At 43.2% G+C, this 71652-nt stretch overlaps 4 protein-coding genes across 4 annotated transcripts in view; 2 read left to right on the top strand and 2 right to left on the bottom strand.

Moving 5' to 3' along the window:
• Positions 1-19299: 19299 nt before the first annotated feature.
• Positions 19300-31054, bottom strand: LOC308465452 (vomeronasal type-2 receptor 26-like; the record flags this gene model as incomplete). The annotated part of the gene is made up of 8 exons (XM_080985409.1): positions 19300-19431; positions 21779-21888; positions 22491-23390; positions 24451-24577; positions 25378-25605; positions 26633-26824; positions 29142-29380; positions 30928-31054. 8 exons carry the CDS (start codon positions 31052-31054, stop codon positions 19300-19302), a joined length of 2055 nt encoding a protein of 684 aa, XP_080841535.1.
• A 6395-nt stretch (positions 31055-37449) lies between these two features.
• On the top strand, positions 37450-45658 carry LOC308469837 (vomeronasal type-2 receptor 26-like). Its single transcript, XM_080992840.1, has 4 exons — positions 37450-37737; positions 42099-42326; positions 44013-44139; positions 44603-45658. Exons 1-4 carry the CDS (start codon positions 37564-37566, stop codon positions 45499-45501), a joined length of 1428 nt encoding a protein of 475 aa, XP_080848966.1. The 5' UTR covers positions 37450-37563; the 3' UTR covers positions 45502-45658.
• A 1882-nt stretch (positions 45659-47540) lies between these two features.
• On the top strand, positions 47541-56293 carry LOC308465436 (vomeronasal type-2 receptor 26-like; the record flags this gene model as incomplete). The annotated part of the gene is made up of 6 exons (XM_080985408.1): positions 47541-47570; positions 48167-48406; positions 48686-49495; positions 52926-53153; positions 54544-54670; positions 55272-56293. 6 exons carry the CDS (start codon positions 47541-47543, stop codon positions 56168-56170), a joined length of 2334 nt encoding a protein of 777 aa, XP_080841534.1. The 3' UTR covers positions 56171-56293.
• A 4097-nt stretch (positions 56294-60390) lies between these two features.
• Positions 60391-71652, bottom strand: part of LOC308465422 (vomeronasal type-2 receptor 26-like) — a gene marked incomplete at its 5' end in the record, with an annotated part of 11848 nt that continues 586 nt past the window's right edge. Inside the window, 5 exons of the mRNA XM_080985407.1 lie at positions 60391-61518; positions 64341-64467; positions 65595-65822; positions 66986-67747; positions 69517-69808. Coding sequence (XP_080841533.1) covers positions 60608-61518; positions 64341-64467; positions 65595-65822; positions 66986-67747; positions 69517-69808 — 2320 coding nt within the window. The 3' untranslated portion in view covers positions 60391-60607. The remainder of the gene's footprint in view (positions 61519-64340; positions 64468-65594; positions 65823-66985; positions 67748-69516; positions 69809-71652) is intronic.

Below are 71652 nucleotides of genomic sequence, written 5' to 3'. Positions count from 1 at the left end.
GTGTCCTCCTAATAGGTCGCTTCATGAAAACTAAAGACTTCCTAAAAACTCACTGCAACCCCACTCCCCACCAACATGACCTGAGTTGCTGAGCATAAGAGAAACCTGCCGGACAAGCAGTGGCAAGAACAGGGCAAGCTGCTGTGTCCAACCAAACCTGGGTTACTCATGCCAGGTCATTTCCCCCATCCATGATCAAGTCATAGATAGCACCTATCTTATTGGTGGAGAAAAGGTTAACCTGCAAAAGAAGTCTTAACTGAGGGTGGGTAGGCTGGGAGAAGCTCTGGAGCCAACTGACGATTCCCAGATAAGATCCTCCCCCTATTGTGTGGGCAGGTAGTCCCTCCCCCTACATGACCTGATCACCTTGGCAACGCCTCCCCAGGTGGGATTGGGCAACTGACTGAGGTAGGTGGAGACCTCTAGGTATCCCATTTGGGGGGAGGCGAAGCCAGGCCTGTGCTAATGGTGCCATATAGGGTCCAGGGGGCTACATGTGACCACCCAAAGGGCGCCCCCCCCATTTAATGTGGGGAGTGGTCATTGGGGTTTTCACAAACCCTGTAGCCCTAACACATGTACTTTTATTCAGGTTTATTTCCTAAATCGTTCCCTACATATATATAAGTTAAATAGGACAATCAGCCTCTATAAATTTCAGATAGGCTAACTTTTGTCACCTTGCCAACAAAGACCCATATAGTTGAAGCTATGGTTTTCCCAGTAGTGATGTATGGAGATGTATGGTAGTGATGTATGGAGTAGTGAGAGCTGGACCATAAAGAAGGCTGATCACCAAAGAATGGATGCTTTTGAATTATGGTGCTGGAGGAGACTCTTGAGAGTCCCATGGACTGCAAGAAGATCAAACCTATCCATTCTGAAGGAACAGATAGGTAGCCGTGTTGGTCTGCCATAGTCAAAATAAAAAAATTCCTTCCAGTAGCACCTTAAAGACCAACTAAGTTAGTTCTTGGTATGAGCTTTCGTGTGCATGCACACTTCTTCAGATACCAGGTATCTGAAGAAGTGTGCATGCACACGAAAGCTCATACCAAGAACTAACTTAGTTGGTCTTTAAGGTGCTACTGGAAGGAATTTTTTCATTCTGAAGGAAATCAGCCCTGAGTGCTCACTGGAAGGACAGATCCTGAAGCTGAGATTCCAATACTTTGGCCACCTCATGAGAAGAGAAGACTCCTTGGAAAAGACCCTGATGCTGGGAAAGATGGAGGGCACAAGGAGAAGGGGAGGATAGAGGATGAGATGGTTGGACAGTGTTCTTGAAGCTACCAGCATGAGTTTGACCAAACTGCGGGAGGCAGTGGAAGACAGGAGTGCCTGGCGTGCTCTGGTCCACGGGGTCACGAAGAGTCAGACACAACTAAACAACTAAACAACAACAAACTTTTGTCACAAAGCATCTGGTTGTTCTTTGACAATTATCTCACAGGATCTGAAAGATTCCCCACCAGAGATTCATAATAATGATGATGATGATCATAACTGCGAGTCTCTGTTTTCCCCACAAATGTTTGGATATGACCAGCTTCCTGCTCCAGTGTCCTGCTCAGAATTTAAAGCCACAGCTGGGAGCTTTTTGCAAAGATGTTTCTCTCCAGCCCTGCACCTGTGCATGAAGAGTTCAGGATGCTGTGAAGGCAATGCGTCTTTCCCTTATAATTTTCAAAATCACAGTTATCATTTTCATCTTCTCAACAAAACTCCAGGTGTTTGTCCAAAGATCACCTTTGAGTCCATTAAAATGAACCTCAAAATTGAGAGCAATAATTGCATCTGAGCTAGAAATGCCTTCTGCACCTCTGGGATTTTGGGCTGAGATTTAGGTAGGTTGGGCTACGTGGGTGTGAGGCTTCAGGTGTGAAGTCTTGGTTGGGCTCCATCCACATTAAGAATGCTACTGATCACTGAAGAAAGAGTTTGGCTTCATCTAATGATTCTTTGAGAGGAGCAGTCACAAGGGAAGGGGCTGTTCCAGGAAAACACAGAATGGTACTGCTCCTGCGGCTCCTGCTGCTGCTGCCTTTTGCAGATTGTGGGATGGAGATGAAATGCCCCTTAACTTTGGAGAGAGATTGGCTAGACAGATTCAATTATTACAGGCCAGGAGACCACCTCATCGGTGGGGTCATCTCTGCCACAAGGGCTTTATTCAATCCACACAAATTCAATGAGCCTCCCTCAACCAGCTTTTACCAGTAAGTCATTTTATAGGCATGGGTTTACTGCTGCTCCACTAGCCACCAATTTCATGAGCCCCAAATACCAGGCTCTCTCCAGCTTCTCTTAAATCCCTGTACTTCTTTGGTGGATGCTACGACACCATCAGCCGCCAGCCTTTTCAGAAACTGCTGCTAGTAAAGTCCCTTTTCAACTGTAAAGCATAGTAGCATAGGACAATGGCATAAATTTCATCTGCAGAACAAACACCCAATTCATTGTTTTTCAGCCCAGTGAGACAGAGCCATGTGTCTAAATCCATTTTATATTGCTTTTGCGAGTAGAAAAATTCAGGGCACCCTAGCCTTTGCTGCTGTCCCTTCCTCCCCCAAATGCAATCCTTCCATGTACCACCTATGTAAACAGTAAACTTTGCTCAATTCCAGCTTTTCTGTAGTAAAATAGGACCAGATTCACTATGAACCTCAGCAACCTAACAGCTGCTGGTACATTTTCAAAGAAACTCTTGTAAGTCACTTTTAGATTACATATTTATTGCATGTGCATTCTGTTTTGTTTCCACAGAGCTTGAAGGGAAGCTATATGATACCTGCTGTTTATTGAGCATTCTTACCTGTACTTACCTGTTTGCCTTATATGACATTGCACAAGAAACAAACAATACAAGCAACACGTAGACCAGTATATTAGATAGCACTGTAATTCTTATTGTATAATATACATGATTTAGTAACAAAAACAAAATGTGTGCACTTGTAAATTCTCTAATATATTTGAAATCAATTGAGCACACATCTGTCAATCTTTGAAAGTCCACAGAAGTATAATAAGTCTATGGTTGAAACAAAGTAATAGATGCTACCCTGTGGGCTAAGGGGTAAAACTTTTTTTAGGCGTTCATGGTGCCAAAGTAGTAGGTGAATAACAACAGACAGTGATCCCAGTTAATCTGACTGTTTCACTGGAATCTTCTTCAGCACAATCCATAGATTAGAAAATGACCACTGAATAACCGGGATCACTGTCTGTTGTTATTCACCTACTACTTCGGCACCATGAACGCCTAAAAAAAGTTTTACCCCTTAGCCCACAGGGTAGCATCTATTACTTTGTTTCAACCATAGACTTATTATACTTCTGTGGACTTTCAAAGATTGGCAGACGTGTGTTCAATTGATTTCAAATATATTAGAGAATTTACAAGTGCACACATTTTGTTTTTGTTACTAAATCATGTATATTATACAATAAGAATTACAGTGCTATCTAATATACTGGTCTGCGTGTTGCTTGTATTGTTTGTTTGTTGTGTCAAGTTTGCAACACAGGGGTTTGTTGCTCTGTATTATATGACATTGCATCAAGCAATTGGGGAGTGATCCTTTCCTTCTGGAGGCATCACTAGCTTGATTTTTTTTTTAAATCAACACACCTGTACTTGGTCAACTCCTTAGACATGTAAAAAGGATGCTTAAGAGGCTGGGCTAAGATTACCAACTTAACAAAATTACTGTTTTGACATCTTCAGCACTGTCCTCTGCTACAGTTTCCCATCTTACAAAAAAGAAACACAAGCTTGGAAGCAGCCCTGTTTAGAAAAGATTTTAAGGTTTGATGTTTTATCGTGTTTTTAATATTCTGTTGGGAGCTGCCCAGAATGGCTGGGGAAACCCAGCCAGATAGGTGGGGTATTAATAATAATAAGAAGAAGAAGAAGGACCAAAAGTTATTTTACGCACCAACTAACCTCCTGTCCCTGCCATCTCATGACATTGCAAAATAAAAATATAAAATAATTAAAAATAGGAAAACTAGAGAAATACTAGCCAGAATGATCATCTGCCTTAGCTTTGTTTTCCGATGGATAATGACTATTGATTAGAAAAGGCTATCTGGTCTCCCAAACATTAAGTGAGGATTGGCTTTCACGTTTACAGCTTTGTCTCTGGATCAGTAATATTCTTGAACTTGAACCCAGAAATTTATATTATCCGTAAAAGCTTGTAAAAAAAGAAAGAAAAAAGCCAGAGTAGAAACTTATCTATTCCTTGAATGTTGGATGCTTAATATGTTGGAATATGTATGCTTTTGCAGGAAAGCATCCACAAAATATTGGCAACTCCTGTCCTTCTTGTTTGCCATTCAAGATATCAACCAGAACCCCAGGCTTTTACCCAACATCACTCTGGGGTACAGCATCCACGAGAACTTCTTTGATGGGAGGGTAACGTGCGAATCTTTGCTAGACCTGCTCTCCACTGGGCAGGCAAATGTTCCAAACTACAACTTTGGAGGACAGAATAACCTGCTTGCTGTTCTTGAAGGGGCTGACACTCAAAACTCCATCCAGATTTCGAACATGTTGGGCACCTATAAAATTCCTCAGGTAGGTATGGAGAGGGTGTGGCATCTTCTGGCTGAGTGTGTGGTGTGGATGTTAAATGAAAATGGAGACAGACACTTGCTTCTGAAACAGTATTGCAAAAGTAAATAAATTTATTTACTTATTTGTATTGCAAAAGTGATTTGATAGAGCTTTCACTGCTCCTGGAGGACAGCATACATCTTTCTTTTATCACATACTCATCAGTACTCAAATGAGATACTCAGAATTTGAAAACAACACAAGGGAGCCTCCCACATACCAGTTTACTGTGGACTTGGTGCTTCTTATGCATGAAAGATTTGTGTGCTCTTGACGTCCGGTTGTCCTCATCAAAATGATGAAGACCTGGGATGTCAAGGCTCTGAATAACATCAGGTGGTTATGAGAATCAAAGGAAACTTATGAAACAACTATTATGAATATTGTAATGAAATGATCTGTGTTCCGTTTCAAATAGAATCTGGTAAAATAATAATAATAATAATAATAATAATTCTCAAGCAAAGACAGACATTGACAGTTTTATTTTTGTCCCATTTCTTAATGATCCCTAGCATGGAATTTGCTTTTTCGCAGTTGCCATATGTTGAATCAATATGAGCTACCTGCTAGGACCTCATGGTCTCATTCCTGGTCTGTCAATGCTAGTTCAGACCCCATGAGTGTATATAGCCGATAGTGGGTTTGGGATTGCAGCCTTGAGCCACATTGGCTTTTTTCAATGAATAAGTAAGGGAATGGTGAGCAATGCTGACAAAAAGCCAGCAGGGCTGTTCCCTTTGGGCAAAACAGCAGAATGGGAATGGTGATGACTCGAAGTAGGCTGTGTGTTTGTAAAAGAGTAGAGGAGACCAGCCATAGTCCTGGTGGTTGTAGCCCTAATATTGGGGGAAATTGATATATTAACCATAGTGAAACACTGAAAGTTTTATTTATTTATTTATTATTATTATTATTATTATTAATTCACTAGATATTTTAGAAATCTCTGAATTATGTACAACATTAAAATAGTAACAAAATCATAAAAACAAAGGTACAATATAAATCCAGTGAAACAGTAGTATAAAAGTATGTAAAAAATAAATAAGAATAGGGATTTGGGGAACATGGTACTGCTGAAGAAAAGCCTAGGCAAAAGAATTTGACTTTACAAGGTAAATATTTGTTATTTGGGCTAAGAAATCAGCTTTCATTCGAAATGTAACAAGCCAACAATCTTCCTTTCCTTGCTAGGTCAGTTATGCTTTTGTCTCTCATGTTCTGAATGATAAGAGGCAGTTTCCTTTTTTCTACCGGATGGTCCCCAAAGAGGAAGCCCTGTACCCAGGGATTGTCAAGCTGCTCCAGCACTTCCGATGGACGTTCATTGGCCTCCTTGCACCAGACACCGACAACGGAGTGAGGTTCATGAAGACCTTGACGCCTGTGCTCATTGAGAGTGGGATTTGTGTTCCCATCTCACAAATAGTCAAAGGAGGACTGAATTTTGCACCAATAAATTTTCTTTCATTCTCTAAGTGGAAACAAGTTAATCTATTTGTTTACTACATAGACAATATTTATGTCTTAAATGGAATTTTTTTTATAGAACTGATGTACAAGTTGATAAAACCCATTGAGGGGAAAGTCTTGATCACAACAGCAATGTGGGACATCTCATTGGAGTTGATGTATGGAGGCTTATCTTTACAACCTATCCATGGTATTTTTTCTTTCTTAATTGAGACAAATAAACAGACAAACTATGGTGATTTCCCAGCCCTATTGTTTGCTATTGATGAGTTTGTGGAGGAAGGTTTTAATTGTTCATATTTAAAGCATGCATTGGCAGTGAAAGGCTGGGCAAGATGCAGAGAGAGAGACAATCTGGAGATGCTGTCACAAGATGATCGGGCGGGAATCCTCTCTCTCGACAACCACAGGATCTACAACACGGTCCAAGCTGTGGCACACGCCTTAAATGCTGCAGATTCATCAAGATCTAGGCAAAGAGTGATGGACAGTCTGAAAATTCAAAAGCTACAGCCATGGCAGGTATTTCCTTTCCCATCACAGATATCTCTACCAAATATGGAGATTGACTGTAAAGTCAATTGACTGTGGGGAGGTGAAATTTTGGAAACCCCTTTGTGAAGTGTCCTGAATTGGTCCCTCTTTATGCCCCCTTACACTGCTGTCTAAGGATGTGACCCCTCTGGTAACAATGCCAAACATTGGCCTAACCACCTGCTTTGTCTTCTGTGACTCATTTTATTTAAGACCCTTGCCTTTTACATATATGTTCCTTTGTGAATGGAATATCATACCCTCCAACATTTCTCTGAGGAAAATAGGGAGCCCTAAATAATAATAATAATAATAATAATAATAATAATAATAATACTCTGCCCATCTAACTGGGTTCCCCCAGCAGCTCTGAACAGTTTCCAACATAAAAACATTAAATATTAAAAAGCTCCCCTATACTTGGGTGCATTCATATGTCTTCTAAAGGTTGCGTAGTTGTGTAGTTGCTTAGCTCCTTGGCTCCAGGGTCACATTCATCCATACCCTCCAACATTTCTCTGATGAAAACAAGTACGTTCTAAGGGAAAGCAGGACATTCGGGGATCAAATAAAAAAACCAGGACAGCTTCTGTAAATCCAGGACTGTGCCTGGAAAATAGGGATACTTGGAGGGTCTGGGATATGTCATTGCACAAGCTCTCCCTGAGCTATCTTCCCTCCTGACTGATGTGCTACTTGGGCACCTACCAACCTCCACTAAGCTCCATCCTTTCTCCTAATGGGCTGTGTGTTGCTGGAGCCTGAATCAAGCAAGTGTCTGGTTAGCTTAGGTTCTCATTAGCTAAAGTGGTGCTTCGGGTTAAGAACAGTTTCAGGTTAAGAACGGACCTCCAGAACGAATTAAGTTCTTAACCTGAGGTACCACTGTAATATTTCTGGTGTCTTTACATTGTTGACCCATTAATATGCATTGAACTAACCTATCCCTCCTTTTATATATCAAAATTTATTGTATTTGGTTTCATACAAAGCAGATAATAACTATGTGCAGGGAATAGGTTTCGATCAAGGAGCACAAATTAATGTTGAAGCAAGAATGTCTGTTCCAACTATATAATAAGGACATCATATTTTACAGTGCTACCCTAAGACTTGCTCTCCAGAAGTCCCATTAAGTTCAATGGGTTATATTCTCAGATAAGCATGCACAGGATGGGAGCCTAGGCTTTTTGACTTGGGTGTAAGCCCCATTGGGCGAAAACAGTAAAAAAGACACACAGCTACTTGAGTCTGCACAGTGTTGCTTCACATATTGTAAGCATTGCCTTTTTCTTGGCTATTCTAGCTCCACCCTTTCCTGGGAAACGGTCAGTTTTACAATTCTTCCAAGGATGGAGTGTATTTGAATGAGAATGGGGAATTGGCAGCTGATTTGGACATTGTGAATTGGGTGAGGTTTCCCAATAAGTCCGTCCTTGGAGTCAAGTTTGGGAATATCGAGAGACAGGGATCCCCACTCCTACAGTTGACCATCGACCAGGATGCCATTATGTGGCCCAAATGGTTCAACCAGGTGGGTGAAATAATCTCTTTCATTTTACTGCATCTCCCAGCTCATAAGCTTTTATAATGACGCCATTTTTTTGTGGGGCTACCTTCAAAGGCTTGTCAACATCAAAATGCCATATTTCTTAATTATCTAAAGGTGGGTCCCTGTGAAACTCTATATAATTTGGGGTGCAATTTTATGCGGGTTGTTTAATTTAGTAACTAGATGAGGTTTCCCAAAGCTTCCACACACCCTCTTCTATTTATACCGTAAAGAAAATATACCCCCCCCACACAAACCCCAACCCTTTCCCCTTTTCTACCTCAAACACAGGTTGTGGGGGAAGTGGAACCACTTCACTTTATACTATTTATTCTTTTTAAGCGTGGCTAGCCCAATACCCTTATCCAGACTTTTAGAAAGTTTCATGTGGCTCCCAAGAGCCCCCTCCTCCTTTTTTAAATAGCATTTATTGAAAAAGTCTTTATTGACTTCTCCAGTAGGACTGCTGTTGCTATACTGCCCAAATGTTTTGTGATCCATGCCCAGCAAATAAAATTCCCTGGGTGAGTGATAAGGAAAGTAGAAAAATTAATTCCTATATTGGTGCCAATGCAACAGAGAAGGCCCTTCTCCATGTTTCAAGAGAAAATGCTATCCTATCCTACGTAGCTCAAAGTTCATCTTTGCAGATATTGGGGAGGTCCTCCTCTAAGAATTGCGTTCTGGGCCATTGAGATCTTTATACACTCATACCAACAGGCCAAACTAGACCGCAAACATACAGTCTTTGTTCCTCATTGGGTTCAGTTCTCCCCATTTCTCCATCAGCTTTACGTTTTTTGTTTGCTGACTTGTTTGCCTGTTTGTTTTTAGAAAACTCGTCTTCACCATAATTTTGGCACAACTTCCTCCTAACTTGCATGTTTTTATAGGCAATCCTAAAATCTCTTGGAGGATTGGTGAGACGTAATCCCATTTGGCTGCTTCCTCATTGAACAGCCCAGCAGCTGCATTTTGTACCAGCTGCATTTTCCAAACTGTCTTCAAAGGTATCCTGATTATAGGACAGCCAGACGGTTGTCAGAGCTTGGATAACAGAGACCGGACCTATCCTGTCCTGGAACAGCCATGGCAAGTGAAGTTGCCAGGCCTGGAAAGAGCCACTGTTTCCCACTGATACCATCTGGGTCTCAAGCAACTATTCAGCATAGGTGCCATTTCATGCCGAAGATTGTGGGTGCCCACAACAAAGAGCTTCAGCTTTGCCCATTGACTTTGTGGCGGCCCAGCCCCACAAATATATTATTGTGGTTGCTGAAGTGTCAGGAATGAGCCAGCTCCTAGTGGAACTTTACAGCCAGCTGCAGAACAGAGAGGATTAGTTTTGATGCAGGCTGAACAGCGGTCAGTGCCCAGTGCTACTCAACTGCCCCTTGGAATGCCGGTTGCCGAGGGAACTACTGAGAGCATCAAAGCTCTCAGGAAGCTCAAACAGGTGGGAACAGACACAGAGATAGTCTGTCAGGACAGGAAGAGGTTGGAGCTAATCCAATAAGTCCAAAGAGCCGGCGAATGGGAGGGCTGCTATATAGGAAGCAAAACAAGAGACACAAGGGGTGATGGTTCAATATATTCTGCAGACACCGGAAGGAGTCTTCACAAGGGTCATCTTGAGTGATAATGCCGGTGGCTGCGTTAGAGCTGTCCGGAGCTATTTGTTTCTTTTTGTAATAACACCTCCTTTTTAATTACCTATGCTTACTGTGTGATCAAGCTGGGAACCTGGACTCCTGACATGAAGCACCAATGGCCCCCTGGAGTTGACTCCAGTGCTATGCAGTTGTAGTTTTTAGTAACAAGCTTCAAATTAAAATTGTGCCCTTCCCAACCCTGTGCCTCATTTCCATAGAAAAATTAGGCCTAACACATTTTCCTCGACATCCCTTGTTTTTATGTTCAGACCCTGCCTCCTTCCAGGTGTGTGGAAAGTTGTCGCCCTGGATTTGTCAAGATGGTTCAGGAAGGGAAGCCACTCTGCTGCTACGACTGCAATCCCTGCCCAGAAGGAACCATCTCCTCTCAAGAAGGTGGGTGACTCCAGTGGCTTTTTATAGGGGAAATTTAGAACTGGCTATAATCCGTGCACAGAGTGTGACCCTCTACAAGACACCTGTGCATTTTCCACCTGTGTGTGCATACATGCTTTCTTATTTAGAGTCACATTCCATGACCTTTAGAAATCTACACAGAGTTGGAGAGAATAATCAGAACTGGGAAATCGACAGCAAGGATGCAGAAGACTGTTCATCAAGCTTTTCACAGGAGGCATCATGCACTCCGACATGTGGTGTTATTTTCAGGCACAAATGTTTCATGGAATTCTGCCCCTTCCAGAATGTCATATTGGATATTTTTGGGATCAGGAGCCTATTCATGATATGGACATATTCTCAAGAAAGTTGTCTTGGTGTTATATAATCATATCTCTCATATTAGAAACATTGGTGAATGCTGTGTGGAGAGTGGCAGTGGAGTCCACAGAAACTCCAGTTTTGATCTTCAACTTGGGAAAGCTGAGTCCTGCCCAACGTTTCACGAGTTTCATAACGGTTCCATATTTTAAATTGTTGTCCTGATGATGATTTATGGTATTTCTTTGAAAATTGCTTGGGATGACAAGATAGAAATATATCAATATATAAATACCTGCTAAGCAAGGAACAGGGATGACTAGAAGACTCTCCTGTGTGAGTGTCTGAGGGCCCTGCTCCTTCCTGCCACTCACCATCTGGCCCGGGGCGGGGCCTGAAGGACTCACAGGGACTGCTGCGTTCTGCTGCCCAGGAGGACTCTCCTGTGTGAGTGTCTGAGGGCCCTGCTCCTTCCTGCCACTCACCATCTGGCCTGGGGCGGGGCCTGAGGCCTCATAAGGACTGCTACGTTCTGCTGCCCAGGAGGACTCTCCTGTGTGAGTGTCTGAGGGCCCTGCTCCTTCCTGCCACTCACCATCTGGCCTGGGGCGGGGCCTGAGGCCTCACAAGGACTGCTGCGTTCTGCTGCCCAGGAGGACTCTCCTGTGTGAGTGTCTGAGGGCCCTGCTCCTTCCTGCCACTCACCATCTGGCCCAGGGCGGGGCCTGAGGCCTCACAAGGACTGCTGCGTTCTGCTGCCCAGGAGGACTCTCCTGTGTGAGTGTCTGAGGGCCCTGCTCCTTCCTGCCACTCACCATCTGGCCTGGGGCGGGGCCTGAGGCCTCACAAGGACTGCTGCGTTCTGCTGCCCAGGAGGACTCTCCTGTGTGAGTGTCTGAGGGCCCTGCTCCTTCCTGCCACTCACCATCTGGCCCGGGGAGGGGCCTGAGGCCTCACAAGGACTGCTGCGTTCTGCTGCCCAGGAGGACTCTCCTGTGTGAGTGTCTGAGGGCCCTGCTCCTTCCTGCCACTCACCATCTGGCCTGGGGCGGGGCCTGAGGCCTCACAAGGACTGCTGCGCTCTGCTGCCCAGGAGGACTCTCCTGTGTGGGTGTCTGAGGGCCCTGCTCCTTCCTGCCACTCACCACCTGGCCCAGGGCGGGGCCTGACAGGCCTCACAGGGACGGTTGTTGTCACTGCTGCTGCGACCCAGGGGGATCCGGAGGGGCGCAGAGTTTGTTTTAAAACGTTCCTTTTCCTTTCATTTTTTTGTATATGCGGGGACGGGGATGGGGGTGGGATGGATGTTTAGTTGGGAATTTGTTTGATTTTAATGGATTTGTAATTTTTATAGTTTTTCATTTGTATTGTTTTTTGTTTTCTGGGGTTTTTTATTGTTTTAAGGTCTTATTTTGTTCTTAAGGGGAAGGGTCAGGGCTGCCGGGGAGTGGGTCCCAGCCAACAAAATGGCTGGGGTATGTTCCACGGAGGGGGATGCGCTGGGACAACCGATCTCAGTGATCACGGGTAGGAGGAGGAGTTACGCTAAGACCAGACCATGTCATTACAGAGGAGGCAGGTTTAGTCGTTGTCTGAGGACTATCCCTGCCTCCGGGTCTGGTCCTGTCCGGACGGATACTAGAATCAGCAAGGAATACCCACATAGCCTGAAGGTGCTGCTGTGCAATGCCAGGTCAATGATTCATAAGACCACTGCCATCCATGACGTGATCATGGATGGAGGATTTGACCTGGCTTGTGTAACAGAGACTTGGTTGGATGAAGCAGGTGGGCCTGTTCTTGCCGCTGCTTGTCCACCAGGTTTCTCTTACGCACAGCAACCCAGGCCCTGTGGGCGGGGAGGGGGGGTTGCAGTGATTTTTAGGAAGTCATTAGTTTGCACCAGGCATCCTATTGGGAAGACCCAGTTCTCTGAGTGCATGTTCTGGAAGTTGGGCAATAGGGGCAGTACAGGATTCCTTTTGGTGTACCGACCTCCCCGCTGCACCAAGGATTCCCTGCCCGAGCTGCTTCAGGTCGTGGCGGATGTTCTCCTGGAGACACCTAGTTTGGTTGTCCTAGGGGATTTTAACATCCATGCCGACACGACCTTACAAGGGGCCGCTCGGGACTTCGTGGAAAGCATGGCCTCCATGGGGCTGTCCCTGAATAAGTTTGGCCCAACCCATAGCCACGGACATGCCTTGGACCTGGTGTTTACCTCCATGGATGTTGGTGTTCTGACACTAAGTAAAAGCGAAACAAAAGAAGTGCCATGGTCAGACCACTTCCTGGTGCAACTTGACTTCTCCGCGACCCTTCCCCTCTGCAGGGAGGTGGGACCGATTCGGATGGTCCGCCCCCGCCACTTAATGGATCCAAATGGTTTCCAGAGAGCGGTAGGGGATGCTTTATCCCATGTTGATGGCCTTTCAGCTGATTCCCTGGTGGCCCGCTGGAATGTGGAGTTAACCAGGGCTATTGACTGTTTGGCTCCGAAGCGCCCTCTCCGATTGCATGGAGCCCGGATGGCCCCGTGGTTTTCCACGAATCTGAGGGCAATGAAACAATCGTTGAGACGGCTAGAGCGCCGGTGGCGGATGACCCATTCTGAAGCTGACCGGACACAGGTTAGAGCTCAGTGTCGAGCCTACCAAGTGGCGGTAGCGACGGCGAAGAAGGCTTTCTTCGCCGCCTCTATTGCATCTGCAGAAAACAGCAGCAGGAGACTTTTTCAGGTGGTCCGCAATTTAGCGGAACCACCTGCTACATCGGGGCCCAATACGGGCCACATGATCTCCTGCAATGATTTTGCAAAGTTTTTTGCAGATAAAGTCGCTCAGATTCGGGAAGAGGTAGACGCCACCGTGGGAGCAGGGCCGGGGCGGGGGAGTGCTAGAGTCCTGTCTAGTCAAATTGTGTGGGATCAATTCCAATCTGTTACCTCCGAGGATGTGGACAGGCTGCTTGGACGAGTGAAACCAACCACCTGTCTCCTTGATCCTTGCCCATCCTGGCTTATAAAAGCTAGCCGGGAAGGGCTGGGCGATGGGCTTCGTGGGGTGGTGAATGCTTCCCTCCGTGAGGGAGCCTTCCCAGACCCGCTGAAAGAGGCGGTTATTAAACCGCTTCTTAAAAAACCATCTTTAGATGCGGCCACGATGGCCAACTATCGCCCAGTCTCAAATCTTCCATTCTTGGGCAAGGTGATTGAGCGAGTGGTTGCTGAACAACTCCAGGCACGCCTGGAAGAAGCGGACCATTTGGATCCCTTCCAATCGGGATTCAGGCCTCATCACGGGACTGAAACTGCCTTGGTCGCACTGGTTGATGATCTCCGGCGGGCTAGGGACAAAGGTGAGAGCTGTTTCCTAGTTCTGCTGGATCTCTCAGCGGCGTTTGATACCATCGACCATAACATCCTTCTGGACCGTCTTGAGGGGCTGGGAGCTGGGGGCACTGTTATACAGTGGTTCCGCTCCTTCCTCCTGGGCCGTGTTCAGAAAGTGGTGGTGGGGGATGAGTGTTCAGACCCTTGGGCTCTCACTTGTGGGGTGCCTCAGGGTTCTGTCCTCTCCCCCATGCTTTTTAATATCTATATGAAGCCGCTGGGAGAGATCATCAGGGGGTTTGGGCTGGGTGTTCATCAGTATGCAGATGACACCCAGCTCTACCTCTCCTTTAAATCAGAACCAGTGAAGGCGGTGAAGGTCCTGTGTGAGTGTCTGGAGGCGGTTGGAGGATGGATGGCGGCAAACAGATTGAGGTTGAATCCTGACAAGACAGAAGTACTGTTTCTGGGGGACAGGAGGCGGGCAGGTGTGGGGGATTCCCTGGTCCTGAATGGGGTAACCGTGCCCCTGAAGGACCAGGTGCGCAGCCTGGGAGTCATTTTGGACTCACAGCTGTCCATGGAGGCACAGGTTAAATCCGTGTCCAGGGCAGCTGTGTACCAGCTCCATCTGGTACATAGGTTGAGACCCTATCTGCCCGCGGACTGCCTCGCCAGAGTGGTGCATGCTCTGGTTATCTCCCGCTTGGACTACTGCAATGCGCTCTACGTGGGGCTACCTTTGAAGGTGACCCGGAAACTACAACTAATCCAGAATGCAGCAGCCAGACTGGTGACTGGGAACAGCCGCCGAGACCATATAACACCGGTCTTGAAAGACCTACATTGGCTCCCAGTACGTTTCCGAGCACAATTCAAAGTGTTGGTGCTGACCTTTAAAGCCCTAAACGGCCTCGGTCCAGTATACCTGAAGGAGCGTCTCCACCTCCATCGTTCTACCCGGACACTGAGGTCCAGCACCGAGGGCCTTCTGGCGGTTCCCTCACTGCGAGAAGCCAAGTTACAGGGAACCAGGCAGAGGGCCTTCTCGGTAGTGGCGCCCTCCCTGTGGAACGCCCTCCCACCAGATGTCAAAGAGAACAACTACCAGACTTTTAGAAGACATCTGAAGGCAGCCCTGTTTAGGGAAGCTTTTAATGTTTGATGTATCATAGTATTTTAATATTCTTTTGGAAGCCGCCCAGAGTGGCTGGGGAAACCCAGCCAGATGGGCGGGGTATAAATAATAAATTATTATTATTATTATTATTTAAGCTAGTCCATTTTCCTTCCCTGAAACCACATGACAGTGTTATTGTGACTTTAAAGGAGTGCCTTCTGTATTGTGGTGCCTAACGGGGGGAATGTCCTTCCTGTTCACTTCACAGCTAATGCAAGACACACCTGTTGCCTGAGGTTTTACCTGACATGTAATATTCGTAATACTGTTTCCTGATCCCATTCATCACATACGATTGTATTGGATTTGTTTATGTTTTCTAATAGTGTGAATAAGTTTGGCATTACTTTCTGAAAATGGAAACAATTTAGGAGGATCTAAGTTTGATAATACTCTTGTTTTTTGCAGATGCAGAGCATTGTATCAAGTGTCCAGAGAATCAATGTCAAAACAATGACAAAGATCAATGTGACCCTAAGGTTATCACCTTCCTGACTTATGAAGAACACATGGGGATTGTCCTATCTTCCTTTGCCCTCTTCTTATCCATAACCACAGGTTTTGTGTTAGGAATCTTCATTACATATAAGAAAACTCCCATAGTCAAAGCCAACAACCGGGACCTCTCCTACATCCTCCTTTTCTCACTCCTGCTTTCATTTTTGTCTTCCTTCCTCTTCATTGGCCGGCCAAGGAAAGTGAACTGCCTTCTCCAGCAAACTGCCTTCAGCATCATTTTCTCGGTTGCCGTCTCTTCTGTGTTGGCCAAAACCATCACTGTGGTGCTGGCCTTCCTGGCCACAAAGCCAGGGAACAATGTGAGGAGATGGCTGGGGAAGACTCTCACCAACTCCATTGTCATTGCCTGCTCCAGTGTCCAAGTTGTCATCTGCACCATCTGGCTAGGCATGTCTCCCCCTTTCCCGGAGTCTGACATGCACTCCCAGCCTCGAGAGATCATCCTGCAATGTAATGAAGGATCTGTTGCCATGTTCTATGGTGCCCTTGGCTACATGGGCTTCCTGGCTGCCATCTGCTTCACGGTGGCTTTCCTAGCCAGGAAGCTCCCAGGGTCCTTCAATGAAGCCAAGCTGATCACCTTCAGCATGCTGGTCTTCTGCAGTGTTTGGGTGTCCTTTGTGCCCACCTACCTGAGCACCAAGGGGAAATACATGGTAGCCGTGCAGGTCTTCTCCATCTTGACCTCTAGTGCTGGTCTTCTGGGCTGCATCTTCCTTCCTAAGTGCTACATTATTTTATTGCGGTCTGATCTGAATACAAAGGCATATATAACAACTACTAAATTAGAAATCTGATTATTCGAAGACTTTTTTTTTCCAAAGGTGTTATTTCGTAAATTTAATGCCAACCACAGTGGTGTTGTTGTTGTTGCTGTTGTTTTACGTTAGAGAAATATCCTCCATCTTACCACTATGTTCATACACTGTTCTAGGGCCTTTCCAGGAATTAATGGTTATGCCGAGAAATAAGAGCTGAGTATCTTCAGCATCCTGATGGCACCTTGTTCCAAAATTCTTTTTTTTTTTTTGCACAAATCTTTTATTAAATCTTTTTTTATGATACAACAAAATAAAAAACAAAGTTATATAAAAACAAAAGTAGAAAAAGAAATGGAAAGAGAAAGATGTACATGTTTAGGGAGAGAAGGGGAGAAGGAAAAAGAGAGAGAGAGAGAAGTAAAGCAAGATAATTTCTGATTCTCCACCTGCCAGTTACATAAAAATAATTATTCAAACCATTTGCTTCACAATAACATCCCACTACAAACCATAGAATCATAGAATCATAGAGTTGGAAGAGACCACAAGGGCCATGAGTCCAACCCCCTGCCAAGCAGGAAACACCATCAGAGCACTCCTGACATATGGTTGTCAAGCCTCTGCTTAAAGACCTCCAAAGAAGGAGACTCCACCACACTCCTTGGCAGCAAATTCCACTGTCAAACAGCTCTTACTGTCAGGAAGTTCTTCCTAATGTTTAGGTGGAATCTTCTTTCTTGTAGTTTGGATCCATTGCTCCGTGTCCGCTTCTCTGGAGCAGCAGAAAACAACCTTTCTCCCTCCTCTATGTGACATCCTTTTATATATTTGAACATGGCTATCATATCACCCCTTAACCTCCTCTTCTCCAGGCTAAACATGCCCAGCTCCCTTAGCCGTTCCTCATAAGGCATCGTTTCCAGGCCGTTGACCATTTTGGTTGCCCTCCTCTGGACACGTTCCAGTATTGTTCAAACCTAAATCCCAAATACCACAAGTTCATTTTCCTTTTCACACAAAAAGTCCAAAAGGGGGTTTCTTTTAACAAATGTCAGCAATAGTTTTTCCCTAATTGAATGCATCAACTTTGTCTCCAATGATTTTAGCAACCATGCCTCAATATTAAATAATGGTGATTCTTTCCCTCTTTGGACATATGAGTCTCTCCGCTGTGATCATATATTGAGACAATATTCCATAATCCTTTTCTTCTTATGTATCTATTGGTCCTCACCCAGAAAGCATCTTCAGTTTCCACTTCCTGTTGTATTTGTGTGGTAAAAAACTACCATTCTGTATCCAAGCCTTTTTGTATAAATACTGGTCTCTGATCTGGGCCTAATGGCCCCCATCTGAATAAAGTATCATGCATCACAAGAACCAAATGTGTCTGGCTATAGCTCACTGGTTCACTGTCCGTGACTCTAACAATTGGTTTAAGGGTGGGGCATGCTATTCTTTACACTGTTAACTTTCCTTGACTGTCTTTTATTGGTGAAAGATTCTTATTCTACGCCACAATCTCCTTAATAAAGTGTTGCATGTATTCCTTGTGCAGTTTCTTTAAATACAATTGGCTTTGAATTTGGTTCCTGAATACAGTGGTACCTCAGGTTAAGTACTTAATTCATTTCGGAGGTCCGTACTTAACCTGAAACTGTTCTTAACCTGAAGACCACTTTAGCTAATGGGGCCTCCTGTTGCTGCTGCACCGCCGCAGCCCGATTTCTGTTCTCATCCTGAAGCAAAGTTCTTAACCTGAAGCACTATTTCTGGGTTAGTAGAGTCTGTAACCTGAAGCGCATGTAACCTGAAGCGTATGTAACCTGAGGTACCACTGTACTTGGAAATATGCCACTAAGTAATCCAGGCATAGGCAAACGGCCCTCCAGCTGTTTTGGGACGACAACTCCCATCATCCCTTGCTAACAGGACCAGTGGTCAGGGATGGTGGGAATTAGAGTCCCAAAACAGCTGGATGGCCGAATTTGCCTATGCCTGAAGTAATCTATGAACGTGGGACTTGAAAAACAGGGAGTGGGCTGTTTTGCAAATTCCAAGGATGTCAGGAAAAAATCTGAAATTCTCCCTCCTCAGGACTCAGGGACTATAGAGGTGGTAGCAGTACTACTGGGCAGAGTTGATTTTTCTTGGTTCATTTTATGACATCTGCAGGAAAAGGAAATTCTTCACATTCTGGCAGTGGTGAGATGAAAAAATCAGCCACAACTTCTTTACATAGTGGCAGTATAGAATGACAAAATTTTAATGCTGCTTAATTGGGATATAACAGATATCAGTTCTATTATACCAGGCACGTCCAACTTCAAGTAGGCTCTAGATTCAGGTAGGTAGCCATGTTGGTCTGACACAGTCAAAATAAATAAATAAAATTTAAAAAATGTCCAGTAGCACCTTAGAAACCAACTAATTTTTTTTCTTGGTGTGCATGCTTTCGTGTGCCTGCACACTTCTTCAGATACCTACCTGAATCTTAAATATTAACTGTAAGAGCTCAAAGTAAAGAGGCTTGTGGAGGTTTTAGGCAGATGCAATTTGGGGCTTAGGAATGCCCATGTTTTATTTGGTACTGTTGAGCAATTGTTTTTATATGCCAATCTAATACAGTTTTCTATTTATAAATGGCTCTCTTATATATCTTCAGATATCTCAAGGGCTGTCACATGGAAGAGGGAACAAGCTGGTTTTCTCCTGCTCTGGAAGGTAGAACTTGAACCAATGGCTTCAAGTTACAGGAGAGGAGATTCCAGCTAAACATCAGAAAAAGCTTTATGACAGTAAGAGCAGTAGAACAGATTCCTACAAGAGGTGTAGGAGGTTTTCAAGCAAAGGTTAGATGGCCATCTGTCATGGATCCATTGCAGGGGGTTGATTTATACCATCGGGTCCCTTCCAACTCTATGATTCTATGATGAGTACACTCTTACATTTCAATTATTTCCAAGTTCATCCAGTTCACAATGTCCAGGTCAGCTGCCAACTCTCCATTCTCATCCAAGTACACTCTGTCCATGGAAGAATTGTAGAACTGGGAGTATCCCATGAAAGGGTGGAGCTAGAATGGCAAAGAGAACAGCAGCATTTAGAAGACAGGAACCCACCTTGGCTACTCCATTTCGCCCATTTCTTGCTTGGCTCTCCTTTGAACAGTGGCTGAGAGTTGTGTGTCCTTAAAAAGTTGGCTACATTAATTCAAGGGAACATACAGGTAAGAAAGACTAAGGCTGCCATCCTGTATATGCATATCAGGGAACATGTTTCACCTAAAGTGACGTTTTGATAAACCTACGTTAGTAGTGAGGGAAAACCTGTAATTTTATTACACAACTATCTTCCTTCCTTCAGCATCAAATGTGGGCTGGCTGAGCTAACTGTTAGGTATAACTGTAGCTGGCTGATTGACTACCCAAAGAGAGCTCACTAATGGTTCCTTGTCATCTTGAAAAAAAGTTACAAGTGGAGTGCTGCAGAGTTCTGTCCTGGCCCCACTGTTATTCAATGTCTTTATAAATAATTTGGGTGAAGGAATTGAGGGGATCCTCATCAAATTTGCAGATGACATCTATGTGGGAGGGGTACCAATGCCACAGAAGACAGAATCGAGATTCAAGATAGCCTTAACAGATTGGAGAACTTGGCCCAAACTTACAAAATGAATATCCATAGGGACAAATATCAGATTCTGCACTTAGGCAGGAAGAACCAGCTGCACAAATATAAAACAAGGGACACCTGGCTTGAAGCTATTAGTTTTGGTCCTACCCTTTGGACAGGGAAAAACAAGCTTGCTCCATCTTCCACATGACAGCCCTTTGGATATTTGATGATGTCTATCATATCTCCTCTCAGTCCCCTCTATTCCAGGCTAAATATATCAGAATTCCTCAACCATTCCTCATAAGGCTTGGTTTCTGGACCCTTCATCATCTTAGTTGCCCTCCTCTGAACACGTTAGAGCTTGTCAATACACTTCTTATATTGTGGTACCCAGAACTGGACACAGAATTTCAGGTGTGGTCTGACTAAAGCAGAAAAGAATGGTACTATTACTTTCCATGTTCTGGACACTATACTTCTGTTGATGGAACCTAGAAGTGCTTTCCCTCCCCTCATGCATCACACTGTGGACTTCATATAAGTGTGTGGTGGAGAAGCTGTTCAACCGTGAAACACACTCCCTCAGAAGGTTGTGGACTTTCCTTCACTGGAGGTTTTTAAGCGGAGGTTTGATGGTTATCCATCATAGATGCTTTAAGTGAGATTCCTACAATAGCGGTGGTTGGACTAGATGACCCGCAACGTCCCTTCCAACTCTGTAGTTTTATGATTCCTTGATTTGATTACTTTATGCTGCGAACGTCCCTGAATTTTTGGCTGAAGGATGGTATACAAATTTAATAAATGAAAATAATAAGCATTCCTGGCACATAGCTATTATCTGTTCTCTCTGAAAATACTTGAAACTCTGCTGCCTTTAAAGTGATTTTTAAAAGTTCCAACTAAACACCTATTTTTTTATTTTTAAATAATTCAAACAAGATTTATAAACTTTTTAATTAACAAAAATATTAAACAGTTTACAAAAAACAATATAAAATATTATTAGTAGAATGACAATGAAAGCAACATCACATTGATCAAAATATCAATAAAGTCTGTTGTGTTAAAACACATACTATCTGACTAAATATACAAAAACAATTACAGTCGCACCTTGGTTGTTGAACGGAATCAACAACCAAGGCACAGCTTCCGATTGGCTGCAGGAGCTTCTTGCACGCAATCAGAAGCCATGGAAGCCTCATCGGACATTTGGCTTCCAAAGAACGTTTGCAAACCAGAACACTCACTTCCGGGTTTGCAGTGTTCAGGAGCCAAAACGTTCGACTCGCAAAGCATTTGGCTTCCAAAGTACGACTGTACAAGAAACTCTGAAGTATATAAAGTGAAAAAGATAAATTGAATGCATATTAATGGAGCAACATTAGTAATATGTCAGAAATTTTACAAATGTATATAAATATTAAATGTTATCTTAATGAGCCCATGAGCCATCTAGACACAGGTTCTAGAACCCCCCCCCCCGAAAAACTAAGCTAGATGCCCAAATTGAACCCTGTTCTGGAAGGAAGGCTTATGGAGAGTCTGTGCAACATCAGCTTCACTGCTTAGGGGAACTCTAGGATGCAGGTCTTACTCCAGATAGGCCATTACTTCCTAAAGGCCAGTAATGCCTGTGAAATGGTTGGGTCCCATGAGATAAGTTTAAGGGGGAATAAAGAGAGACTAACTTGGGGACCTTCCTCACATGTTCTCAAATTGTAATTCTAGGACAATGATTCTTGAATTGTACAATCAATTGTCATGTTCAGCAGAGATGTCTACGTTGGAAAAGGGCATACCTGACATGGCTGTAGCCTTTGAGCTTCCAGCTTCATCACCCTCTGCTGTGAATACTCAGCATTTAAGGCACGTGCCACAGTTTGGGCAGTGTTGTAAATCTTGCCGCTGTCTAGAGAGAGGATTCTTTGCAGAACATCTTGCGGCAGCATCTCCAGTTTCTCTCTCTCTCTGCATCTGGTCCAGCCTCTCACTGATGATGCATGCCTTAAATAGAAACAATTATAATCTGTCTCCACAATCTTTTTCATAACAGGGAAAAGGTGAGGAAGAATATCATAGTTTCTCCATTCCTTTATCATAATCGGGAAGGATAAAAAAAAAGGATTTGTTGGAAAGATATGCTACTGTGCATTAAGTCCAACGTGAGAACTGTTAACATTAATGTCAGTTTGCCATTTCAGATAAGTCTTTTAGTTTAAATAGTCATTCTTCCATTGTTGGTAATGATGTGTCCTATCTTTGTGCATATAAAAGTCTCACAGACGCAATCATATATTACAATGAAGTTCCATAGTCCTTTCCTAATTATATATCCATATGTCCCAGCAGGCAGATTTCTGGTGTCATTATTTCTGTGCTTTCAAGTAGATGAATATTTCCAATTTATTTTATCTTTTGTCAGACTCTGGACAAGTATGTAAGCTTTATTATTACTATGCTTAACATAAAGAGTTAAAACAGAATACTTTAAGACTCAGGTACCATCTTTACATGTTCTTGTCAGGTAATCTTTTGTATTCAGATCAGGCCTCAATACAATAATATAACATTTTGGCATGAATATGCGGCCCAGAAGCCCAGCACTGGAGGCCAAGATAGAGAAGACCTGTACGGCTACCATGTATTTCCCCTTGGTGCTCAGGTAGGTGGGAACAAAGGACACCCAAACACTGCAGAAGACCAACATGCTGAAGGTGATCAGCTTGGCCTCATTGAAGACTCCAGGAAGCTTCCTGGCTAGGAAAGCCAACGTGAAGCAGATGGCAGACAGGAAGCCCATGTAGCCAAGGGAACCATAAAACATGGCAGCAGACCCTTCATTACATTGCAGGATGATCTGCCCAGGTTGGGAACTCATGTCAGAGTCTGGGAATGGGGGAGAGGTTCCCAACCAGATAGCGCAGATGATCACTTGGACACTGGAACAGGAAAGGACAATAGAGTTGGCCAGACTCTTCCCCAGCCATCTCCTCACCTTGTTCCCTGGCTTTGTGGCCAGAAAGGCCAGCACCACAGTGATGGTTTTGGCCAACACAGAAGAGACGGCAACTGAGAAGATGATGCTGAAGGCAGATTGCTGGAGAAGGCAGGTGGCTTTCTTTGGCCGGCCAATGAAGAGAAAGGAGGACAAAAAAGAAAGCAGGAGTGAGAGAAGGAGGATATAGGAGAGGTCCCGGTTGTTGGCTTTGACTATGGGAGTTTCCTGGTATTTTATGAAGATCCCTAACACAAATCCTATGGTTAAGGATAAGAAGAGGGCAAAGGAAGATAGGACGATTCCCATGTTTTCTTCATAAGTCAAGAAGGTGATGATCTTGTGGACACATTGATCTCGGGCCTTGTTTGGATGTTGATCGTTTGGACATTTGACACAAAACTCTGTGTGATGGCCTGGGATTCCGATTCGGAGGATGAAACAGAGGAATCCCAGCCTGCACAGGAGTCCCCGCCTCCAGGGCCGGCTGAACTGGGGCAAGGCCTAGATGCTGAAGAGCCTGCACCTGTGGCAGTGCATCAGGAGCTGGCCCCAGGTGAAGCCCTTCTGGCCCCAGAGGGGCTTGATGACTCAGTGGCCACAGGTGAGCCTCCTCCAGGGCCCAGTAACCCTTCGGCCTCTCCTGATCTGCAGAGGCTTAGGGCAGAGAGGCGGAGGGAACTGGTTGCCCCCAGGAGGAGTGCTCGCCTTAAGGCCAGAGGAGGCGGGGCTCCTGGGGACCGGGACCGCCCCTGGCCTTAGAAGAGGATAAAAGCCCAGTCAGCCCGGCCCCAGGTTGCGGGAGCAACGTCGTTGTTGGCTTCGGACCTTCCTGTGTTCCTGATCCCTGCTCGGCTTCCTGTTCCTGACTATCCGGTACTCCTGTTCCCTGCTCGGCCTTCTGTTCCAGCGTTCCTGTTCCCCGCCCGGCTCTCTGCATCGGACCTCACCCCTCTTCGTGTGGACTCTGCTACACTCACGGTACCTTACCCCCGGGACCAGCACACTCTGCATCTGCAAAAAACAAGACTAATAACAGCTTTATATCTAACAGGACCTTTTTTACTTTACGAAGGAAATCTTGGGGCGGGGCATGCAAAATGGTATCACAATCGAGAGGGGTTTTTCTGCACACCTCACAATAACTCCATCAGTGATTTACAGCGAGAAACATAGGCTTTTGTGAATTTATGCATTCATTCCTGCTCCTCGGTGGACAGGCATTTATTGATTTATGTGTTTCTATCCTGCTTTTCAAGCAGATTGCAATATTAGGAAACAAATAAAATACTAATCTGTATAGAAGTGGACTGCAACCCAAGTCCATGAGGCCATTTTAGAAATCGAGAAAACTCTTCCTATAGATGGTGGCTATCCAGTGTTAATCCAACTCAGAAGAGACCATGGAAATAGACATAAGTAACTTCAGACCTATGCCCTCTTCCTGAAAGGTGGTCCTTTACTGAAGCCACCCACCTTCTTGAGTGGAGATGGTCCCTTCTGGGCAGGGAATGCAGTCATAGCAGCAAAGTGGCTTTCCTTCCTGAACCATCCTGAGGAACCCAGGGTGACATCTTTCCACACACCTGGAAGGCGGCAGGGGCTAGACATAAAGACACAGAGAGCCAAGGGAAATGTGTTAGAGCTAATTTATCCATTGAAATAAGGCACAGAGTTGGGAGGGATTCAATGCAGACTCTACAACCATGGTTTACCTATAAGCTGTTAAGTGTGCAAAACTATAACAACTACATTGCCACTTGAGGTCTGTTCAGTGCAGTGCAGCCAAATTGGGTCACATGGCCCCATTGCTCCAATAGCTGCATTGGCTGCCTGTTTGGTATGGAAGTCAATCCATGGTGCTGGGACTTATATGAAATGTCCTTAAATGTTCAGGACTCAAGTACTTAAAGGAGATGTATAAGAGAAGCCTTGCTTGCAGTCCAACAGACTAGCAGAACAATCTGCATGCTAACACACAACAGGGCCTTGTCTTCTGTGGCATCCTAGATGTGGGAATTCTAAGGAAGGGCAAGCTAAAAGTATAATAAATAATTATACTGCTCCCCTGTTCATTCCTGTGTCCACTTCCCTTCTTCTGTTGATTCTCCTGGGTCCAATTTTATAGTGCATACCTGTCCTCTAATGTCAAAATAGAGGTGGTCAAGTTGAACACAGTGGAAACTGCTATTTGCAAGTCTGCATTCAATAGAATTTTCCATTACCTATTTTACACACATCCCAAATAAACAGATACCCGGACCCAAGCCTCACTGTTAGATCTTGAATGTTGGCGTTGGAAGGCATTTGAAGGAAGCCCCACCCACACAACCCCGTACACTTATTATATTAGACTTTGAGGAACTGGAAATACTGTGAAATGAAAGAGATGATTTGTCCCACCTTATTGTTCCATTTGAACCATGCAATGGCTTTCTGGTCAATGGTGAACTGTACATCTGAGGATCCCTGTCTGCTGATACAACCAAGCTTCAATTTAGAAATGGACTTATTGGTAGACTTCATCCAGTTCACAATGTCCAGGTCAGCTGCCAACTCTCCATTCTCATCCAAGTACACTCTGTCCATGGAAGAATTGAAGAATTGGGAGTTTCCCATGAAAGGGTGGAGCTAGAATGGCAAAGAGAACAGCAGCATTTAGAAGACAGGAACCTACCTTGGCTACTCCATTTTGCCCATTTCTTGCTTGGCTCTCCTTTGAACAGTGGCTAGCTGAGAGTTGTGTGTCCTTAAAAAGTTGGCTACATTAATTCAAGGTAACATACAGGTAAGAAAGACTAAGGCTACCGTCCTGTATATGCATATCAGGGAACATGTTTCACCTAAAGTGACGTTTTGATAAACCTACGTAGTAATTTTATTACACAGCAAGACACAACTCTCTTCCTTCCTTCAACATTAAATGTGGGCTAGCTGAGCTAACTGTTAGGTGTGATTGGAGCTGGTTGACTGACTGTACCAAAAGAGAGCTCATTAATGGCGCCTTGTCATCTTGAAAAAAAGTGACAAGTGTCTATATTGGAAAAGGGAATACCTGCCATGGCTGTAGCCTTTGAGCTTCCAGCTTCATTGCCCTCTGCTGAGAATACGCACCATTTATGGCATGTGCCACAGTTTGGACAGTATTGTAAATCTTGCCGCTGTCTAGAGAGAGGATTCTTTGCAGAACATCTTGCGGCAGCATCTCCAGTTTCTCTCTCTCTCTGCATCTGGTCCAGCCTCTCACAGATGATGCATGCCTTAAATAGAAACAATTATAATCTGTCTCCACAATCTTTTTAATTACAGGGAAAAGGTGAGGGAGAATATCATAGTTTCTCCATTCCTTTATCATAATAGGGAAGGAAAGAAAACCATGGATATGTTGGAAGGATATGCTACTGTGCATTAAGTCCAAAGTGAGTTCCCCCATAGCTGTTGTGATCAAGACTTTCCCTGCAAGAGGTTTTATTAACATGCCAAATAAAAATTGTATCATTTGTATTCCAATTAAGATATAATTCGTGTCCACGTAGTAAACAAAGACATGGACTTGTCTCCACTTGAAGAAGGAAAGATAATTGATCAGTGCACCATTCTTATTCTCCTGTGGGATATTTTGTAAGATGGCAACACAAATCCCCCTTTCAATGAGCACAGGCATCAAGGTCTTCTTGAACCTCTCTCCGTTGTCAGTTTCTGGCACAAGGAGACCAATAAACGTCCATCTGAAGTGCTGGAGCAGCTTGACAATCCCTGGATACAGAGCTTCTTCTTTGGGGACCATCCGGTAGAAAAACGGAAACTGCCTCTTATCATTCACACCATGAGACACAAAAGCATAGCTGACCTGGCAAGAAAAGAAAGATTGTTGGCTTGTTTTGGCTCAAAGCCCACATATTTTTTAGCCCAGATAACAAACACTTCCCATGTAGAGATAAATCTTCCCAGACCCAGAACATAGAAGCCCGCTTTTATCTGTATGGATTTCTTGAATTTCTGTTTTATATGCTTTTATACTACTTTCATCTTGCATTTTTAATGTAATGATATTGTTACCGTTTTGATGTTGGGCAACACATAGATATTTTTAAAATATGAAGTGAATGTTTTTTTAAAAAAATGAAGTGGGTTATAAAAGTTTTAAATGAATAAAAATTCAGTGTTTCACTCAGAGGAAACCAGTCTACTTTCCTTAGTATTTAGATACACAGACACCTGTACCACAATGTTTCTAGGTATCCATCTGAATCTGCAAACAAGTTCAGAAGACCCAGAGAAGCGGTGGGGTGTCTAGTTATGAAGGAGATCTCAGAAAATACTTTTGTCCAGAATTCTTTTACTTTGGAGCAGTCCTGCCACGCATGCCACTAGGTTATAATGTTTTGACAGCCCCTCCAGCATGAAGGGGAAGCACTCCTTTATGCAAAAGGTATCAATTGTGGTGTGAAGTACCAGCCATGTATTCTTTTCATGGAGTGTTCCCTAGTTTGAACCAAAGAATGCCTTGAAGCAGAGCTTACTCTAAATTGCTTCTTCTACATGAACTCCTCAGTTGTGTTCTCAGTATGACTACTACTATTTTAATTATCCATCTTTTTCACTGATGAGAACTTAAGGTGGTTTCCAGATAAAATAAGAACAGCTAAAAACATAGGAAAAAATCATTAAAACTATACAGTGGTACCTCAGGTTACATATGCTTCAGGTTGCACATGCTTTAGGTTACAGACTCCGCTAACCCAGAAATAGTACCTTGGGTTAAGAACTTTGCTTCAGGATGAGAACAGAAATTGTGCTCCAGTCGCGCAGCGGCAGCAGGAGGCCCCATTAGCTAAAGTGGTGCTTCAGGCTAAGAACAGTTTCAGATTAAGAATGGACCTCCAGAATCATAGAATCATAGAGTTGGAAGAGACCACAAGGGCCATCGAGTCCAACCCCCTGCCAAGCAGGAAACACCATCAGAGCACTCCTGACATATGGTTGTCAAGCCTCTGCTTAAAGACCTCCAAAGAAGGAGACTCCACCACACTCCTTGGCAGCAAATTCCACTGTCGAACAGCTCTTACTGTCAGGAAGGTCTTCCTAATGTTTAGGTGGAATCTTCTTTCTTGTAGTTTGGATCCATTGCTCCGTGTCCGCTTCTCTGGAGCAGCAGAAAACAACCTTTCTCCCTCCTCTATGTGACATCCTTTTATATATTTGAACATGGCTATCATATCACCCCTTAACCTCCTCTTCTCCAGGCTAAACATGCCCAGCTCCCTTAGCCGTTCCTCATAAGGCATCGTTTCCAGGCCTTTGACCATTTTGGTTGCCCTCCTCTGGACACGTTCCAGTTTGTCAGTGTCCTTCTTGAACTGTGGTGCCCAGAACTGGACACAGTACTCCAGGTGAGGTCTGACCAGAGCAGAATACAGTGGCACTATTACTTCCCTTGATCTAGATGCTATACTCCTATTGATGCAGCCCAGAATTGCATTGGCTTTTTTAGCTGCCGCATCACACTGTTGGCTCATGTCAAGTTTGTGGTCAACCAAGACTCCTAGATTCTTTTCACATGTACTGCTCTCAAGCCAGGTGTCACCCATCTTGTATTTGTGCCTCTCATTTTTTTTGCCCAAGTGCATGAATTAAGAATGAATTAAGTATTTAACCAGAGGTACCACTGTACCTATGGTTTTGATTTGAAGTAGAAGTTGAATTTAATAGAATTTTTAAAGAATATAACTAAGCCTTTAATGGTGCCCAAGATACCTATAATAATTCAAATTAATGAGATTGATTGTCTTGTAGCTTCATTTTTAATAGATACAAACAGCTAAAAACATAGAGGAAATGGATAGGTAGAGAGGAAATGAATGTAGCAGGAACCTCAAAGCAAGTGAAGAGGTATGTCTCCAAAGGAGTCTGCAGAACAACTATCGCCAATGGGATATCATCTTGTTCATTTTAATAAAGTCAGCATTGTGATTCTGCTACAAATTCGGAAAGAACTCCTTTGAGAAGAGATGCTCGTCCAAGAGAATCTAGATATGTGTCTGTCCACCAAGAGAAATCCCTCCCAAATCACTCTTCTGTCTCACTTTGCCCATCTCTTTTACCCCCCTTTTAGTTCTCTGCAATGAGGCTCAGCCAGAAAATGCCATATCCCTCTCCATTCCTACCTGTGGGATTTTATAGATGCCCAATGTGCCTGAAAGCAAGATGGAGTTTTGAGAGTCAGCCATTTCCAGAACAGTCAGTAAATCATTCCGTCTTCCACATTTGTAGTTTGGAATATTTGCCTTCCCGGTAGACAGCAGGTCTAGCAAAGCGTCATAGGTCACCCTTCCATCAAAAAAGTTCTCATGGATGCTGTAGCCCAGGGTGATGTTGAAGGAGAGCCTGGCATTCCGGTTGAACTCTTGAATGGCAAGCAAGAAGGAGAGCACCTCCCAGCACTTTGTGTTTCCTTTCCTGCAAAAATATACAGATTGTGTCGTCATCCTGCAGTTGTAGCAGATTTATCTGAGGGATTTTTAAGGCAAGCTTTAACCGGTGATATAAAAACCTGGATTTTATTTCCAGAACTTTACTTGTGCTTACACTGATTCAGAACCAAAGCCAGCAGCTCAAAAGCTCACCTAATTATATCTCATTGGAAGAGGGAGAGAGGATAGCCTTTGTGAAGGAACTGCACTGCTAAAAAGGAATAAACGTATTGTATTTATTTTTGGGGGGACATTTGGGGTTGATTTGTTTTCTAGGACAAATCTTGGTTGGCAGTCATCTGACTCTTCTTTGATTTTTAGTATGTTTATGGACCTACAGTCTAAAATCAAATGTATCTCGAAGGTATGATTGTGGGGAGAAGAAATAACTCCATCCCCATAAAATATCTTACTGTTTAAAGCTGGAAGAGGGAGTCCTGTTGAAGGTTTGTTCATGAAATATGGCTTTTGTGGGAGAGATGATCCCACTAATGAGGTGGTCTCCCGGCCTGTAATAGTTGAATGGGTCTATTTGACTCCTCTCCAAAGTTAATGAGCATTTTGCCTTCTGCATCTCACAGTCTGCATAAGGCAACAGCAGCAGCAGAAGAAGAAGAACAAGAAGAAGAATCACTGTCATTCTGGGACTGCCTGGAACAGCCCTCTCCCTTGTGAATGCTCCCCTCACTTCATTAAATGAAGCCAAACCCTTCTTGTAAAGCTGATGGAGTCCAAGCAAGACTTCACATCTGAAGGGATAGAAGACAAACTCATCACCACATATTCCGACTCAGCTGCCCTAAATCTCTGTCCAAGCTGTTGATAACATTTATGTCCATGTCCTTTCCGCCTTGAATGCATAATGTCACCTCACGTAGCTCTTGTTTTTGGTTTTTATTTTAATGGCATCAGATATGATCTTTGGACAAATCCCAGGAGTTTTGGTGTGTAGAAATGAGGAGGGTCAGTACGATTTTGATAATCATAAGGCAGATAAGCATTGGTTCTGCAACATCCTGCAATCTTTACATGGCTCCATGCTCAGGTGCAGGGCTGGAGAAAAACATGTTTTGCAACAGCCCTCAGATGTCACTCTAGACTCTGAGATGGCGAAGGGAAGTGGCAGCTGAACATATCTAAACTTTGTGGGAAAGCACATTCACAAGAGTCAGGGTCAATATTTGGTTTTCAGACAGTGGGGAGGAAACTCTGCTCTATAGGCCAGATTAGGCCCATCAGATTCCCCTCCCCTTTTGACCTGCATGACTGTTATGGTCAATCTGTGTCACCCCAACAACCCTTCACTGGACATTTCTTTTCAAGGGGTGCTCAAGGAAGTAATGAGGGTAAATCTTACTCAGTATGTCTTCTGAGAAGACCTACGAAGGCTTGCATAACTTCACTCTCTTATTCACACTCACACAGAAAAGCAGCTCTCTACCATGTATACCTTGGTCAAGAAACCAGTCCTAAAGCTCACCCAAGTTCTGGTTGGTGCCATGAGTGCCCAGAGGTTCTGCTGTCAATGTGAGCAGCAAAGTTTGGCAATGCTGCTTGAAGCTCCTCTTTGCCAAAGAAGAGTCTTCTGGGACTGGCCAGAGATTCATCTAGTCCAGCATCCTGTTCCCACGTTGGCCAAGCAGACACATCTGGGATGTCCACAGACAGGTTCTGAGCACAACAGTGCTGTCCCTTCCTACAGTTTCCAACAAAGGGAATTCAGAAGCATGCTGCCCGCAACAGTGGAAAAGCAGGGAGTTGGGGAGGAAGCTTCGTACCAAATTTAGGGGACCTGCACAGGGGTCTTGCCCAGCCCTATAGGACTCACTACTTTAGGCCCTAGATTTCCCTCTTTTGGTCCCTTTGATTTCCCTCTGAACTTCAATGTTGGTTTTGAACCCCCTTATTATGGAAGTGAGAGCTGGACCATAAAGAAGGCTTATCGCCGAAGAATGGAGGCTTTTGAATTATGGTGCTGGAGGAGACTCTTGAGAGTCCCATGGACTGCAAGAAGATCAAACCTACCCATTCTGAAGGAAATCAGCCCTGAGTGCTCACTGGAAGGACAGATCGTGAAGCTGAGGCTCCAAGACTTTGGCCACCTCATGAGAAGAGAAGACTCCCTGGAAAAGACCCTGATGTTGGGAAAGATGGAGGGCACAAGGAGAAGTGGATGACAGAGGACGAGATGGTTGGACAGTGTTCTGGAAGCTACCAGCATGAGTTTGACCAAACTGCGGGAGGCAGTGGAAGACAGGAGTGCCTGGCATGCTCTGGTCCATGGGGTCAGGAAGAGTCGGACATTACTAAACAACTAAACAACAACAACAAATTGATTCAAGGGCCTAATGAACCCAAATATTTTGGGTGGTGTCATGTAAAATTTCTATGGTTCTGTCCTACTGCACCTGATCCTAAGAAGCAGGTTTCATGTCCTTCCTGCCATCTATGGGCCCATGAAACATGGGGGTCCCGGGGGGGGGGAACATTGCTTTGGAATATCACTGTATGTCAGACAGTTAACAAAGGTCAGTAATACTATACTGCGCTGGGACATAGTAGAACAACTATGTACAACACAGTTCTTTTAGCGTCCCTGGAGCCCAAGGAAAGTTGAAATTCACATTCAGTATTGTAGCTGAAAGTGATTCTACCTTTGTCTGCCTCTCAATCCGGACAGATAGTTTATTGAATGGTGCAACCAAGATTTTCCAGCAAAACTGTCCCAGCAAAACTCTCCCAGCAGAGATCCAACACAGGAAGGTTAGGTTGCAGCTAAGCAAATGTTACCAACACAAGGCTAGTCATGCTCTCCTTTGCATTGATTTATTTGCCTCTGAATCACACCTCACAAGCTCCTTGAGCTTGTGACCTTGAGCTGCACGTGCAAGCAAGTACTCTGAATTAACCCTGCCTTGGCTTTTTATCTGCAAGGATAAACTGACACACTCTGGCACATTCTGACTCTGCAGTGGCCACAGGTCCCCTGTGCATAATGTACTGCTTTCTCAGAGACAAGTCACAGAAAATACCTGATCAACCAAACCATTGCTACTAATGCTCCTCTGGGGTCACCTTGACTTGTCTTATTTTCTAGCAGATGATAAACTGAGGGACAGTTTTGCCATTGCAATATTCAGTCACATAGATGCACCCAAAAGATGTTAGGATATAGTTCCATTCCACCTTAAAAGGGTACAGGCATGACTTTTGTGTATCACATGCCTGTTTACTCCCAGCACTGTCTCCTGGGAGATTCTGTTGTATGTTGCTTTTGTATTTCGGCTGTTTTTCCTGGAGACGAAGGGATGCAGTCATGTTTTCCTTTGTTCCTGAACTATGCTGAATAAAGCTGTAAATATGCTCTCTCTGTCTGCATCTTCCATTGTGGATGATTTATACACTCTGCTGACAGAATGTGCACAGGTCTCGGAATGTATCTGAGGCTCGTGTTGCTAATTGACTGCTGTTCCACGGGAGACCGGTGATCGTCCGGAGCCAGCTGGGGGCCTGCCTGATGCCCCCATCTCCCTGGCAGTATCCCAACACAAAATTCCCCATGAAGGGGCTGAGCAGCCACAAATTTCAGTGCCAGGGCCATCCATGCTGCATGGCATCCATGGCGTCAGGCACCCCCTATCGTGGTACCAAAATGGCACTCCTCTTCAGTTGAGCCATGGTTGTAAACTTACAGATACTGTGAAAAGATCCAGTCAAACTTCATTTAGTCGAATGGTTGCCATTCAAACTTTCTTCTCTGCTTGATATGCTGCCTAACATTGACCTCAGAGAGCACAGCACCTCTACAAACCACCACCACTGGCCAAACCCTGTTTTCTCTGTAGTGGCCAATTTCAAGTAAGACCTGCTCACCTCCAACTCAAGAGCTCCCTTGGGCAGGGGAGGTGGTGCTGCAGAGGTTCCCCCTAAGACTCCCCCCCCTTTGTTGGAGTGCTACTTTGGCCCTTATCAAGCTCCACTAAGCTCCAGTCTTTGTTGAAGGATCTGTGTGTATTGCTGGAGTCTGAATTAAGTGTCTGGGTGGCTAATGTTACTGTTTGAGTTGTATGGAGATTTGTAAAGTTTCTGTTCCATTGATACACAAGAAGAAGAAGAAGAAGAAGAAGAAGAAGAAGAAGAAGAAGAAGAAGAAGAAGAAGAAGAGGAGTTTTGATTTGATATCCCGCCTTTCACTCCCCTTCAGGAGTCTCAAAGCGGCTAACATTCTCCTTTCCCTTCCTCCCCCACAACAAACACTCTGTGAAGTGAGTAGGGCTGAGAGACTTCAAAGAAGTGTGACTGGCCCAAGGTCACCCAGCAGCTGCATGTGAAGGAGTGGAGACGCGAACCCGGTTCCCCAGATTACGAGACTACCGCTCTTAACCACTACACCACACTGGCTCTCCCAATCTATTCCACCTTTTATATACACCAGCATGCCTCAATGATAAAAGCAGCTCATAATTCTTGGTGAATTAATGGTGAGTGGATTTCTGTGGGGGATCAGAGGCTTGCATGTCTCTGAATGTCATTTGTTGGGGAACAAGACCCACCAAAGGTCTTGTGGTAAAACAGAGGGGACACTTATACATGTTTGGTGGACCTGTGAAAAAAATCAAAAGCTTCTGGAACACAGTATATGGTGAGCTTAAAAAAATGTTTAAGTATAACTTAATGAAAAATACATAAGCTTTTCTATTGGGGGAATGGACACAGGTATACCAAGAGAAGATCAGAAAATATTCCTCTATGTCACAGGAGCAACAAGGATCCTAATTGTTAAAAACTGGGTGGGGGGGGGAGACTGTGCCAGCAAAAAAGGAATGTCAAGACAAACTGTTAGAGTATATTGAACTGGCTAGATTAACAGAGGCAATTAGAGATCACACTAGACAAGAGTTTCAAAAAGCATGGCGAAAATGCAGAGAATACTTCACAAAACAGTGCCCTAAAATACATACCTGTACTTGTTTTGATTAATGTCTGCAGGAGACTTTGCGGATATTTAACATAATAAGAAAAATCTTAATAATTATTCATAAAGGAAACAGTGAAGAAGAAGAAGAAGAAGAAGAAGAAGAAGAAGAAGAAGAAGAAGAAGAAGAAGAAGAAGAGTAGTAGTAGTAGTAGTAGTAGTAGTAGTTTGGATTTGATATCCTGCTTTATCACTACCCAAAGGAGTCTCAAAATGGCTAACATTCTCCTTTCCCTTCCTCCCCCACAACAAACACTCTGTAAGGTGAGTGGGGCTGAGAGACTTCAGAGAAGTGTGACTAGCCCAAGGTCACCCAGCAGCTGCATGTGGAGGAGCGGAGACGTGAACCCAGTTCCCCAGATTATGAGACTACCGCTCTTAACCACTACACCACAGGCCTGATACAGGATAAAGGAAGACTTTTATTTCGTTGTTTGTACTGTTGTATGTTATGCTCACTGTATGTTATGTTCACGTTTAATGAGGGTGGATTGTGTATTGGGGGGTGGGGGGGTTATGTTATGTTGTAAATAAAATTCCAATAAAATTATTAAAATTAAAAGACCACCAAAGGTCTACTGCCCCCATGCCCTGCTTGTGAGCTTCTCAAAGGTGTGTGATCAGCCACTGAAATATACGGCATGCTGGACTAGATGGGACTTGGTCTGACCTGCCTGTAGAGCTTTCCTAATGCTGTTGAGGCCAAACTTGCTGTTGAGGCGCACACACACGTCAAACTTTGGCACTGCACCTGTGATTTCTTGTAAACATGTTTTTGTTCATCTCTGCACCTGCCACTCAAGTTGCGCAAGGACTCCAGGTTGTTACATTGACCAATTTTCTTCTCCTTATAATTGTCAAAATCATAGCTATTCATTCTTTCCAAGATCAGGATATATTTCTAGACATCACAATCAAGGGCAGCATAACGTTACTCCTAGCTCTGTGCCTGGGGAGAAAAGTGGATGCACAAAATAGCTGATATGTCAGACACAGTCTGAATGAACAGCTGAGGGATACCTGAACGCTACCCATACTGGGAAAGTCACTGCAGTTTTTCTCTTGGAAGAGCTGTTGACTTCTGATTATCTGGCTGGGGAGGAGAGAGGAGCAGCCACAAGAGAAGTGTAGGAGGTACAGGCAAAATGATTTCCCTCCTGCTTCTCCTGCTCATGCCGCATGGAGACTGCGAAAATCAAGGGAAAAGATGTCCCAAGAATCTGATCTGGGAAGAAAGTCAAACACTCAATTACTACCGGCCTGGAGACTTCCTAATTGCTGGGATCATATCTCCAAGTTTATTGACTGACGAAGACCCATACATTTTTTCCCAGACTCCCTCAAAGAGACTTGCATGGTAAGTAATTAGATGCCACTGGATGTCATGCTTCTCCAAAACCACTCCAATAGTTTCTGTTTAATTAATCATAATAAACAATTTTCCACTTTGAAGGCTGTGTGTCTCTCTGCTTTCTTTCTTTTTTTGCTATGGAATTTGCAATCCCCCAGTTTTTATTTTTAAATGGCCAATAAATTTTCACCTTGTAACAAAGTGATCCTCAGATGAAGAGTGGTATATAATCTTATTAAATAAAAAATAAAATAAAATATGTCTTGTCCCAGCCCAAACTACAAACATACATATCATTGTTTGTGGATGAGATACTTTGATATTTGATTAGAAATAACATTCATTTTCTTTACATGGTGAATAGGTTTCTGACATTTTTTATTTGATGTTTCATTGCAGTTCTACACTTAAGTTCTACTGGCACATCTTGTCCTTCTTGTTCTCTGTTCAGGAGATCAACCAGAATTCCAGGTTCTTACCCAACATCTCCTTGGGCTACAACCTCTTTGAGAACTTTTTGGATGCAAGGATGACTTCTGATGCCATGATAGACCTGCTTGCAGGTGGTGAAAGCAATATTCCAAACTATAGCTGTGGAAGATGGAATAACCTTCTGGCTGTTCTTGAACGGGCCAATTCTGTCATCTCACAAGTGTTTTCAGTCATGTCAGGTATCTACAAAATTCCACAGGTATGCAGGGAAGGGACAAGAAGGGTCTATGAAAAAGTGAGAAAATCCTTAGCTATAATAGATCTTTCTTCCACCATCCACCAATCTGGCACTCTCCAAATGTTTCAGACTAAAACTGCAATCAACTCCAGCCAACACTCCCCCCCCCAAGATAATAACAGATAATAAGTACAGTGGTACCTCGGGTTACATACGCTTCAGGTTACAGATTCTGCTAACCCAGAAAAAGTACCTTGGGTTAAGAACCTTGCTTCAGGATGAGAACAGAAATCGTGCAGCAGCAGGAGGCCCCATTAGCTAAAGTGGTGCTTCAGGTTAAGAACAGTTTCAGGTTAGGAACGGACCTCTGGAACGAATTAAGTACTTAACCCGAGGTACTACATTAATAACAGACAATAAATACAGTATCTATTCCTTTTCCTGAAAGTCAAACAAATCACTAATCTCTTCCTTTCCGCACTAGATGAGTTATGCTGTTATGACTCAGACACTGGATGAGAAAACTGAAGTCCCCTTTGTCTACCAAATGGTCCCCAAGGGGGAAAGTCAGTATTGGGGGATTGTCAAGTTGCTCCTGAATTTTGGATGGACATGGATTGGCCTCTTGGTTTCAGACAATGATAATGGAGAAAGGTTCTTGAGTGCCTTGACACCTCTGATGATCAACAATGGAATTTGCATTGCCTTATTAAAAAGAATGCCAGACCAGAACCTAAATCCATATCTCATCCCAATTGAACCATTTATCATATGGGACAAAGTCAAAATATTTGTTTACTATAGAAGCAGTCAAGCGGCATGGATTGATCTCATGATAATACAACAATTTCTTGAGAAACAAATTGGGGGGAAAGTCTGGATCTCAACAGGTCTTCAAGACATTAATGTGAAATTGAATAGTGATTCTGATCTTCTCCAGTACATCCATGGATCTTTGTCCTTCATAATGAAGCCCCAACTAAGGAAAAGATACAAACCCTATGATCCATCTTCCAAACTTCTTATACAGTTTTGGTATAAAGCATTTCATTGTTTATATAGAAAGGACACATTGGCTGGAAAAAGTCGGACAAGATGCACAGAGAATGAGAAACTGGAGATGGTGCCAGAAGAGGAGCTGGAGAGAGTCCTGTCTCAAGACAGCTACATCCCTTACTTCAGTGTCCAAGCTGTGGCTCAGGCTTTGAATGCTGCCTATTCATCCAGATCAAAGTTCATGATGATGGCGAGTGGAGGAGACAGGCTGGAACGTCAAAGGCTACAGCCATGGCAGGTATTTCCTTTTTCTTGTTGCAAATTGCAACTCATTTCCCCACCACTGGAATCAAATTTAGGGCTGACGATTCCGCCCCCCACCTTTTCCTCCTTTTGGTGGAAAATCTCCTTAGTGAGTCTTGTGGCAGAAGCAGACCTTTCTGCCTATTGTGGTTATGTCAGAACAGTCCCCCACCATCTAGTTCTTCCTCTCTGGTGCCCTGAGAGAGATGCAGCCACCATAGCAGAAGTTGGTTCCTCCTCATCTCCCATTGTGTCTCATGGGACTTGAAATTGCCCATCAACTGTAAAAAAGAATGAATTTTTAATTCTATATTAATATCTAAACTTTTACATGATAAAATTGGAGTTTGTCAAAAGCTGTTGAAATAAACGTATTTTTTAAAAAGGATTTATATTTAAATTATAGAATCATAGAATCAAAGAGTTGGAAGAGACCACAAGGGCCATCGAGTCCAACCCCCTGCCAAGCAGGAAACACCATCAGAGCACTCCTGACATATGGTTGTCAAGCCTCTGCTTAAAGACCTCCAAAGAAGGAGACTCCACCACACTCCTTGGCAGCAAATTCCACTGTCAAACAGCTCTTACTGTCAGGAAGTTCTTCCTAATGTTTTGGTGGAATCTTCTTTCTTTCAGTTATAGTAACTGCTAAGAAATTTACCTCTATACCAATAAATTAGCACAACCAAATGATAATGGGAGCCGATGTCGTCTTTTGTGGCATTGTGCAAGTTCTACTGAAAGCGGCTACACTTTGAAGGGAAAGGAGAGACTTCAATTTGTTTTTTTTATAAATATTTATTAGGATTTTACAAATTATAACAAACATATCAATACACACAAACACAAACAAAAATAAAATAAAAAGAAAGAACAAGTATAGTTTCAATACCTTATTTTCATAAAACTTATTTCACCGACCTCCTCATACCTCCCCTTTCTGCATTCCCATTTCAAAAATTTAGTTCAGCAAATCCTCACCCTTAATTTTGTCTAATTATCATCCTTACTTTCCTTTCACTTAATCTTTACAGCTGTACTCCATTTAATTTTAAAAACCACATCATTCTAAAATTCATAAATTTTACAGTATTTCTTAAGATAATTCTTAAATTTCTTCCAATCTTCTTCCTCCGTCTCTTTTCCCTGGTCTCGGATTCTGCCAGTCATCTCTGCTAGTCCCAATATAGTCTATCACCTTCATCTGCCATTCTTCCAAGGTGGGTAGATCCTGTGTCTTCCAATACTTTGCGATGAGTATTCTTGCCGCTGTTGTAGCATACATAAAAAATGTTCTGTCTTTCTTTTGCACCGATTGGCCGACAATGCCCAGGAGAAAGGCCTCTGGTTTCTTAGGAAAGGTATATTTAAATACCTTTTTCATTTCATTATATATCATTTCCCAGAAAGCCTTAATCCTTGGGCACGTCCACCAAAGGTGAAAAAAAGTACCTTCAATTTCTTTACATTTCCAACATTTATTGTCAGACAAGTGGTAAATTTTTGCAAGCTTGACTGGGGTCATGTACCACCTATAGATCATTTTCATAATATTTTCCTTTAGGGCATTACATGCCGTAAATTTCATACCGGTGTTCCACAACTGTTCCCAGGCAGCAAACATAATGTTATGGCCAATATCTTGTGCCCACTTTATCATAACTGATTTCACTGTTTCATCTTGTGTATTCCATTTCAACAGCAAGTTATCCATTCTTGACAAATTCTTAGTATTGGGTTCTATCAGTTCTGTTTCTAATTTTGACTTTTCCACCTGGAAGCCAATTTTCCTGTCCAACTTGAAAACCTCCATTATTTGATAATAATGGAGCCAATCTCGCACTTTGTCCTTTAACTTTTCAAAACTCTGCAATTTCATTTTATCCCCCTCTTGTTCCAAAATTTCCCAATATTTCGGCCATTTGGCCTCCATATTGAGTTTTCTCACAGCTTTAGTTTCCATTGGCGACAACCACCTTGGGGTTTTATTTTCCAACAAGTCTTTATATCTAATCCAGACATTATATAATGCTTTCCTGACAATATGATTTTTAAAAGCTTTATGGGCCTTAACCTTGTCATACCATAAATATGCATGCCACCCAAAAATATTGTTGAAGCCTTCTAAATCCAAAATGTCTGTGTTCTCAAGAAGCAGCCAGTCTTTCAACCATCAGAAAGCTGCTGATTCATAGTAAAGTTTAAAGTCTGGCAGGGCAAATCCCTCTCTTTCTTTTGCGTCAGTTAAAATCTTGAATTTTATTCTGGGTTTCTTGCCCTGCCAGACAAATTTCGAAATATCTTTCTGCCACTTCTTGAAACAATCCATCTTGTCCACAATTTGCAATGTTTGAAACAAAAACAACATTCTAGGCAATAGATTCATTTTGATCACAGCAATACGGCCTAACAGTGAGAGCTTCAAATTTGACCATATTTCTAGATCCTTTTTTACTTCCGTCCAGCATTTCTCATAATTGTCTTTGAACAAGTTCACATTTTTAGCTGTCATATTAATACCCAAGTATTTCACCTTCTTAACCACAGTTAAACCCGTTTCATTCTGGAACCTCTCCCTTTCAGTAGCTGTTAAGTTTTTCTCTAGTACCTTAGTCTTTAATTTATTCAATTTGAATCCTGCAACTTGACCAAACTCTTGAATTAATTCTAAAACTCTTTTAGTACTAGTGTCTGGCTCTTGTAATGTAAGTACCAAGTCATCTGCAAATGCTCTAAGTTTGTACTGTTTAACTCCGACCTGTACCCCTTTAACCAGCTGGTCCCTTCTAATCATGTTCAGCAAAACCTCCAGGACCGATATAAAAAGCAAATGGGAAATTGGGCACCCCTGTCGTGTCCCTTTTTCTATTTTAAATTCTTCCGTAACCACATTGTTTACAATTAGCTTAGCCTTTTGTTCAGAATATATTGCACCCATACCATTCTCAAATCCTTGGCCTACCCCCATCCCATGTAGATTCTTCTTCATAAAACTCCAAGAAATGTTATCAAAAGCTTTCTCCGCATCCACAAATATCAGTACTGCTTTAGTATTTATATTCGCTTCTAGTTTCTCCAAAATATCTATTATATTCCTCACATTGTCTGACAAATGTCTTCCTGGGAGAAAGCCTGCTTGGTCCTTATGAATCTCTTCCATCAATACTTTCTTCAACCTTTTAGCCAAAATGTCAGCAAAAATTTTGTAATCCACATTAAGTAACGATATAGGGCGGTAGTTCCTCAGGAGCGACTTCAATTTGCAGGCTTCAACATTATCTAGAATTCTGAGAAACCAAAGTTTCAATCTCATGGGAGTATGTATGTGCAAATTCCCCCTACATTCAGATAATTTTACCAGGCAGGGGGACTACTCTGAACAGCCACACATCCCACACATATGCTCTTGGCTGTGAGCAGACCTGAGTGACCCCTATTGACAAATAACCTTCCCTGGTGATACAGTGAGCAGCTGAGGAAATGGTGTTCTGTTCATAAGGTAAGGGTCTAACTGTGCACTAGGAGTGCCTGTTGTTGGGATACTGCCAGGGAGACAAAGTCCATCATGCCCCCAAGCCGATGCCGGATGATCCTTCGATCTCCCGTAGATACAATATCAGTCAATTAGCGACACGAAGCCTCAGAAATAGCTTGCCACATTCCAGAGCTTCTGCACGCTCTATCAGCAGAGTTTGCACAGCGAAAGATGCACTCAGGAGAGCATATTTATAACTTTATTCAGCGTTGGTCAGAACAAAGAAAAAAAACATGACTGCCTGCTTCGATGTCTCAGGCACAGAGAGAGAAACGAAAGTAATAGACCAGCAGAAACTTCCTGTGAGCAGGAAATACGTAGGCTGTGACTCACAACAGCCTGTCCCCTTTTTAAGGTGGAACGGAAATATCCTAAAACCAATATGGCCCCTATGCCTGGGCCTGTAGGTGTCATGAAGCATGCATGGCTTTGGCACCAAAATTTGTGGATGCCCGACCCCTTCATGGGGAATTTGGTCGGCCCTTGGGCACCCAGGGCCCCATAGAGTTGGCATCTATGCTGTGCACTGATTTGTAGGACCATCTATGTTTAAAAAGTTTTGTATTTGTGCTTTTTTATTTTTTAAGAAGTATTTTATTGTCTTTTGTATTTATCTTATTCTCTGGAAACCTTGTTATTTTATACAATGAGTTGCCTACAAATGTTCTAATAAAGAAAAAGGAATGGCTGCAAGATTATGACTCTGGATGAAATGTGCACAGACCCCAATTCCTAGGAGATTACAGCTCAAAGTGTAGAGGGCTTATATTCAACTTTTCATTTTCATAAATGCTGGTCCCCCCCCCCCCCTGTTCTTCCAGCTCCACCCATTCTTAAGAGGACTCCAGTTTTTGAATACTTCCATGGGCAGCCTCAGATTGGATGAGAATGGGCAGATACCAGCCTACTATGACATTGAGAACTGGGTGATGTTTCCCAATAAGTCTCGTATAAGAGTGCCGGTTGGGAGTATAGGGAGAGACGGATCCACTGACATGAAGTTCACAATCAACTCACAAGCCATTGTGTGGCCCAAGTGGTCTGAGAAGGTATGGCATTCTACTTTATCCCACATGACATCTGTAAAGCTCTAATCACTAACTGAATAATTCCAAGGGCACTTTGACTACCGCCCTTTGCACACCTCCTGCGAATAAGGGCTCATTGACACTTCCATTTGTGCCACAATGCGACTTACAGGTCCTGATCTGTGGTCAGAGCAGGGTTTTGTTTTTGGAAGGAAGGAAGGAAGGAAGGAAGGAAGGGAGGGAGGGAGGGAGGGAGGGAGGGAGGGACTGCTTTGACATGGAGCTTTAATGCATGGACCTGTGACTAGAAAGATGGCCCAAAAGGAAGTGTGGATAAGCCCTAATCAGTGGAGTGCAGGATTTCCAAAATCAGCCCTGGGGGTGAATGAGATTCATGTCCAGATTTCAGGAAGCAACGAGTGGAAAGGAGAGCTCTTGCTACCTGGAATTTTGATGGCATCTCCTGGCCTGTGTTAACAACATGGTGCCAGCATACTACCGTGCAGGGAGGGGTTGATTGGAAACTGAATGCCACACTCTTGACACCAAGGATTCCACCTTAAGCAATTAGCATTATTAGCAGCAGCAATGGCATTAATAGAGGGATGGGAGACAGAAGGTCTATGTGGAAGATGTCGCAAGAGACTCATCTCTCCATTTTCTTGCCAAGACTCAAAACACTTTGGAAAAAGAATAATAATGTAACCATAATTCAGGAGGCACTTTTTGAAATTGGAGTCGTCAGGTGGTGGTATGTTTAACTGCTGCTCCCGTTGTTGTGTCCCAGCTGCTGCCAACATAGCAGTTCAAAAGCATGCCAGTGCGGGTAGATAAATAAGTACCGCTGCAGCATTCAGCACTCTGGCACTCATCACGGTGTCCCATTGCACCAGAAGGGGTTTGGTCATGCTGCACACATGACCCGGAAAGCTGTCTGAGGATGAACCCCTGCTCCCTTGGCCTGAAAGTGGGGATGAGCACTGCATGCCACAGTCAAGTTTCACTGGATTTAACCATCTAGGGATCCTTTGCCTTTACCTTCATGTATGTTTTATTGCTGCTTTTTTGGTATCACAGTCACTCCAGGGTTTTAAAATTGCTTTTTTAATATATACTTTTGCTTAGAATAAAGGTAAAGGTAAAGGAACTCCTGACCATTAGGTCCAGTCATGGCAGACTCTGGAGTAGCGGCGCTCATCTCGCTTTATTGGCTGAGGGAGCCAGTGTACAGCTTCCGGGTCATGTGGCCAGCATGACTAAGCCGCTTCTGGCGAACCAGAGCAGTGCACGGAAACGCTGTTTACCTTCCTGCCAGAGCGGTACCTATTTATCTACTTGCACTTTGACGTGTTTTTGAACTGCTAGGTTGGCAGGAGCAGGGACTGAGCAATGGGAGCTCACCCCGTTGTGGGGATTCGAACCGTCAACCTTCTGATCGGCAAGTCCTAGGCTCTGTGGCTTAACCCACACGCCACCCGTGTCCCAACTTGCTTAGAATAGTCAGATATAATTGTCCGAACAAAAAATGAAACACACCAAAGAGGTTTCCCTGCCATGTTGTCCTGCATCAAAATGCTTCCATGGAAAAGTGCCTGGGGTCAGTGGGAATAGGGACCCTTGTTAGGTCCATTCTAAACTCCATAAATGAATGACATAGACACAGATAGTCCTGACACTTTCTGTTTGATGCATGTTCTCAATGTCTAGACTGTACCTAGCTCCAGGTGTACCAAAAGCTGTCAACCTGGATACGCCAAAGTGGTTCAGGAAGGAAAGCCCGTTTGCTGCTATGCTTGTGCCCCATGTGCAGATGGGACCATCTCTGCTCAGGAAGGTGGGTGAATATAAACGGGAGCCCTTTTGAGAATATGAATTGTGTAAACATTCACTTAGGGACACTTTCTGTGAAGAGTCAAAAGACATTTTTGAATGTGTCTCCTTTTTTGGCTTCTCTATTTTTCTTCCTCAATTTCACATGGAATAGGACAGTATAAATTCAGCAAAAGCTGTACAAGAAGCACCTCTGTGGGAGGTCACTGCCTCTCAGCTTTAGCTATATCCCAAGTTTGTTTTGGTGATAAAACTGAGAAACTTTTCAAAGCCACCTTTATTGTCATGGAGGAAGGCAACAGTATAAACATAAATAAGCAAATGAAATAACCAATTTTGTCCACTCCTTTTTTAGACATTTTTTTCCCTGACCCTCCCTTATATGGACACCTTTCCCCCTAAAATGTAATAGAACATAGATTGTTATGGATTTAAATGACGCTTAAGCACTCCTTTTTCCTCCTTAGATGCAAAACATTGCACCAAATGTCCAGAAGATCAGCATCCAAACAAGGGTCAAGTTCAATGTGTTCCCAAACGTATCGCCTTCCTGACCTATGAAGAAACTTTGGGGAGTGTTCTAGCTTCCATTACTATCTTCCTGCTATTAATGACAAGCATTGTTTTAGGAATCTTCCTTAAGTACAAAGAAACTGCAATAGTCAAAGCCAATAACCGGGACCTCTCCTACATCCTCCTTGTCTCCCTCCTGCTCTCTTTTTCGTCCTCCTTCCTATTCATTGGCCGGCCAAGGAAGGAGACCTGCCTTCTCCGACAAATGGTCTTCAGCATCATCTTCTCAGTTGCCGTCTCTTCTTTGTTGGCTAAAACCATCACTGTGGTGCTGGCCTTCATGGCCACCAAGCCAGGGAACAGAGTGAGGAGATGGCTGGGGAAAAGTCTGGCCAACGCTGTTGTCATTTCCTGTTCCAGTGTCCAAGTTCTCATCTGCACCACCTGGCTGAGTACCTCTCCCCCATTCCCAGACTCTGACATGCACTCCCAGCCTGCAGAGATTATCCTGCAATGCAATGAAGGGTCTGTGGCCATGTTTTATGGTGCCCTGGGTTACATGGGCTTCCTGGCTGCTATCTGCTTCGTGATGGCTTTCTTAGCCAGGAAGCTGCCTGGGGTCTTCAATGAGGCCAAGCTGATCACCTTCAGCATGCTGGTCTTCTGCAGTGTTTGGGTGTCCTTTGTTCCCACCTACCTGAGCACCAAGGGGAAATATATGGTAGCTGTGCAGGTCTTCTCTATGTTGGCCTCCAGTGCTGGGCTTCTGGGCTGCATCTTCATCCCAAAGTGCTATATCATTATACTGAGACCTGATCTGAACACAAAGGAGCACTTGACAGCAAAAACCTAAAGATGGCACCTGATTCTCCAGGCTATATAAAGGGATGGGTTCTGCTTAAAACAGACTCTCAATCAGAAACAGTTGGTGTGAACTTAATTCAGGTGTGATACAGGACCTTGGGACATGTAGTGGGCTTCAGGGTCCCTGTTATTATTCTACAATAGGTACTTACATACTTTTACATAGCCTTTATCCTTTTCTTTTTTGCCAGGACTAGGTTCACTATATATATATATTAAAGCTTGTTTACTAGCTAAAGGTTAGTCATGATCCGTTGCTGTTGCTTGAGCTGCCTGAAGATGCTTCCCTGGTGAGTTTTGAGGGCTTAGATTCTTGAATGAATCAAGATGCAATGTGGCCACCTAAGGAGGAGAAACATCTGAGCTTTATTGCAATATATAAGAGGGACACTATTTTATCCTTTCTGGATTCTTAAAAGGGCCGCAAGGCTTGAAGTAATATAAATACTTCTAACATGGTGTGGTATTTTCCTGTTTCTTTCCCATTAAACATTCATTGGTGGGATGCAAAGTGTGGGTTCCACCAAATGCTCTTTTCAGAGTTCAAGCAGTTATCAGGTTTTTCTTCCATGAGGATTTTCTGATGAAAAGTAACACTTGAGCTAAACCTGAAGGTACTTTCACCTTTGAAACATGAATACATTATTAAAGCAGTGTGACTATCATGAATAAATTTTTGCAATTTACATCTCATTGGTTTATGTTGCTTTATTTCCTTTAAATGTACCATATTTTTGTTAGGATATTTCCGTTCCACCCTAAAAAGGAAGTAGGTTGTTGTGTCACAGCCTGTGTATTTCCTGTTCACAGGAAGTTTATGTTTTGTATATGCTTTCGTTTTCTCTCTCTTCCTGTGACATCGAAGCAGGAGTCATGTTTTTTCTTTGTTCTGACCAACGCTGAATAAAGTTGTAAATAATGCTCTCCTGGGTGCATCTTTCGCTGTGCGAACTCTGCTGATAGAGCGTGCATCAGTTATTGGAATGTGGAAAGCTATTTCCGAGGCTTTTGTTGCTAATTGATTGTTACTGCGTTTCTACGGGAGGTCGATGGATCGTCCGGAGAGTAAGGGTCCTCCGCTGCCTACGCCCTCCTTGCGCAGAAGGCTTTTGCGCAGAGAGAGTAGGAGGAGACTAGGCGTCAAAGAGCTTCTTTGCTGGAAGAAGTTTACGAAACGCCCACTGACGGATTCTGCCAGCGATTGAGACAGCCACGGGTGAGTGGCTGTCCGGACAGAAAAGGTTCACTCAGGCAACCCAGCCAGGTGTGGGCACCGGCTTACGCACGAGCAACCCCTAGAACCATTATACATATCAAATAATCCAAATTTTCTGCCGAATTATAATTTTTTTGTTGGGACTTCCCATGCTTCGAGTTCGGGGGGCTCTGATCATGTCATATCTCTGCTGCTTTTGATAGTCATCTCTAATAGTTCCTTTAAATCTTCCTGTTGTTTTCCTTTTTTCACTGCCTCCCTTTAAGTTGAATGGGACACACAGAACCTGGACTTCCTTGCTTGGGACTACGCTCCACGGGGCATATGCTGTTGAGGCCAAACTTGCACACCAACACATACATGTCAAACTTTGACAATTCACCTGTGATTTATTGTAAACATGTTTTTCCTCCAGCTCTGCACCTGCCACCCAAGCTTCGCAATGACTATTGTTTGTTGCAGTGGTCTCCTTATAATTATCAAAATCATAGCTATTTATTCTTGCCCAGATCAAGAGATATTTCTGGAGGTTGCCTAGACATTGCAATCAAGGGCAGCATGAGGTTATATCTAGCTCTGTGCCTGGGGAGAAAGGTTGAGGCAGAGAATAGCTGATATGTCAGAGACAGTCTGAATGAACAGCTGAGGCAAACCTGAATGTTACCCACACTGGAAAAGTCACTGCAGCTTTGTTCTTGCAAGAGCTGTTGACTTCTGATTATCTGGCTGGGGAGGAGAGAGGAGCAGCCACAAGAGAAGTGTAGGAGGTACAGCCAAAATGATTTCCCTCCTGCTTCTCCTGCTCCTGCCGCATGGAGACTGCGAAAATCAAGGAAAAAAATGTCAGTTTGATCTGATCTGGAAAGACAGTAGAACACTCAATTACTACCGGCCCGGAGACTTCCTAATTACTGGGATTGTATCTCCAAGTAGATTACTTCACGAAGACCCATACATTTTTTCCCACACTCCGTCAAAGAGGCTTGCATGGTAAGTGATTAGATGCCACTGGATGTCATGCTTCTCCAACACCACTCCAATAGTTACTTAATTCATAATAATAAAAGCAATATTCCACTTCGAAGGCTGTGTGCCTCTCTGTTTTCTTTCTTTCTTTGCAATGGAAGTTTTTATTTTTAAGTGGTAAATAGATTTACACCTTGTAATTAGTTGATCCTCAGATGAAGAGCAGTATATAAATTTATTAAATAAATAAATAAAAAAAATAAAAAATATATGCCTTGTCTCAGCCAAACTTCAAACATACATATCATTGTTTGGGGATGAGCTACTTTGAGATTGAGAATGCCTAGAAATGTAAATAAATTTGTTTTCTTTACATGGTGAGTAGGTTTCTGACATTTTTAATTTGATGTTTCATTGCAGTTTTATGCCTAGGTTCTACTGGCATTTCTTGACCTTCTTGTTCTCCATTCAGGAGATCAACCAGAATTCCAGGTTCTTACCCAACATCTCCTTGGGCTACAACATCTTTGAGAACTTTTTGGATGCAAGGATGACTTCCGATGCCATGCTAGACCTGCTTGCAGGGGGTCAAAGCAGTATTCCAAACTATAACTGTGGAGAATGGAATAACCTGCTGTCTGTTCTTGAAGGGAGCAATTCTGTCATCTCGAAAGAGATTTCAGCCATGTCTGGCATCTACAAAATCCCACAGGTATGAAGGATAGGGACAAGAAATAAATTCCACTTTCTTTCCAGGAGAGTCAATATGGGAAATGAAAAAGTGAGAAAATCCTTAGTGATAGTAGATCTTTCTTCCAGCATCTACCAATCTGGCACTCTCCAAATATTTCAGACTAAAACTGCAATCAACCGCAGCAAGTACATTTTTTTCAGACAATAAAAGATAATAAGTAATAACAGCTAATAATACAGTATCTATTCCATTTCCTGAAAGTGAAACAAATCACTAATCTACTTCTTTTATCAATAGATCAGTTATGGCTTTATGACTCAGACACTGGAAGAGAAAACTGAAGTCCCCTTTGTCTACCAAATGGTCCCCAAGAGGGAAATCCAGTATTGGGGGATTGTCAAGTTGCTCCTGAATTTTGGATGGACATGGACTGGCCTCTTGGTTTCAGACAATGATAACGGAGAAAGGTTCTTGAGTGCCTTGACACCTCTGATGATCAACAATGGAATTTGCATTGCCTTATTAAAAAGAATACCAGAACATAACCTAAATCCATATCTCATCCCAAGTGAACCATTTATCATATGGGACAAAGTCAAAATATTTGTTTACTATCGAATCTCTCAAGTGGCATTTATTGATCTCATGGTAATACAACAATTTCTTGAGAATCAAATTGGGGGGAAAGTCTGGATCTCAACAAATCTTCCAGATGTTAATGTTAATTTGAATATGAATCCGGATCTCTTCCAGTACATCCATGGATCTTTGTCTTTCATAATGAAGCCCCAACTAAGGAAAAATTACCAACACTATAATACAATTTCCAAATATCTTGAGCAGTTTTGGGTTAAAGCATTTCATTGTTTATATAGAAAGGACACATTGGCTGAAAAAGGTCGGACAAGATGCACAGAGAATGAGAAACTGGAGATGGTGCCTGAAGAGGAGCTGGAGAGAGCCTTGTCTCAAGATAGCTACATGACTTACTTCAGTGTCCAAGCTGTGGCTCAGGCTTTGAATGCTGCCTATTCATCCAGATCAAAGGTCATGCTGATGGCGAGTGGAGGAGACAGGCTGGAACGTCAAAGGCTACAGCCATGGCAGGTATTTCCATTTTCTTGTTGCAAATTGCACTCATTTTCCCACCACTGGATTCAGATTTAGGACTGAGATTTTTATTTCTTTTTGCTCATTTTGGCGGAAAATCTTAGTCAGTCTTGTGGTGGAAGTAAACCTTTCTGCCTATTGTGGTTATGTCAGAACAGTCCCCCACCATCTAGTTCTTCCTCTCTGGTGCCCTGAGATAGATGCAGCCATCATAGCAGAAGTTGGTTCCTCCTCATCTTCCACTGTGTCTCTGCTGGGACTTGAAATTGCCCATCAACTGTTCAACAGCAGGAACAGAGAACACAGTTCTCCTAGACTCAGTCTTCCCCGTTATGGTATGATGTGATTCAATTTTTAATTCTATATTACTATCTAAACTTTTACGTGATAAAATTGGCCTTTGTCAAAAGAGTGCAGGGCGGTTTAACAACTTGGATAGTATGAAACACACTGTAAAACTACAGAAAGAACATGAAAAGCAAAGAGCTTCTCAGCTTGCTGGAAAAGCTGTTGAAATAAAAATATTTCTTAAAAAAGGATTTATATTTAAATGATAGTAACTGTTAAGAAACTTACCTCTATGCCAATAAATTAGCACAACCAAATGATAATGGGAGACGATGTCCTCCTTTGTGGCATTGTGCAAGTTCCACTGAGAGCGGCTACACTTTGAAGGGAAAGGAGAGACTTCAATTTGCAGGCTTCCACATTATCTAGAATTCTGAGCAACCAAAGTTTCAATCACATGGGAGTATGTATTTGTAAATTCCCCCTATTTTCAGATAATACTACCAGGCAGGGGGACTACTCTGAACAGCCACACATACCACTCCTACACTCTTGGCTGTGAGGAGACCTGAGCGGCCCCTATTGACAAATAACCTTCCCTGGTGATACAGTGAGCAGCTGAGGAAATGGTGTTCTATTCATAAGGTAATGGTCTAACTGTGCACTAGGAATGCCAATATGGCCCCTATGCCTGGGCCTGTAGGTGTCATGCCGCGTGCATCACTCTGGCACCAAAATTTGTGGATGCCCGACCCCTTCATGGGGAATTTTGTCAGTGCTCGGGCACCCAGGGCCCCATGGAGTTGGCATCTAAGCTGTGCACTGATTTGTAGGACCATCTATGCTTAAAAAGTTTGGTATTTGTGCTATTTTTATTTTTTAAGAAGTATTTTCTTGTCTTTTGTATTTACCGTATTTTTTGCACCATAACACTCACTTTTTTCCTCCTAGAAAGTAGGGGGAAATGTCTGTGCGTGTTATGGAGGAAATGCCTACGGGTGGCATGCCTACGGATTTTCCTCCTCTAAAAACTACGTGCGTGTTATGGTCAGGTGCGTGTTATAGAGCGAAAAATACGGTATCTTATTCTCCAGAAACCTTTTTTTTTAATACAATGAGTTGCTTACAAATGTTCTAATAAAGAAAAAGGAATGGTTGCAAAAGGCTCATGAGTCCAGATTAAATGTGCACAGACCCCAATTCCTTTATATATATATTTATTAGTTTTCAAATACAAAACAGAATTATACATACCATACATCTTAATTACATCTTATTTCTCTTTTTTGACTTCCCTTAATTTGTCTGCCAATCCTTCATATTTTAACTTTTTACACATTTCTTCTTTATTGTTTATAATATTAATGTAAACTTCCTCCCATTATTAATACTTTGTATAACTTTCTCCCATCACAGCGCTTCATTAAAACTTACAAACGTAATCTGATTATCACTTAATTTTTGCAAATATTCAATAAATTTTTCCCAGTCTTCTGTAAATCTTTGGTCTCGTCAGTTCCGGATCCTTCCTGTCATTCTGTCCAATTCTGCATAGTCCATCAATTTTGTTCTCCATTCTTCTATCGTAGGTAGCTCCTCCTGTTTCCATTTCTGGGCCATCAATATTCTTGCCGCTGTCACTGCATATAAAAATAACTTCTTTTCTTTCTTATTTGTCTTGTTACCTGTAATGCCTGGTTTCTTAACAAATGTATATTTCAACATTTTCTTCAATTCATTATATACTATTTCCCAAAAGCTTTTTACTTTCTTGCATTCCCACCACAAATGATAGAATGTACCTTCTTTTTCTTTACATTTCCAACATTTGTTACTAGTCTTGTACATTTTTTCTAACTTCACCGGTGTTACATACCATCGATACATCATTTTCATCACATTTTCTTTTATAGTTGTACATGCAGTAAATCTTAGACCTTCTTTCCATAATTTTTCCCAATCCTCCATTTGTATATTATGTCCTAAGTCCTTGGCCCAATCAATCATAACTGATTTTACCTCTTCATCCTTCGTGCACCATTCTAGTAATATCTTGTACATTTTTGCTAAAATTTTAAAATCATTATTCAAAATTTCTGTCTGAAATTTTGATTCTTTATCAGCAAAACCCGTTGATTTAAATCTTTTCTGAACATTTCACTAATTTGAAAAAAATGCAACCAGTCATTAACATATTCCTTAATTTCTTCAAATGGTCTCATTTTCCATTTACCTTCTCTTTTACTTATTAACTTCTCATATGTCACCCATCCCCTAGTCATATTGACTTTCTTCACACTCATCGCCTCCAACGGCGATAACCAATATGGAGTTTTTTGTTCCAACAGATTTTTATATCTTTCCCACACTTCAGTCAGAGACCTTCTTATGATGTGATTTTCAAAACCTTTATGTACACGTTTCTTTTCATACCACAAATACGCATGCCACCCGAATCTATTGTCAAAACCTTCCAAGTCTTACCAATCAGTATCTTCTAATTCCACCCATTCCTTCAACCAACAGAGGCAAGATGCTTCATAGTACAATTTCAAGTCTGGCAGGGCAAAGCCTCCTCTTGCTTTCGCATCTGTCAATATCTTAAATTTTATCCTCGGCTTCTTACCCTGCCAGATATACATTGAAATTTCTCTTTGCCAATTTTTAAAAATTGCTGCCCCTTTGATTACTGGAACTGTTTGAAATAAAAATAACATCTTTGGTAGCACATTCATTTTAATCGTTGCAATTCTTCCCCAAAATGACAATTTCATTCTTCTCCACACCTCTAAGTCCCTTTTAATTTTATTCCATGTTGGAACATAATTATTCTGAAACAAATCAATACTCCTGGGGGTTAACCATACTCCTAAATATTTAACTTTCTTAACCACTTCTATCTCTGTTTGTTGCTGTAATCTATTAATTACCTCCTGATCTATACTTTTGGTAATTGCTTTTTTTCTTCTTGTTCAGAATAAATCCTGCCAACTGAAAATGGAATGGCTTCAAATGGCTCATGAGTCCAGATGAAATGTGCACAGACCCCAATTCCTAGGAGATTAAAGCTCAAAGTGTAGAGGGTTTATATTCAACTTTTCTATTTCATAAATGCCGGTGTTTTTTCCTGCCGTTCCAGCTCCACCCATTCTTAAGAGGACTCCAGTTTTTGAATACTTCTATGGGCAGCCTCAGATTGGATGAGAATGGGCAGATACCAGCCTACTATGACATTGAGAACTGGGTGATGTTTCCCAATAAGTCTCGTATAAGAGTGCCGGTTGGGAGTATAGGGAGAGACGGATCCACTGACATGAAGTTCACAATCAACTCACAAGCCATTGTGTGGCCCAAGTGGTTTGAGAAGGTATGGCATTCTACTCTATCCCACATCTGTAAAGCTCTAATCACTAACTGAATAATTCCAAGGGCACTTTGACTAGAGCCCTTTGCACACCTGCTGGGGAGTAAGGGCTCATTGACACTTCCATTTGTGCCACAATGTGACTTACAGGTCCTGATCTGTTTTATGATTTTTTTTTCTCCCAGCGTTTTCCTGTGGAAAACCTGACTGCCATTTGCTTTGATTCAGTGGTAAAATGTGGGTTTTCTCAGGGAAAGTACTGAGACAGACAGGAAGGAAGGAAGGAAGGAAGGAAGGAAGGAAGGAAGGAAGGAAGGACTGCTTTATCATGGAGATTTAAAGCATGGACCTGTGACTAGAAAGATGGCCCAAAAGGAAGTGTGGTTGAGCCATAATCAGTGTAGTGCAGGGTTTTTAAAAGTCAGCCCAGGGGGTGAATGAGAATCATGTCCAGATTTCAGGAAGTAAAGAGTGGTAAGGAGAGCTCTTGCCACTTGGAATCTTGAGGGCATCTCCTGGCCTGAGTGCTTAGATGGTTAACAAGCATGGTGCCAGCATACTATGGTGTGGAGAAGGGTTGATTGGAAACTGAATGCCATAATCTTGACACCAGGGATGCCCCCTTAAGGAATTAGCATTATTAGCAGCAGCAATGGCATTAATAGACAGATGGGAGACAGAAGGCCTAAGTGGAGCTCATCTCTCCATTCTTTGCCAAGACTCAAAACACTTTGGAAAAAGAATAATAATGTAACCATAATTCAGGAGGCACTTTCTGAAATTGGAGTCTTTAGGTGGTGGTATGTTTAACTGCTGCTCCCATTGCTCTGTCTCAGCTGCTGCCAACCTAGCCGTTCAAAAGCATACCAGTGCAAGTAGATAAATAAGTACCGCTGCAGCAGGAAGGTAAATAGTGTTTCTGTGCACTTTGGCACTCATCACAGTGTCCTATTGCACCGGAAGCCATTTAGTCATGCTGGCCACATGACCAGGAAAACTGTCTCAGGATGGACGCCGGCTCCCTTGGCCTGAAAGTGGGGATGAGTGCCGCATGCCACAGTCAACTTTCACTGGATTCAACCATATAGGGGTCCTTCATAAGTATGTTTTATTGCTGCTCTTTTGTTATCTTTGTCATTCTAGGGTTTCTCATTTGCTTTTTTAATATATACTTTTGCATAGAATAGTCCGATATAATTGTCTGAACAAAAAAGGAAACACACCAAAGAGGTTTCCCTGCCATGTTGTCTTGCATCAAAATGCTTCCCTGGAAAAGTGCCTGGGGTCAGTGGGAATAGGGACCCTTGTTAGGTCTATTCCAAACTCCATAAATAAATGACATAGACACAAATAGTCTGACACTTTCTGTTTGATTCATGTTCTCTATGTTTAGACTCTACCTAGCTCCAGGTGTACCAAAAGCTGTCAACCTGGATATGCCAAAGTGGCTCAAGAAGGAAAGCCCGTTTGCTGCTATGCTTGTGCCCCATGTGCAGATGGGACCATCTCTGCTCAGGAAGGTAGGTGAATATAAACAGGAGCCCTTGGGAGAATAGGAATTGTGGAAACATTCACTTAGGGACTCTTTCCGTAAAGAGTCAAAGACATTTTTTAATGTGTCTCCTTTTTTGGCTTCTCTATTTTTATTCACCTACGTTAATTCTAGGAAGTGGGTTGAAACAAAGAATGAAAAGGAAGCAGTTGGTGGACAACAAATTAACGATCATGGAGAGGACACTGAGGGCAACCTCAGTGGTCAAATATTTTATTTATGTAAAGTAAAACCATTTCACATGGAACAGGACAGTATAAATTCAGCAAAAGCTGTACAAGAAGCACCTCTGTGGGAGGTCACTGCCTCTCAGCTTTAACTGTATCACAAGGTTGTTTTGGTGATAAAACAGAAATTTTTGAAAACCACCTCTATCATCATGGAGGAAGGCAACAGTATAAGCATAAATATTAAATAAGCAAATAAATAAACCAATTTTGTCTACTCCTTTTTTGGACATTCTTTTGTCCTGGCCCTTCCTTATATTGACATCTTGCCCCCTAAAATGTCATAGAACATAGATTGTTATGGATTTAAATGATGCTTAATCACTCCTTTTCCCTCCTTAGATGCAAAGAATTGTACCAAATGTCCCGAAGATCAGCATCCAAACAAGGATCAAGTTCAATGTGTTCCCAAACGTATCACCTTCCTGACCTATGCAGAAACTTTGGGGAGCCTTCTAGCTTCCAATGCTATCTTGCTGCTATTAATGACAAGCATTGTTTTAGGAATCTTCCTTAAATACAAAGAAACTTCCATAGTCAAAGCCAATAACCGGGACCTCTCCTACATCCTCCTTGTCTCCCTCCTGCTCTCTTTTTCGTCCTCCTTCCTATTCATTGGCCAGCCAAGGAAGGAGACCTGCCTTCTCCGACAAATGGTCTTCAGCATCATCTTCTCAGTTGCCGTCTCTTCTTTGTTGGCTAAAACCATCACTGTGGTGCTGGCCTTCATGGCCACCAAGCCAGGGAACAGAGTGAGGAGATGGCTGGGGGAAAGTCTGGCCAACGCTGTTGTCATTTCCTGTTCCAGTGTCCAAATTCTCATCTGCACCACCTGGCTGAGTACCTCTCCCCCATTCCCAGAGTCTGACATGCACTCCCAGCCTACAGAGATTATCCTTCAATGCAATGAAGGGTCTGTGGCCATGTTTTATGGTGCCCTGGGCTACATGGGCTTCCTGGCTGCCATCTGCTTCACGGTGGCTTTCCTAGCCAGGAAGCTGCCTGGGGCCTTCAATGAGGCCAAGCTGATCACCTTCAGCATGCTGGTCTTCTGCAGTGTTTGGGTGTCCTTTGTGCCCACCTACCTGAGCACCAAGGGGAAATACATGGTAGCTGTGCAGGTCTTCTCTATGTTGGCCTCCAGTGCTGGTCTCCTGGGCTGCATCTTCATCCCAAAGTGCTATATCATTATACTGAGACCTGATCTGAACACAAAGGAGCACTTGACAACAAAAACCTAAAGATGGCATCTGATTCTCCAGGCTATATAAAGGGATTGGTTCTGATTACAACAGACTCTCAATCAGAAACAGTTGGTGTGAACTTAATTCAGCTGTGATACAGGACCTTGGGACATGTAGTGGGCTTCAGGGTCCCTGTTATTATTCAACAATAGGTAAATACATACTTTTACATAGCCTTTATCCTTTTCTTTTTTGCCAGGAGAAGGTTCACTATATATATATTGTTGTAACCATTCCTAGTATCTTATGGTGAAGGGCAGGTGGGGGGGGGGAATGAGGATGTGAGGATATCAGTGCTTCCTTTTATCCATTTTTCCCCCAACATGTGGTGATGATTTCTAGTTTTCCTCCAAAGAGTTCAAAATATCTAACAAGAATTCAGAATTCAGGTTGCAACAAAGGAGATTCCGACGACACATATGGAAAAGCTTTCTGCCAGTAAGAGCTGTTTGACAGTGGAGGTGGTGAACTATCCTTCCTTGGAAGTTTTCAAGGAGAGTTTGGATGGCCAAATATCAAGGATGCTTTAGTTGAGATTCCTGCATTGCTGGTGGTTGGACTAGATGACCCTCAGGGTCCCTTCCAGCTCTACAGTTCTATGTGAACTTCTAGGTTCCCCATCCTCCTGGCCCTAACTCAAAGACCACAAGCGCTTCAGCCTCTCTCCACAGTGAACATGCTCCAGCCACAAACATGCTTCGGACTCTTTACAATTCTTTCTTGACCTCATAAAATCTTCTTTGAGAAGTGACCAGAATGACAAAGAGGATTCTAAGTGTTTCTGCAGCAGTCTCTCTCTCTCTCTCTCTCTCTCTCTCTCTCTCTCTGTGTGTGTGTGTGTGTGTAGAGTGACAGGGCTGTTAGCTATATATTTTAAAGCTTGTTTACTTGCTAAAAGTTAGTGATGATCCATTGCTGTTGCTTGAGCTGCCTGAAGATGCTTCCCTGGTGGCTTTTGAGGGCGAAGATTCTTGGATGAATCAAGATGCAATGAGGCCACCCAAGGAGGAGAAACCTCTGAGCTTTATTGCAATATAAAAGAGGGAGGCTTGAAGTAATATAACTACTTCTAACATGGTGTGATATTTTCCTGTTTCTTTCCCAATAAACATTCATTGGTGGGATGCAAAGTTTGGGTTCCACCAAATGCTCTTTTCAGAGTTCAAGCATTTATCAGGTTTTTCTTCCATGAGGATTTTCTGATGAAAAATCACACTTGAGCTAAACCTGAAGTGACTTCCACATTTGAAACATGAATACATTATTACAGGAGTGCGACTATCATCAATAAGTTTTTGCAAGTTACATCTCATTGGTTTATGTCGCTTTATTTTCTTTAAATGTACCATATTTTCTCATGTATAAGATCCTCCCATGTAGTAGTAGTAGTAGTAGTAATAATAATAATAATAATAATAATAATAGTTTTATTATTTATACCCCACCCATCTGGCTGGGTTTCCCCAGCCACTCTGGGCGCCTTACAACACTTAAAAAATGGTAAAACATCAAACATTAAAAACTTCCGTAAACAGGATTGCCATCAGATGTCTTCTAAAAGTCAGATAGTTGTTTATTTCCTTGACATCTGGTGGGAGGGAGTTCAACAGGGAGGGTGCCACTACTGAGAAGGCCCACTGCCTGGTTCCCTGTAACCTCATTTCTTGCAGTGCGGGAAATGCCAGAAGGCCCTTGGAGCTGGACCTCAGTTTCTGGGCTGAACAGTGGGTGGAGGAGACACTCCTTCAGGTATAAAACAACCCCTATTTTTCAGAACTCAAAAAGATCACCAAAAGTTGTTGAGGTTCTTGCATGGCTATGCAGCACTGCCACCACCACCCAACAAGGGAAGCTCAATGCTGGTGCTCTTACTGCTTCCCACATCGCTCCCTTCGTATTAACATCGGCTTCAACCCAGCTCATTGTTTTATGTTGTTGTCGTTTAGTCGTTTAGTCGTGTCCGACTCTTTGTGACCCCATGGACCAGAGCACGCCAGGCACTTCTGTCCTCCACTGCCTCCCGCAGTTTAGTCAAACTTATGCTGGTAGCTTCGAGAACACTGTCCAACCATCTCGTCCTCTGTCGTCCCCTTCTCCTTGGGCCCTCCTTCTTTCCCAACATCAGGGTCTTTTCCAGGGAGTCTTCTCTTCTCATGAGGTGGCCAAAATATTGGAGCCTCAGCTTCACGATCTGTCCTTCCAGTGAGCACTCAGGGCTGATTTCCTTCAGAATGGAGAGGTTTGATCTTCTTGCAGTCCATGGGACTCTCAAGAGTCTCCTCCAGCACCATAATTCAAAAGCATCAATTCTTCGGCGATCAGCCTTCTTTATGGTCCAGCTCTCACTTCCATACATCACTACTGGGAAAATCATGGCTTTAACTATACGGACCTTTGTTGACAAGGTGATGTCTCTGCTTTTTAAGATGCTGTCTAGGTTTGTCATTGCTTTTCTCCCAAGAAGCAGGTGCCTTTTAATTTCGTGACTGCTGTCACCATCTGCAGCAATCGTGGAGCCCAGGAAAGTAAAATCTCTCACTGCCTCCATTTCTTCCCCTTCTATTTGCCAGGAGCATTGTCTTATACATGGCAAAATTTGGTAATGATTTGTAACATTCTGCAGACTGCTTTATTTCATCCAAATGTTATACAGTGGAACCTTGTGTTATGGCGGGGATCAATTTTGGAGGCCCCACCACAACCCGAAAATGACGTGACCCAAAGCATCACATCTGCGCATGCGTGAACGGCGCGAACCCAGAAGTAACTCATTCCGGTACTTCCAGATTTGCACCGGTCACAAGCCAAGGGTGATGTAAGCCAGAGGCAATGTTACCCAAGGCTCCACTGCAATATCATTAAACTTCGTGGTTTTTTTCAAAAAAAATATTTATTAAAAGTTTAAGAATTGAAAGAAACAAAAGAAACAAAAAAGGTAAAAAAGAAAGAGAAAAAATAAACAGTACAAATCAATACATTACAATACATATAAAAAAGCAAAAGACACAATACATCAAAACAAAAACAAAAGCAAAAACAGTTAAAAACACATCCATTGTTTCGATATCTTTATCTTTCATTAGCTTGTTTCATCGACCTCCTCACACCTCCCTTTTTGTGTTCTAGTTATTAATTATTTCAGCAAATCCTTTCCATCTTTCACTGTTTCCTATCAATATAACCATGATGACATTATATTTTGTACAGGAAGACTAAAAAATTGTAACAGTGATCTAGGCAGAGGAGTGTTGGGGTGAGGAATTGGATGACTGAAACGTGTGTGGCCTTGTCTCCGTCATATCAGTAGGACTGTTCGTGAATTTTTCAGGAACAGTGTGGAAACATGTGGAAAGTCACGCTCCATATTTGCACTCTGGAAAGGGAGTTTGGAAACCAGCACAAACAACTTTTGGTGGTTGTTTTTATTTTGATTATGTATATTGAGGTTTTATATTCTGATTTTATTCTGTGAACCGCTCTGAGACCTGAGAGTATAGAATGCTATATAAATTCAATAAATAATAATACTAATAACTTTTTGTGAAACAACTTGTTAACTTTCATTACGTGTGAGTGAATGCACCTCTGTTCTCCTGCACATGGTTTCTCTGTTTATTATTTTTCAATACCGCCTTTTATCCAAGGCACCTGAGGAAGTTTATACAGTGGTACCTCGGCTTACATACGCTTCGGGTTACATACGCTTCAGGTTACAGACTCCGCTAACCCAGAAATAGTGCTTCAGGTTAAGAACTTTGCTTCAGGATGAGAACAGAAATCGTGCTCCGGCAGCACGGCGACAGCAGGAGGCCCCATTAGCTAAAGTGGTGCTTCAGGTTAAGAACAGTTTCAGGTTAAGTACGGACCTCCGGAACGAATTAAGTACTTAACCTGAGGTACCACTGTAATCTTAAAATATTAACACCCATAGTACTAAAACTCAGAGGGTCTCAATTAACACCCTCCCACCAAATTTGGGGTGATAACATTTGGGGTGATAACCTCATGGAGAGGTTACATGACACCAAAGAGGTCTGTGCCTTTACTGAATTTATTTTAGCACTCCTAATCAATTTTCACAATGAAAAAGAAAAATTATACTTTAAAAAATGGCCCAGCCATCAGTATAGGCAATAAAGTAGCCTAACAAATCCAAGCATCAGACTGCTATAGAAATGAAATGAATTAGAAAATAAAACTGTGCAAAATGAGTCTGGGTGACCCCAGATGAAAACTGCATAAAGACTAGTGTTGTTGAACAGATACATACTGGGATCAGGCAGTGGTACAACAGCATATGTCAAACATTATGCCCAAATGAACATTATGAATTCTTTTTCATCATTCAGGATTTAGGTGAAAGGAAAAAACATTTCTGTATGTGGGGTTCCTGACTTTTGTGCTGGACATTAATTGTTATAATGTAAAAGTATGTTAAAAATCAGATGCCTTCTTTAGTTTTCGTTGCTCCTTTGTATTCAGATCAGGCCTGTGTAGAATAATGTAGCACTTGGGAAAGAAGATGCAGCCCAGAAGCCCAGCACTGGAGGCCAAGATGGAGAAGACCTGAACAGCTACCATGTATTTCCCCTTGGTGCTCAGGTAAGTGGGCACAAAGGACACCCAAACACTGCAGAAGACCAGCATGCTGAAGGTGATCAGCTTGGCTTCATTGAAGGCCCCAGGCAGCTTCCTGGCTAGGAAAGCCACTGTGAAGCAGATGGCAGCCAAGAAACCCATGTAGCAGAGGGAACTATAGAACAGGGCAATGGATCCTTCATTGCATTGCAAGACAATCTCTCCAGCGTGGGAGTGCAGGTCAGACTCTGGGAACGGTGGAGAAAGTCCCAACCAAAAGGTGCAGATAGCAACTTGGACAGTGGAACAAGAAATGACAATGGAGTTGGCCAAACTCTTTCCCAGCCATCTCCTCATCCTGTTCCCTGGCTTAGTGGCTAGGAAGGCCAGCACTACAGTGATGGTTTTAGCCAACACAGAAGAGACGGCAACTGAGAAGATGATGCTGAAGACTGTTTGTCGGAGAAAGCAGGTCATTTTCCTTGGCTGGCCTATGAAGAGCAAGGAGGACAGAAAGGAAAGCAGGAGGGAGACAAGGAGGATGTAGGAGATGTCCCTGTTGTTGGCTTTGACTATGGGAGTGTCAAAGTATTTGATGAAGATTCCTAGCACTATCACTGTGGTTAAGGACAATAAGAGGGCAAAGGAAGTTAGGAGGATCCCTAAATCTTCTCCATAAGCGAGGAAGACGGTTATCTTGGGTACACATTTATACTGGGCCTTGTTTGGATGGTGATCTTCTAGACACTTGGTGCAATGCTCTGCATCTGCAAAGAAGAAGAGTAATGTTTAATAGAGCTTTTCAGTGGGTTCAGCCAAGGCCCTGAGCCATATCCGCTCTATTTGACGGGATTATGTTGGCATTCAGGTTGTGTTGAGGCAGTCACATATCAATGTGGGTCAGGTTGGGTGGCCCAGAGTAATCTGGCTGTTTCTGTGGAGAAAGCCACTTTGCAAAGCAACGTTGGTCCAGTCTATGACTCCTCTCAACAGCTGTTGAACATATGCACCAATTGTATGGTGTATAGGGGCTCATTCCAATTGGCGTCCCTGCAGAAAAGTCGCATATGAAGGGGAACCCTACAAAACAGACCCTGCTGCTTTTGGTTGGGTAGGACAGAAGGAGGCAAACTGTCTACTTCCTTGCCTCCAACCATCCGTATACTGTTTTTAATTAGAATGGGGGGGGGGGTTATTCTAAAAAGTTCTCCCGGTATGCCCCACGGAGAGCCTCAAGGTCCATAAATAGCAACACCCTAGAGGTCCTGGGCCCTAAGGAAGTCAGATTAGCCTCAACCAGAGCCAGGGCCTTTTCAACTCTGGCTCCGGCCTGGTGGAACGCTCTGCCTCATGAGACCAGGGCCCTGCAGGATCTGATTTCTTTCCGCAGGGCCTGTAAGACAGAGTTGTTCTGCCTGGCCTTTGGCTTGGAGCCAATTTGATTCCCTCCCCCCTTTTCTTTTTTCTTTCTCCTCCTGTGATGAGGCTGCATTTTAATATTTTAATGTTTCAATATTTTAATGTTGTATTTTAATCTTGTTTTTAAGTTGTATTCATTCAACTTGTTTTTATTATTGCTTGTTAGCCACCCTGAGCCCGGCCTTGGCAGGGGAGGGTGGGATATAAATAAAAATTATTATTATTATTATTATTATTATTATTATTATTATTATTAAATATTAACTAATCTGTGAACTAATTCAAGATTGGATCTAAGGTGGGTGTGGGTGGGTTCATCAGGTTGGCTTCTAGCTTATCAGGCCAATGGGGGGGGGCTGTTTTGAGGCCATGGGGTGTATCAGGGAACTATGCTGAGGCCTAATAATCTACCGTAGTTCCATAACAGACTTCTGTAAAACATGCACATCTGGATTCAGAATTTATACCAAAGAGCCTGAAAAGGCAAGTGGCTGTGAGATGACAACATGTAGTAAGGCTGAGGAGCAGGGGTGGCTGGCAGGCATTTAGTGATTTAGGCATTTCTATCAGACTTTTCAAAGAAGCTTAATTCACACACACACACACACACACACACACGAGAGAAATAGAGTGAGACCTTAGTCCTTGAACTTAATCCATTTCAGAAATCCACCCGACTCCTGAAATGTTTGAAAACCAAGGCATGGCTTGGCACAGGCGCCCCAGAAACAATAGCTGACAACCGCATTGGACATTTGGCTTCTGAAAAACGTTCAAAAACCGGAACACTTACTTCCGGGTTTTTGGCGTTTGGGAGCCAATTTGTTCGTCAACTAAGCCGTTCGAGAACCAAGGTTCCACTGTACAAGTATATAGAGACACCACCTTCTCCAGAGGATTGAGGGGACCAGATACAACATCCTAAACATTGGGGGGTGGCCCCCTCAAAAAAAGATTGGGGCCCCACAGTGTTTCAGCTCCCCGGAGCCTTGAAAGTATATATCAAAACAATAACATGAACACAATTAAAAATACAAAATTCCAATGAAATATATGAAACTTAGGAAACAGGAAGCCCAACACTGAAGCTCCCAGTCAAAAGTGACTTCATGGGTCATCCATTTCACCTCCTGCCTAAATCAAGAATTCTACTGCACTTGAAGCACACTAGCCCATCCTACCTTGGACTCAAGGGCATCCTGATCAAATTTGCAGATGACACCAAACTGGGAGGGGTGGCTAACACCCCAGAGGACAGGATCACACTTCAAAATGACCTTGACAGATTAGAGAACTGGGCAAAAACAAACAAGATGAATTTTAACAGGGAGAAATGTAAAGTATTGCACTTGGGCAAAAAAAATGAGAGGCACAAATACAAGATGGGTGACACCTGGCTTGAGAGCAGTACATGTGAAAAGGATCTAGGAGTCTTGGTTGACCACAAACTTGACATTAGCCAACAGTGTGACGCGGCAGCTAAAAAAGCCAATGCAATTCTGGGCTGCATCAATAGGAGTATAGCATCTAGATCAAGGGAAGTAATAGTGCCACTGTATTCTGCTCTGGTCAGACCTCACCTGGAGTACTGTGTCCAGTTCTGGGCACCACAGTTCAAGAAGGACACTGACAAACTGGAACGTGTCCAGAGGAGGGCAACCAAAATGGTCAAAGGCCTGGAAACGATGCCTTATGAGGAACGGCTAAGGGAGCTGGGCATGTTTAGCCTGGAGAAGAGGAGGTTAAGGGGTGATATGATAGCCATGTTCAAATATATAAAAGGATGTCACATAGAGGAGGGAGAAAGGTTGTTTTCTGCTGCTCCAGAGAAGCGGACACGGAGCAATGGATCCAAACTACAAGAAAGAAGATTCCACCTAAACATTAGGAAGAACTTCCTGACAGTAAGAGCTGTTCGACAGTGGAATTTGCTGCCAAGGAGTGTGGTGGAGTCTCCTTCTTTGGAGGTCTTTAAGCAAAGGCTTGACAACCATATGTCAGGAGTGCTCTGATGGTGTTTCCTGCTTGGCAAGGGGTTGGACTCGATGGCCCTTGTGGTCTCTTCCAACTCTATGATTCTATGATTCTATGATTCTACCTTGAAATGCTTTTAGAAGATGCCTGACTGGATTCTTCCCCAAGGGCTTCCCTTTCTACTGGTGTCACCCACCTTCCTGAGTGGAGATCGTCCCTTTTGCACAGGGAATGCAGTCATAGCAGCAGATTGGCTTTCCTTCCTGAATCACTTTGACAAATCCAGGTGCACAACTTCCCACACACCGGGAAGTAGGAAGTGTCTAAGCATAAAGACAAGGCGGGTCAATGAAAATGTGTTCAGGGTAATGTAACAATGTAAATAAGACGTAGGGTTGGGAAGGGCCTAACTGGACCTTTAGCCCCAGGTTCAACTTGAGCCTTGCATTTTTAAAGTATAGTAAGTTTAATGCGAATTTTGCAATTAAATCGAACCCTGCAAGGCTGAAACAACCACCACGTTGCTTGAGACACAATATGTTGCACGGTAACATAAAACTGGGTCTTCTCTGTTGCACACCCCAGCTGTAAGAATAGATCAGGGGTCAGCAAAATTTTTCAGCAGGGGGCCGGTCCACTGTCCCTCAGACCTTGTGGGGGGCCGGACTATTTTTTTTTTGGGGGGGGAGAACAAATTCCTATGCCCCACAAATAACCCAGAAATGCATTTTAAATGAAAGGACACATTCTACTCATGTAAAAAACACGCTAATTCCTGGACTGTCTGTGGGCTGGATTTAGAAGGCGATTGGGCTGGATCCAGCCCCTGGGCCTTAGTTTACCTACCCATGGAATAGATGTTTCTGTCAGTTTGCATTTCTTAGTACAGAAAGTATTGATCTGATGTGTAGAGATCTTTCCTATTCTAATTAATTCAAGAGGGTTCTGGGTGAAAGAAACAAGCAGAAGGTTCGTGATGTTTGGGTTATTCCTTCAGAGAAGCTGAGTACAGCTGGCTTAAACTGGTTCTGTTATCTCTTTCAGTCAAGGTAATGCTGACTATAAAAGTAGGGCCAGAAGGAGCCCAGGTTTCACTTTCTCTTTCCATCTCTTTTTCTTCTGGTGTGGTGTTCTGTATACAGTGGTACCTTGGGTTAAGAACTTAATTCGTTCCAGAGGTCTGTTCTTAACCTGAAACTGTTCTTAACCTAAGATAGCACTTTAGCTAGTGGGGCCTCCCGTTGCCTCCTTGCTGCCGCTGCCGCACAATTTCTGTTCTCATTCTGAAGCAAAGTTCTTAACCCAAGGTACTATTTCTGGGTTAGCGGAGTCTATAACCTGAAGCGTCTGTAACCTGAAGCGTCTGTAACCCAAGGTACCACTGTATCGTACACTTATAAAAGCTTAAGGAACATACAATGAAAAGAAATATATGATTGGCCCCCCCCACCTGATTGAACCACTTTGGCCACACAATGGCCTCCTGGTCGATGGTGCACTTCAGGTCTGGCGATCCCTGTCTGTCAATACTCCCAAACTTCACTCTGAGTACGGACCTATTGGGGAACACCACCCAGTTCACTATGTCCAGGTCAGCTACCAGCTCCCCGTTCTCATCCAAATACACTAAGTCCATGGAAGCATTGTAGAACTGGGAATTTCCTAGGAAAGGATGGAGCTAGAATGGTAGAGAAAAGAGCAGCATTTAGAACATGGGAAAGGACACTGACTATCCATTTCTGCCCATTTCATGCTTGGAGCAGCTCTGATTTGGGGCTGGTTGCAGACTCAAGTAGCTCAGTCAATTATGGTTCTCTCGGTTTCTCATTTTTTCCAATCTTGAATTCCGTTCTCCATGTACCTCATCCAGCTGCATCAGCATTTTAGTGCCCATTTCTTCTAATGGACACTTCTTTGTATGTGGGTTTGGCTAATATATACACACTACGATATATATTTTCTCTAGTATATTCATTTTTTATGCACACCTGCCCCAATATAAGCGTTTTTCTAAGCACTGGTTGGAGAACTGCATCAAACAAAAACTAATAAAAGTGGGAATTTCAAAGGATGGCTGTGCTTCCCTTCTTGAATTGTTTCTGAAAGTATGGATTAGGTAGGTTTTGTTAGGATATTTCCGTTCCACCTTAAAAGGGAGCAGGCTTTGTGAGTCACAGAGTCTGCGCATGTCCTGTTCACAGGATGTTTATGTTTCCTATTGCTTTCGCTCTCTCTCTGCTGGAGACACTGACGCAGGCAGTCATGTCTTTCTTTGTTCTGACCAACCCTGAATAAAGCTTGTAAATAATGCTCTCCTGAGTGCAACTTTTGGCTGTGCATTATCTGCTGACAGAGTGTGCATGAGCTCTAGAATGTGGCAAGATATTTTCTAGAAACTCATGTCGCCAATTGCTGATACTGCGTGCCTACGGGAGATCGATGGATCGTCCGGCAGCTGGCTTGGGGCCATGATGGACTTTATCTCCCTGGCAGTATCCCAACAGGTTTCCCCCTTTTAAATCAAACTAAAACAAATTTCTAATATGGACTCACAGTCTGGGGAATGTTATCCCCCCTGCCCAAAAGAACTCCGGGTAACAGGAGCGATTGGGACTTGTTACCAGAAGGGTTGTGTCCTCTGAGGCCAGTGTAACGGAGCAAAAATTGGAACAGAAACTGGGTTTGCAATTTTTCACTTTACCACTCCACATTCTCTAGTGATGAGAAGCTCTCTATGTCCTAAACCAGGGATTCGCAAACTTTTTCAGACTGTCTATGATGGAAAAGAAAATACCATACCTGCCATGGCTGTAGCCTTTGAGCTTCCAGTCTCCCCCTCACCCTTTGCTTAGATCTAGATGAATATGCAGCATTTAAGGCATGTGCCATGGTTTGGACAGCATTGTAGATTCTGTGGCAGTCCAGAGAAAGGCTTCTTTGCAGATCATCTTGGGGCAGCAGCAGTTCCGGTTTCTCTCTCTCTCTGCATCTTGTCCAGCCTTTCACTGACAATGCATCCTTTAAATAGGAACAACGAAAAGCTTTGTCCCAAAACTGCTTGATAGAAAAGAAAAAGGGCTCAAAGTCATCATATTTGGTCCTTTCATTTGTCTCAATAAAGAAGGAAAAAATACCACGGATTTGTTGGAAAGATAAGCCACTGTACATCAACTCCAAGGAGACGTCCCACATAGCTGTTGTGATCCAGATTTTCCCAACGAGGGATTTCATCTTAAGAGCATTTTGTACAATTAGCATTCCATCTAAGAAATAAGTCATCTCTGCATAGTAAACAAATACATGGACTTGTCTCCACTTGAGGAATGGAAGCAAATCTGTCCGTATTGTATTTGTATTCAGTCCTTGGATGGTTAGTGAGATGACAACACAAACATCACTTCGGGTGAGCACAGGTGTCAAGGTCTTCATGAACCTCTCTCCATCGTCCGTGTCTGGAGCAATGAGACCAATCAATGTCCATCTGAAGTGATGGAGCAGCTTGACAATCCCTGGGTACTGGGCTTCTTCTTTGGGGACCATCCGGTAGAAAAAAGGATACTGCTTCTTATCATTTAGAACATTAGAGACAAAAGCATAACTGACCTGGGAAGGAATGGAAGATTTGTGACTCATTTGAGTTCAAATCAAGGCCCAAATATTTCCAACCCCTGCACTGGAATAATATTAGAAACATAGAATTGTAGAATTGGATGGGACCTTGAGGGTCATCTAGTCCAACCCCTGCAATGAAGGAATCTCAACTAATGCATCCTTGACAGATGGCCAGCCAACCTCAGCTAAAAAACCTCCAAAGAAGGAGAGCCCACTGTCTTCCAAGGGAGTCCATTCTACTGTCAAACAGCTCCTACTTTCAGAAAGTTATTCCTAATGTTCAGTTGGAATCTCCCTCATTGGTTCGGGTTCTACTACCTGGAGCAGCAGAAAGCAAGCTTGCTTCATCTTCTATATCCTTTAGATATTGGAGGATGCCTATCATATTGAAATAATCATACATAAACATCATATTGAAATGTCTAAAAGAGCTTGCGCATGTAATCCCAGAGCCTCTGTCTATAATCTTTGAGAATTCTTGGAGAACAGGTGAGGTCCATGCAAACTGGAGGTGGGCAAATGTTGTCCCCATCTTCAAAAAGGAGGTAACTACCAACCAGTAGGCATGACATCGATACCAGGGAAGGTCCTGAAACAGATAATTCAACAATCTGTCTGTGAGCATTTAAAAAAGGATGCTGTGATTACTGAGGTAACTGTTAGGGTGAATTTGTAACTGGTTTACTATCCAAACCCAAAGAGTGCTCATTTATAGTTCTTCATCATCCTGGAAAAAAGTAACAAGTAGGGTGCTGCAGGGTTCTGTCCTGGGCCTGTTGTTGTTCAATATCTTTATAAATGACTTGGATGAAGGAATTGATGGAGTGCTCATCCAATCTGTAGATAGGAGAACTAGGCCCAAACTAACAAAATGAATTTCAATAGCAACAAATGTAAGGCTCTGCACTTAAGCAAGAAGAATCAGCTGCACAAATATAAGATGGGGGACACCTGACTTGCTAGTAGTACATGTGGAAAGGATCTGGGGTAGCTTGTGATCTTAGTAGACCACAAGCTTAACACGTAACAACAGTAGGATGCAGCAGCAAAAAAGCTCATGCTATTCTCGGCTGCATCAACAGAAGTATAGTGTCCAGATCAAGGAAAGTAATAGTACCACTCTATTCTGCCTTGGTCAAACCACACCTGGACTACTGTGTCCAATTCTGGGCACCACAAATTAAGAAGGATGTTGACAAGCTGGAACATGGGCAGAGGAGGGTGGCCAAGATGACCAAGGGTCTGGAAACCAAGACTTATGAGAAATGGTTGAAGGAGCTGCATATGTTAAGTCTGGAAAAGAAGAGACTGAGAGGAGATATGATAGCCATCTTCAGATATCTCAAGGGCTGTCACATGGATAATGGAATGAGCTTGGCTCTTTACTTAATGTCCCCCCCCCCCACCAAACACTAAAGCTGGTATAAATGGAAAAATAATGTCTGATGGCATTTTGATGAGGATAATGCCATGTGGATGTTGAAAAACATGTATGAGCAACATCAAGTCCATCATAAAATGTTGTATGGAAGCATCCATAGTCTTGTTTTGAAATATATATGAGTAGAGATAACTATGTGAGAGAAGAAAGATATGTTTCTGTCCTCCAAGAGCAGTGAAATCTATTTCAATTCACCAACAATTCTCTGTTTTAAAAAGTATCTCTTTCCAGCATCACTTTGAATATACATCCCACCCATTTGTTGCATCCCCTAGATTTAGGCTCGGCCAGCAAATGCCCCACCTGTCTCAATTCCTACCTGCGGAATTTTATATGTGCCCAGCAAGCTTGAAATCCAGATGGAGTTTTGAGAGCCAGCCCCTTCCAAAACAGTGAATACATTAGTCTGTCTACCACAGTTGTAGTTTGGAATATTTGCCTGCCCAGGAGACAGCAGGTCCAGCAAGGCATCATAGGTCACCCTTCCATCAAAAAAGTTCTCATGGATGCTATAGCCCAGGGTGATGTTGGGTAAGAGCTTGGGATTCCGATTGATCTCTTGGATGGAAAACACAAAGGACAAGAGCTGCCAGTATTTTGTGGTTCCTTTCCTACAAAAATGTACATATCAGATCATCCTTGAGCATTCAGTGAACATATCAGATTTAACTCTGGCTGTTTTACAAGCTTTTAGAGATAAGAAGAGTTTGGATTTGATATCCCACTTTATCTCAAAGCGGCTAACATTCTCCTTTCCCTTCCTCCCCCACAACAAACACTCTGTGAGGTGAGTGGGGCTGAGAGACTTCAGAGAAGTGTGACTGGCCCAAGGTCACCCAGCAGCTGCATGTGGAGGAGCGGAGACGCGAACCCGGTTCACCAGATTACGAGTCTACCACTCCTAACCACTACACCACACTGGCTCCCTCCTGATGATTCACCCTCTTGCCAACATTTTATTTTCTTAACTTTCCATTTTCCTGACCATTGCCTCCTACATTTATTCTCATTATATACGACGCATGCAATGGAGTCTCTATAGTGCAGATCAAGCGAAGTCATAGCAACTGCACACTCATGCGCACACAAACGCACATACATTCACATGCAGCTGCAGTTCAGCTGCAAACACACAGAGAGGCTAAACACAACCTCCTGTTTCTAATTGTTGAAAGTATCTGAACACCCTTCCCCCCGTTGTCCCACCAAGCCTCACTACCTCTTTTGGAAGACCCCTTTCATGTTCTTCTCCCTGGCTGAACATTACTCTGCTCTGGTGGCTGCTCATTGCCCCGTGTTTGCTCTGCAAACACCTGCACTTCCCCCAGCTGCTGTGTGGATAAACTAATGATGGGTGCTTCCAGACTGTGGCTATCTTGTGGGTGGAATCCAGTGGCACACCAGCAGATTCCAGCCACACCATTAATGTGGTGGATTTATGCTCAATTACAACAATCCCTCCAAGCCCAGAGACATTTTTTTTGGGGGGGGGGGTAAGGAAAGTGACAGAAAATATACTGGAAAGTGTGGGATAACAACCCCTTGATGGCATGTTGCATGACCTCCCCACAAGTGAATCAGAATGAACACTTAATAAATGGGCCATATGGCAGTGACCTAGCAACAGTTGCCTTCTTTAAAATCTTAAGAACGGCCAAGAAGATGCTGAATGAGGATGTTGTAACTGGGCTACATGCAGCGAGGTGCAATGCAACTATGACATAATTGGGGGGGGGGATTGTCCCTGCAAAAATCAAGCAAGGACTACTTTAGCTACAACCCTGCATCTGTTCAGAGGACTTGAGAGGAAAGTTCGGTAGGTAGGCGGCATTGTCCTGTGCTACCATTCTTTACAGAAGTGGTCTCCTGTTATCAGGCCCAAGGGAGCCCATCTGGTCCAGCCTCCTATTCTGATAGCGACCAACCAGACGTTCATGGGAAGCCAAGAAGCAAGCACTAGAGCACTCTCCCCACTTGCAATTCTCAGCTACTGGTGTTGAGAGGCATGCTGCCTCAGTGAATGGAGAACATGATGACTAGTATCCCTTGCTAACCTAATATTCCATGGATCTTTCTGCATGCATGTTTCCCACAGGCATCTGATTGAGCACTGTGATAAAAGGATGCATTTTGCCTGATTCAGTGGGCTCTTATGTTCTTAGAGGGAGTACTAGATAATGAGAGAAATCCTGGTAAGTGGGGACATTTGGAGCTCATGGAAATGTTACACACACACACACACACACACACACACACACACAGAGAGAGAGAGAGAATTTTATCTGCATGCCACCCTTCCACAATTCAAACCAAGCTCAAGGTACTTACAACCACAGGAGCCAACTCCTAGGCACTGAGGTCCCTTCATCCCCCCTGATAAAATATTTGAGGGGGCTGCCCCCCATTGATGGGCATTGCTATTCAAATGATGCGCTTGTGCCACATCATGTGACAA

The sequence above is a fragment of the Podarcis pityusensis genome (genome assembly GCF_964106645.2).
Source record: "Podarcis pityusensis genome assembly, chromosome: 2".
Lineage (NCBI taxonomy): Eukaryota > Metazoa > Chordata > Lepidosauria > Squamata > Lacertidae > Podarcis > Podarcis pityusensis.
Note: the sequence above shows the minus strand (reverse complement) of the source record. Positions and strands in the feature narration are given on the sequence as shown.

What these genes read in the sequence shown, in the direction of transcription:
- LOC308469837 (XM_080992840.1), top strand. Translation starts at nt 37,564, where the DNA reads ATGGTGCCAGAAGAGGAGCTGGAGAGAGTCCTGTCTCAAGACAGCTAC. An exon ending in GGCCCAAGTGGTCTGAGAAG is followed by an intron (nt 42,327 to 44,012) that starts GTATGGCATTCT and finishes CTCAATGTCTAG; the next exon opens with ACTGTACCTAGCTCCAGGTG. An exon ending in GACCATCTCTGCTCAGGAAG is followed by an intron (nt 44,140 to 44,602) that starts GTGGGTGAATAT and finishes TTTCCTCCTTAG; the next exon opens with ATGCAAAACATTGCACCAAA.